Below are 72,089 nucleotides of genomic sequence, written 5' to 3' on the forward strand. Positions count from 1 at the left end.
TCGCCGCCGGGAGACCCTGTCTCCGGTGTGACGGGGGAGCGGAGACGTGGGACGGAGCCCCTGCAGCCGCCGGGGCGGTTGCTGTGGGTGTCTCTCCGCTTGCGGCCTCCTGTGGCCGGCGTGGACGCCGCGGCTGCTGCGGGCGTTGGTGCCGCTGTGGCAGCTCAGCCGACTGGAGCCAGAGCTGCTGGCGAATGCCGTCCACCTGTTCCGCGGCCGTCTTCATGAACTGGGGTCCAAACAGCCCGTCCGGGCTGATTGGAGCGTCCAGTAGCACTTTTCTGGCCGTCTCCGTAACAGACGCCGCCGCGCTGTGGTGACGGAGAGGGGGAAAGCATGTTCGGCCGCCAAGCTGGCACCCTGCTCCGACTCTGTCTACCCCGTCCGGGGGAGAGGAGGGAGGGGAGAACCGAACGGTGAACCGTGGAGGGAGGCGGGGCAGGAGTTGCTTCGGACTCCTGCCCGGCACTCTGCCCCAGGGACACGAGGCCCCGTCCGCGGGCTCGTAAGCCTGGACGGGCCAATCGTCCTCCTCGGCCACAGCAGCAAGAGTGTCCGCTCTCCGCTTCCTGTCGCCCGAGGGGAGACGAGCGCAGTGCATGCTACCTGCTGGTTTAGAGCCGCGTACGCGTGCTCTGACCCCCGGCAGGATTCGCATACTGCTTTTATCTCTGCAGGTCATAACTCATTATGAACCCAGAGCCACATGAGGGACAACCACGGACGCAGTTGTTGCTCATGATGATTCTCAATTGCTGTGCTTCAGTAACTGTGCTGGTTTGCTGAAAAAAAGAGGGAGCAGATTGCCAGGCCACCTTCCTATTTATACCGGAAGGAGGCCCGAGGGTGGGGCCCACCTTGCGGGTGGGCGTGGACTACAAGTGTTTCAGTGCTGCGCGGGGGCGCAGGGGGATTACCCAATAGCGATAGCCTTAGAGGGCGAAGTAGTGATGGGAATTCCGGCTCCTCTTGGTGAGCCGGATCATTTGGCTCGGCTCACCAAGAAGAACCGGCTCTTTCGGCTCCCAAACGGCTCTTCAGTTTACCACATATTATACCTTTTAATTAAATCAAATGTAGCCCTGTTTTGATGTGTATAGGCCTATGTGTACACATATATCACTTAAATTAATCAATAGATCATTTGTACTGAAGTATTCAAAAGTAAAAATTACATGTTTAAATCTAAATTATTTGCTGTGGCCAAATGTTGTTATTGCATTTACAGACCCTTGTAACTCTCTGATACCACCCAATGAATGCACTGACTTGCTTGTAGAACCACGCTACACAAAACAGATAGCAACACCAATAAAAACTATTTTAAAAAGTGGCTACTGTACTGTATCGACATTTTAAAATGACATATAAAGAAAAGGCCGATTCTGTGAGCTGCAGCTGACCACGACCCCCGGCAGGAGAGGGGAGCGTGCTCTGAGATCAGATGCTGCGCTCTCAGAAGCGGGGGGAAAAAAGAGATCTCCCTCCTCCGTGTTTTATTCTAGAAGTAAGAAGAGAAGCAACGGGGCAGGAACCCTCCTTTTTACGCAGCGGTCCAGACATAGACATCAAACGGCGACACATATTCAGTTGATATTTACTTTGGCATTAGGGCAGGGATATCTAGATACTTTCCAAGGTTTGACATAATGAATTGTGCTATTTTTAAAGCAAGCAACGATGTTTTCAAATCTGTAATCAAAAAGCTCCTCAAAAACACTATCGAAGCAGTTCCTGCCATTGCTACGTTAGTTCAAACAGTAACAACGGACTATTTTTCTTCAGCGGATGCATGTCAATTTAAATAAATACAACTATTTTTTAAATCAATAAAATAATTTTCTAAATCCATAAAAGCATTTCAATTAATATTGGGAGTCATGTCGTTACTGTGTTGAGAATGTGGCCATGTAATAAGCGGGATAATGTGCACATTGCACATTGAATAATGTGCCCTCATGCCGATCTAGATCCCTCCGCAAAAAAGAAGAAGAACCGGCTCGTTGGCGGGCGCAAACCGGCTCCCGTCGTTCACTTAAAAAAGCCGGCTCTTTGAACCGGCTCGTTCGCGACCGACACATCACTAGGGCGAAGCCATATACGAAATAGAACGAATATCAAAGAGAGAGCATTTGGAAAACATTCAGTCTGCACTCTGTGGACACCTGCTGTAACTCCAGCTCTCTCAAACAGCTCTGTACAAAGGAGGCGGATCCCTCTCTCAAAGCAGAACGAGAGAGCATTTGAAATAAGCACACGATCCAGACAACACCGAAGAAGACTGAAGATGGCAGCTCATACTTTGCGCATGTTCTTACTTATTGTCCACCTGCCTTTCGTAGGAGGCCTAGCTGTCGATACAATATCAGTAGACCGATTTCAGTTTCCAGAGACCGAACAGTGCAGGGAGAGAGGAGTTTCACATTGTTTTACACTCAGTTGTTCAGAGTGAGTACACGAGGAGTAGGGTGATCCGAGCGTGTACATGACGAGAGCAGGGGCTGTGAAATCTTTGTAAGCTGAACGCGTAACGAGTTGTCACAGCGTTATATTGTACCCTAGATGTATCTCCCTGTTATACACATGATTCGAGAATAAAACCTTTACAATGTACCACTACTTTGTATGTGTGTGTTTTGTACGTGTATCTTATTCCAGTATAAGGAATGATTTCTCATGAGAAAAGTCCTCCAGGGGCTTATGTTGCCTTTATGTATTGGACCCCTGTGAAAAATGACATCTGTGTGCTTAGTTGTGTTTCACATTGTTTTAAACTCAGTTGGTCAGTGTGTACACGCAGTGGTGTAGTCTACGTGATACGCTGGTATACGCCGTATACCCACTAGAAAATGCCAGTGATTTCCGTATGCCCTCTTAAAAATGAGCGATGATACGTAACAACATCATTTTGTGACTGCGCTTTCACGCTTTCGCCCCTTCTGTGTTAATACTTTTGGACGTCTGGGGCTTCCGTCGCCTTTGGCCTGTTGCTAAGCAACAGCAACACACTTTGTTCGGCTCTGATAAACCCCACGTTTCTCTAACGTTATCAGAATTTGATCCGTCCATCATTCAAGTTCGCGGAGCGCTAAACAGGAAGCAAACATGAAACGAAAACAGACGAAAATATTTTAATGTTTTCCGAAGGTATCCCCTATTACCACTACAGAAGAAGAGCCAGGTCAGGCGGCTGTCCTAAAGGTGACACCGCAAATTTACCCGGTAAGTGGAATTAGCATGGTTATCATTAACGTAACAGTAGCTGGAATGTAAGAACAGGCATCCTTGGTTAGAGTGGAGGGACAGAAAGTTAGGTAAATGTCAGCACACATGCAAAGGAAAGCTTATCTAAACAACAGAAATGCATAAAGTCAATGACTGTGCAAATGAGAGTTAATTCATGGTCATGTTAAAAGTGCATTTAAAACATTTGCACCGTTATATTACTATATGTTAGTTATCAGTAGTTGTCAAATAATTAGCTATTGAAAAAGTGGAAAAAAATTCTCCTTTTATCTGCTTTTCATGCATTTGTTAGCCATGATGTAAATATTGTAAGCAGTTTATTAAATACTTTTGAGTAAATCTTGGCTCTTTTCTGCAGATATTATTGGTAAAAACTTGTATTATGCTAATTAGTCATGGTTTTGTTTATTTCCAGGTTGTGCTCTTTGCAGCGCTACAAAATCAACAGGTTTCCTCACAGAACAACGAGTGTCTATGTCTGAGGAGTGGGTGCACTTTAAGATCCAGTCCTCAGATTCAAGCAGATCAACATCTCTGGCCTCTTTGAGAAACAAGATTAGACGACATGAGACGTCCAGAGCACACAAAAAAGCCCAGGAGCTCACGGAGAAGGGTGGACAGGATTTAGTCGGAAATTTGGTGAGAGCTGTGTCAGAGACAGTGTTTGCAGTAGGCCATATTGAGATTTTGATAAAAATGTCGATTAATTGTTCAACCCTAGAAGATAAGTGGGCTTTTTCCATCATTGTTCATTCTTATATGCTTATAATACATTGACATGTTGATAACACATAACCAGTCTCAAGACTAGTCTATGCATTAGTAAGTGTGATGGTGTTCATGAGGTGTTGCTTCGAGACAGGATGAATACAATTATTACAGTATACCCACTACAAAAAAGTAGACTACACCACTGTGTACACGGTCAGAGTGTGTACACGGTCAGCACGAGGAGTCGGGTGTTCCGAGCGTCATACTCTGGTGTGTACACGACCAGAGTGTGTACACCGCGCTCCGAGCTTCCGCCTTTTTTTGCTCCGACTTGGAATTTGAAAGGTGAAATTATCTCCCATAGGGAAACGCGAGGAGCCGCTGGAGGTGTTCACTCTCACTCAGTCCGAGAGAGAATGAGGGAATTTCTGTTTTGGGTGGGCGGGGCTTGTTACACGGTCAGAGCTCCTATGAGTTTATTATTATTATTATTTAAGCCCAATATAATAAATAAAACAATAATTTATTATTTATCATGTGTTGTGCAAAAAAGGATATTTAAACTGCCATTATGATTATGTCCCTCTCAAAGCACCAGCTTAGAGCCTGGATTTGGACAAAACCCAGGGTTAGATCCAGAGTTTTTTACGAGGGAGAGAGTCTGCTGCGGAATTAGAGCCGGTGTCTAAAAACCCCGGATCTAACCCAGTGGTTTGACACAACACAGCCTGCTCGGTTCTCAGAGGGATAGTTACTCCCTCCTCCTCGTTTGCTGCTTCAGTGTTTACGGGGCCGGCTGTCGGGCACGAGCCCTCTCTCTCAGCTGAAAAAATAATGTGTACGCCTCTCTCTCTCTATGTGTGTGTCTGATCAGCAAATGAGAACATGAGTGCCTCATCCCCCTCTCTCGTATGGCAGCTCGAGGATTCGTCCGTCTCTCTCATTGCTCAAACAATCATGAGTAAAGTCAGGCGCGCTCCGACTCGAACGGCCCTCCCCACAGCAGCAGCTCGCGCTGTGATATCTCTCCCTCTCTTTTGAGAGCTCGCAGTTTGTTTCGTCAGTTTTTCAAACTCAGCGGAACAATTACTGCGTAACATCTGAGTCACCTGCACCGACTCTAACACCGACCCTCACACTGCAAGACTGTGTGCGCAGTCCTAACATTTATGGAAGGCCCTTTGAGCCACACACGCTGCTTCCATCAGTCAACAAGTGCTCGCTGTAGGCCCTAAACCCTGCGTGAAAACAGCATCCCACAGTTTATCAGAGAGATGTTACCGTCTAGTGAGCTGTGTTTTTATTTAGTTTCCAACCCTCCATTTATATTATCATACTTTTTGAAATCTATTATGTGCATTTATTTGAAGATGCAGGTTTTCAATTTTAAATATATGGGTTATTTAAAAATGTTTTGTAGAGAATATATTCACTTCCAGTCCAGCACACAAACACAACACAAATACATGTTATTATTTTATTGGCAAAGCAAAAGATCAGATTCATAATCCCTTATGTATCCAGAGAGAGGGGTAGAGTGTTGCATCGAAGGGAAAGTGCAGTGACAATAAAAAACATTATAAATAAATATTAAGCTGATGAAGCTGTTCCGGGTTCCTCTCCTCTGGTGTATTCAGTGTAGGGCTGACCCTCATCCTCACAGCCTGAATATGTCCCCTCTTTCTGTCCTTGAGGACGTAGAGAAAGTAATCTCCTCGGTCCTCGGGCTTCACCCCCTGCAGGGTCAGAGTCAGGTCTCCATCGGACCTCCAGTGAGGGGCTACAGATGTTCTGTTCTCAAACCCTGAGCCCTGTGAGGTGCTCCCGGAGGGGAGGTCCAGCTCAAACACAAGCTGTGTGTTTCTCTCCACTCTGTACCTCCCAAGTCCTCCTGCAGTAAAGTAGTGGAAGGTAAATCCAGCAGCCTGTCTCTCAGGCACTGATTTCTCCGAGGATGTGATGACATTCAGATGGATAAGTTTCTCCTGCTCTGAGCCGCAGGTTAACCCGTACAGTCCCTGGTCGTTGATGTTGCTCCTGTTTAAGACCACAGACTCGTTTGGACTCATCCGGTCTTTGTAACCGGCTGCCGGCTTCCAGACATCCTCCAGACGAGCCACAGCCTGACTGCTTCCACCTGTCAAAGTGTGCTGAAGTGTCGCTCCTCTCTCCCTGCACTGTTCAGTCTCTGGAAACTGAACTGGGTCTCCTAATATTGTATCGACAGCTAGGCCTCCTACGAGAGGAAGGTGGACAATAAATAAGAACATGCGCAAAGTATGAGCTGCCATCTTCAGTCTTCTTCGTCTGGATCCTGTGTTTATTACAAGTGCTCTCTCGTTAATACTATTCTTTCAGAGCTTTGAGAGAGTGATCCGCCTCTTCTGTTCAGAGCTGTGTGAGAGAGGTGCAGTTACAGCAGGTGTCCACAGAGTGCAGCCCAAGTCAGACTGAATCTTCTCCAAATGCTGTCTCTTTAAATACTCTTTGATTTCGGTTAAATCTGTGGGAGGAGTCTGACTTCCCGATTTATTTTAACCGAGATTTGAGAGAGAGGGCTCGGGCTAGACTTCAACATGGAAGCTAGCGGTTGTTGAGCCGTGTATTCACAGGTCGGGGGAAAAGGCTGATCCTGAAAGATCAGATTCCTCCCAACTCGCTGCGATCCCTCTCTCGTGCGGCAAGAACGCGGATGCAGCATGTTTCCAGCTGTGTGGGAGAGTACTCGCACACCTCTCCTGAGAGAGTTAAATTGTTTATTATGATTTAAGCCCAATATAATAAATAAAACAATAATTTAGAAAGGTGAAATGTCCATACATGTGTTGTACATAAAGCACATTTAAACTGCCACATGATTACTGTGAAGTCCTGATACTTGAGGAACTTGTTGAGATTTGATGGGATATATGTCCTCACTTGTATGTGGTACTGTACTGTTCCATGTGATGTGCAATGTTGTGCTTGTGCCACAGTGAGGCGCAAGGACAAGGGGTATAGGATGCATGCCTGCCTCCTATAGGCTAATCACAGCTCTTGATTGCCACGTGTGTGTGGAACCAGTTCATTCCAGTGGAGGCTGTCCCCGTGAGAGTGATGCGTGCAGCCCTTATAATAAAATATGCCAGGCTTGGCTAAATGGATTACATCTCCGTGTTTTTCTCCGAATGCAACGTTAAGCTGCAGAACTAAGCGTAACTTAACAGGTTATGGGCCCAGGAGTCGTTCGGAAGAAAAGTTTGTCGGTTTCCACCGTGTAGTAGTCGCAACAAACAGCATGCTAACGGGTTGCTAAGCTAGCAAGGAGAGCAAGCTAGCATCATGGATCAACGAGGAACAAGCAGGTTGCCTCGACTGGCGTTCGACGGAGATGAGACCAAATATGAGATTTGGGAGACCAAAATGTTGGGAAATTTCCATTTAATTGGACTAAAACACACGGTCCTGGGAGAACCGAGGACTGAAGCGGAAAGAGCGGCAGACGACAAGAAAAATGCCGACGCGTATGTCGAGATGATTCAACTGTTGGACGACAAGAGCCTCTCATTAGTTATGAGGGATGCTGCCGACGATGGAAGAAAGGCTCTAAACATATTAAGAGAGTATTATGCCGGGAAGGGAAAACCCCGGATAATTAACCTGTACACCATGCTTACATCGCTCCAGAAAGCGGGCGACGAAAGTATTATGGACTACATCATCAGAGCAGAAACAGCCATCACAGCACTGCGAAATGCAGGTGAGACGTTGGGAGATGGTCTACTAGTAGCTATGGTCTTAAAAGGACTGCCTGGGAGTTTTAAGCTATTCGCAATACATGTGGCACATACAAATGATAATATCACATTTGCTGAATTCAAGACTAAGCTACGAAGTTTTGAAGAAACAGAGAAGACAAATGCAGCTGAGTTGGGCGACAGTGTGATGAAGACCCAGGGGAGAACCGGGCGGCGACCCGCCAAGACAAACGCACGTGACCGGTACAAAGAAGACACAGAGATGGTGTGCTTCAAGTGTGGCACCAAAGGTCACCGAGCGAAAGACTGTCGACAGAAGACATGGTATAGTCGATGCAGAAGCGACACACACAAAGACGCCACATGTAGGCGTAAGGATAAGGACGGTAAGGACAAAAGGGATGGAGCGTGTAAAATCACAGAAGATGATGACGGCGCCGACTTCGCGTTCAAGATGAGGGACGGGGAGCAGCAGCCGGCGAGCGGCATCCAGGAGAAGGGCCTGATGGTGGACACGGGAGCCACATCACATATCATCACCGAAGTGACCCAGTTCAAAGATTTCAACAGCGCGTTCAGACCAGAAAAGCACAGCGTCGAGTTGGCAGACGGCACCCAATGCAGCGGGGTCGCTCAGAGAAGGGGAAATGCTGAGGTTTCCCTAATCGACAGCGGAGGACGGCGACACAAGGCGACGCTTAGAGACGCTTTATTCATACCGTCGTACCCCCAGAACATCTTCTCGGTAAAGGCGGCGACTACCAGTGGGGCCACGGTTGTCTTTAAAGAAGAGGAAGACGCACTGATAACCAGAGACGGTACCAGATTTGACATTCATGTTTATGGAAAATTGTACTATCTGCATACTGAGGGTGAGTCTAATGACAAATGTAATGCATGTCATGACATTCAGACATGGCATGAGATATTAGGCCACTGTAATTATGACGATGTTCTTAAGTTGCAGAATGTGGTTGAGGGTATGCAGATCAAGGGCAAAGCAGTTAGGCCCGAACATGAGTGTGAGGTGTGTATTCAAGGAAAGTTTGCCCAAACGAGAAATAGAAACCCTGATACCAGAGCAGAGGCTCCCTTACAGATGGTGCACACAGACCTAGCAGGTCCTGTAGCCACACAGTCAGCAGATGGTTACAAATATGCGCTGTCGTTCACTGACGATTACTCGAGCGCAGTGTTCGTATATTTTCTGAAAAAGAAAAGCGACACAGTACAAGCTACGGAAAAGTTCCTAGCAGATATATCCCCTTATGGGAAAGTGATGTGCATGCGATCAGATAACGGAACGGAGTATACATGCAATGATTTCCAAACACTGATTAGGAAAAATAAAATCAGACATGAAACGTCAGCTCCGTATTCCCCGCACCAGAACGGGACTGCTGAGAGGGGTTGGCGTACTCTATTTGAGATGGGCAGGTGCATGCTAGTTGAAAGCAAGCTACCAAAACAGCTATGGCACTATGCAATACAAACAGCAGCGGTGGTACGTAACAAATGCTTTAATAGGCGTACAGGGCAGACCCCTTACCAGCTGCTGACAGGCAAGAAGGCTAATGTATCTAACATGCAGAAATTTGGGTCTGTATGCTACATGTACAAACAGGATAAGGGTAAACTGGATTCCAGGTGTGACCAGGGGTGTTTTGTGGGATATGACAAAAACAGCCCGGCGTATTTGGTATATAATCCAGATACTAATAAAGTACACAAACACAGGCTAGTGAAGTTTGTGAGCAGGGCAGCTGTAGAGAAACAGACACAGACAGGAGAGACAGACCCAAATGATGGCTATGGCCATATGAGACAGCCTAGGACTAGCGAGACCACGCAAGAGGTCAATAGGAGAGCAGAGAATGCTCAAGAGCCAAGTGTGCGGAGTAGAAGTACACTTAGTGGTGGTCCAGGTGCAGTTATGAGGCCAAATGGCCATAACCAAACACAACAGAGTGTGACAGGTGATGAACCTGAGACTAGGAGGTATCCAACTAGAGAAAGGAGGAAACCTATCACTTAGATGACTTCGTAGATGAAGACAGTGATAGTGATGGGGTTCATACCACTGTAGACTACTGCTACAGAGCGGTATATGGTGTTCCACAGACTTTTGGGGAGGCTATGAGGTCGGTTAACTCAAAAGAGTGGGTAAAAGCCATGGATGAGGAGGTCCACTCATTAAATGAGAACAAAACATTTACCCCAACAACCCTGCCAATAGGCAAGAAAACGGTGGGGGGTAAGTGGGTTTACTCCATCAAGAGCGATGTAGAGGGAAGAGACAAATACAAAGCACGGTTTGTGGCCAAGGGTTACAGCCAGGTAATGGGAATAGACTATGGGGAGACGTTTTCACCCACAGCAAACCTGACGAGTGTAAGGGTGGTGTTACAGAAAGCAGCGCAGGAGGACCTGCTCCTACACCAGATGGACGTGAAAACAGCGTATTTGCACGCTCCCATAGACTATGATATATATATCAATCCACCAGAGGGTTATGAAGAGAAGGATGATGGTCTAGTGTATAAGTTAGAAAAATCACTTTATGGTCTCAAACAATCAGGGCGAAATTGGAATAGAGTCTTGCACGATTGTTTAACTGAAAACGAATACACACAAAATCCAGCCGACCACTGTGTTTATGCCAAAGAGTCAAAAGACAAAAAGGCGATCATAATCATATGGGTCGATGACTTGATCATTGCAGCCAGCAATGAGAAGATTTTGAGAGAGGTGAAAGAGATGCTCGCAGGAAAGTTTCAAATGAAAGATCTAGGCAGACTCAAACATTTTCTGGGTATCGATTTCAGCCAATCTGATGGATGTGTAACCATGTCACAGGAAAAGTACACTAACAAGATACTACAGCGTTTTAATATGGAAAACTGTAGAACCAGAGAAACGCCCTGTGAACCAAAACTAGAATATACTGAGGATGCAGTAAAAATGAATGATGTCAGGATGTACAGGGAGGCTGTAGGAAGCCTTATATACCTAACCACTTGTACCAGACCAGACTTAAGCTTTGTGGTAAGCAGGTTATCACAGTATTTTGCTGAGCCTACAGAAGAGCAGTGGGTTACTGTGAAACATGTTCTAAGATACCTCAACGGTACTTCTGAGAAAGGGTTAAGTTTCAAAAGAAACAACAGTGAGAAGCTAGGTATACAGGCCTACAGTGATGCTGACTGGGCGTCTGATGTCAGCGACAGGCGCAGTACCACAGGATACTGTGTGAGTCTTAGTAAGAACAGCTGTCTAGTTTCATGGAAAACTAGAAAACAGCCCACAGTAGCGCTCTCCACATGCGAGGCGGAGTACATGGCACTGGCTTCAACCATAGAGGAGTGTCTATACCTAGAACAGTTACTAGAAGGTATAGATAACTACAAGTACGCACAAACTGTAGTACATGAGGATAATCAGGGAACGATTGCTCTCGCCAAAAACCCTGTAAACAGACAGAGGAGTAAGCACGTGGACATAAAGTACCACTTTATCAGATCCACTGTGAGTGAGGGGAGAGTCATTCTGATGTATTGTCCTACAGATGATATGGTTGCTGATATAATGACGAAACCTGCAACTAAATTGAAACTGAAGAGGTTTGGTGCAATTATTTTTGGAGTTTGAAATGTGTAACAAGACACAGGGGTTCACATTCATTCTGTATTCTTTTTTCTGATGTTTTTGTTTTGTTTTTCTTGTTTAAGATTATAACAACCTGAGAACAAGTGGGGGTGTTGAGATTTGATGGGATATATGTCCTCACTTGTGTGCTACTGTACTGTTCCATGTGATGTGCAATGTTGTGCTTGTGCCACAGTGAGGCGCAAGGACAAGGGGTATAGGATGCATGCCTGCCTCCTGTAGGCTAATCACAGCTCTTGATTGCCACGTGTGTGTGGAACCAGTTCATTCCAGTGGAGGCTGTCCCCGTGAGAGTGATGCGTGCAGCCCTTATAATAAAATATGCCAGACTTGGCTAAATGGATTACATCTCCGTGTTTTTCTCCGAATGCAATGTTAAGCTGCAGAACTAAGCGTAACTTAACACACTGGACTCGACTTTTGGCGGACACCGTTTGCATCGTGTCTGTGATCGCATCATACTAACAGTCCTCTGTGTTTCTGAAAGAGAAACAACGTGCGGACCGGGGGTAACGCTGCGGGAAAGGCAGCGTTACCCCCGACGAGGCATTTGAGTCCTGCAGGATTTCCCCGTTAATATCAGTGTCTCGAAAACACATTGGCGACTGAAAGACATCCAGTGTTTGGTCTTTTCCTGAAGCATCCTACAGTGTCTCAACTGAAAGAGGACCACAAACACACACAACATATAATACCATTTTGAGATTTGGGGATATTTATCTCCCATTCTTTCACTTTTTCTGACATTTTCAACACCAAACATGTCGTTAATGTTTCTGTTTAGGGAAATACAGCAATCTGAAAGCCTGTACATTATTTATATCACACTTTATTAGTAGAAAAATGCAGGAAATGACTTTTTGAATGCAGGATTTTCTGATATTTCGCTCTGTGCAAACCTTTGACTCTAATATGTCATCAACATGAAACAAGAATATGAACCTGGCTTTATCCAATGTTCACACAAGAGTTCTATATCCTGACACATCCTTCATCTACACTGTCTCAACTGAAAGAGAACCAGAAACACATTAAAAATATAATAAAATGTGGAGACTTTGGGATATTTATCTCCCATTCTTTTACTTTTCGGGCATTTTATAGACCAGACATGTCGTTGATGTCATTGTTTACCAAACTACCACTTTTTCCGAAAAATGCATAAAATGATGCAATATATGTTAAATACATGGTTTATAATTACTGGGGTTCCATTTCTCCTGATTACCTAATTTGGGCGTGCACATTTGCCGCGCGCAAACCTACCTCTTTTGGATTTGTAAAGGTTGGCATGTATGGAAGTCATGAGACCGTGCTGTAGTTCCTTTATAGCCCAACGTTAGCCTCCTTTAGCTTAGCGGTGATGACGTGAAGTCATGTGACCGTGCTGTAGTTCCTTTATAGCCCAACATTAGCTTCCTTTAGCTTAGCGGTGGTGACGTGAAGTCATGTGACCGTGCTGTAGTTCCTTTATAGCCCAACATTAGCCTCTGTTCTGTCCTTGATGTGTGTTTTTGGTGTATATCTGTCATGTATGTGTTTCTTGGCTGTGTTTTGGCACCACCTTGTGGTGGCTGGTTGACACTGCTGCTTGCTAGTGGTTTATTCGATTCCTGTTGCTAGGAGAACAAACTTGTTTGTTTCCCGAGTGTTCTCCACTTGTAGCTTGAGTTGTTTTCATGAACTGCTCTCCATGGGCTGTGCTTCGTATTTCCCGCTGGTTCAAGCATCGTCTGTGAGTGTTATTGTCCGACAGGCTGTGGCTTAGTTCCTTTATAGCCAGCCCAACATTAGCCTCCTTTAGCTTGGTGGTGACGTGAGGTCATGTGACCGTGCTGTAGTTCCTTTATAGCCCAACATTAGCCACCTTTAGCTTAGCGGTGGTGACGTGTAATATCAGAGTGTTGCTGTTTTTTTTATTTGCTCTATTAATACTTAGTAAGGACGAAACTGATTAAATGAACAAAAGCTAGCTCTCAAGATTAAGAATATTGTATTCAGAGTTAAAGAAACATCTGAGTTTTACATTTATTGTATTACAGTACGATTAAAAAATATTAAAGAAATAGCAAAAGGTCATTGTTTTTTACTTTTTGTTTCAATTTAAGTTCAATCTGTCACGAAGAAGAGATATTCAGATCTTGCTGTCAGCTCCAAAGATTACTTCACGAGTATATGTTAAAAATGTGATTTAAAACTGGGTAAAGTTATGTTACGACAGCTTCTGGCAGACGACGATGACCAATTATTATTACTGTTAAAGACACCAGAGAAAACACACCTTTACCTTGATAACAATTACACAGTTCTGGAATTACTCAACTTAATATGTAACTATGGTTGAATGGTTTTTAAAAATGTTAAACTGGAAATGTTACACATTATAACATTAATAGTTACATTTGGATGAACTCAGAGTGACTAGATTTCTGCACTCAAACACAACCAGAATCAGCTGAATTTGAATAAAATGGCACATGTGTTTAATTTTGTGTCAACTGTTGTGTCTTAGTGTAGAGTAAGTTGACTAGCGGTGTCTGCATTGTGTTGTGGAAGAACCGAGTCAGCATATTGTTGGAGCCGATATCCGTTTATTCTGACAACAGATGAATAACATTTCAGTCGTTAATATATTGTCTGCTCTCGCACTTCGGCTCCTGCACAGATTAAATAAAACATAAATAATTCAGCATACACACATGTTTATAGCTTAATGCAGAAATGTCCGAAAACAGTACAGTTAAATTCTCCTGTGAAACACGTTAACGAAAAGGAAGAGGAAAACGTTAGGGATTCAATATAAAGGGGGGGAAGTCCTCACATAAATAATCCTATGGGTACAGGGACTGAAATTCAGATGTTCCGCGGCTCTGCCAGGTAACTTTTGTATCTACAGAACACAGACTTTTACAAAGAAATATAAGGCTCTTATGTCATGATCTCTATGTTTTCAGTTTTATTTGAAAGGTGTTCACCCCATGTCGGTACGTTACCTTGGTTGCTGATTGGCTAATGTTTACACAAACCAAAACATCGTTATGACATCATAAAGTGGCCAAAATCTGATCAGCTCATTTTCAGACAGGTTTTTATATAAATGGATCAGGACAAAAAGAGAGAGAATCTTTGTTCCTGAAACTTTCAGAGTCTCTTTACACAGAGGGGACACATGTTGATGTAGAAGAGACATGAAGAAGATTGAACACATGTTGATGTAGAAGAAACATGAAGAAGAGGGGACACATGTTGATGAAGAAGAGACATGAAGAAGAGGGGACACATGTTGATGTAGAAGAGACATGAAGAAGAGGGTACACATGTTGATGTAGAAGAGACATGGAGAAGAGGGTACACATGTTGATGTAGAAGAGACATGAAGAAGAGGGGACACATGTTGATGTAGAATAGACATGAAGAAGAGGGGACACATGTTGATGTAGAAGAGACATGAAGAAGAGGGGACACATGTTGATGTAGAAGAGACATGAAGAAGAGGGGACACATGTTGATGTAGAAGAGACATGAGGAAGAGGGGACACATGTTGATGTAGAAAAGACAGAGAAGAGGGGACACATGTTGATGTAGAAGAGACATGGAGAAGAGGGGACACATGTTGATGTAGAAGAGACATGAAGAAGAGGGGACACATGTTGATGTAGAAGAGACATGAAGAAGAGGGGACACATGTTGATGTAGAAGAGACATGAGGAAGAAGGGACACATGTTGATGTAGAAGAGACATAGAGAAGAGGGGACACATGTTGATGTAGAAGAGACATGGAGAAGAGGGGACACATCTTGATGTAGAAGAGACATGAAGAAGAGGGGACATATGTTGATGTAGAAGAGACATGAAGAAGAGGGGATGCATGTTGATGTAGAAGAGACATGAGGAAGAGGGGACACATCTTGATGTAGAAGAGACATGAAGAAGAGGGGACATATGTTGATGTAGAAGAGACATGAAGAAGAGGGGATGCATGTTGATGTAGAAGAGACATGAGGAAGAGGGGACACATGTTGATGTAGAAGAGAATGAAGAAGAGGGGACACATGTTGATGTAGAAGAGACATGAGGAAGAGGGGACACATGTTGATGTAGAAGAGACATGAAGAAGTGGATTTTGCATGATAGGTGACCTTTAATAAAAGCTTGCCTTTATTTACATCCCCATACCTGCCTCCCTGTTTGTACTGCGTTTGGGTCCGCACTCTTGCCTAACCCTGACAATTTACCCGTGTTACATTAGTGCGAGCTGTCCTTCATGCAGGTCCTAGAGTCCCGTCCCTCCTGGCTGGCTCCCAAATTCATGTTGGAGAACATCCATGTTTAGGGCCAGGATATGAACCCGGACTTCCTTACCACCATTTACTCTTCAGTTAGAGTAACAGACTCTGATTACACAGAACAAATGAGAGTTTGATGCTTAGCTTATTCTTAAAAGACAGAATTGAACTTTAGTCCATGGAGAGTTTAGTACTGTTCTATCACTTATCTCTTTGTAAAGCTCTTTAGTCAAAATGTGCTTCATAACTAAACTTAACGAAATGTAGGAAAGACAAAAGTGCCTGAATGAAAAGAAAATATTTTATTGAAAGTATTTACAAACATAAGAAGATATGGGACAGTAAAACTCTCATTACATTGCAGTATAATCCAAACATTGAAGAAATTACCAACAATTGTGTTTCATATTATTAGACATAAATGTAATTTAGTGTCCGAGACAGATGTGTGTGTGTGTGTGTGTGTGTGTGTGTGTGTGTGTGTGTGTGTGATGGTGAACACACCGAGCTGACTTCAGCAGCTGATCTGCAGTCAGTTTCTGTCCACAGGAAAGACTCTCAGCCCTTCAAAGGACACAGAGACACTGAAGAAGGAAGAAACCTGTTCCCAGGCTCAGTCAACAACTCAAACCCAAAGCCAAACCCAGCATAGAGATGTTCAGTGAATGTGGTTTTGAAGGTGTGGAGGTGGATCAGTCTGTCTCTAGAGGAGACTCTGTAGAAGGAGAGAGAGCCAGCAGGATGATCCAGATACACTGCTGCTCTACCAGAGGGGGGGTAGCGGGAGGCTAAGAGGGAGGAGGAGGAGAAGCTTGTTCTTATGTTATTGTGACAGACAGAGTAACCATCACTGACAGGGTAATGACCATGATCACCAGAGCACTCCAGACTCCAGGACTGATCATTCCCTCCACACCTACAGTCCTCTTTGTCTCCTCTGTAAGTAACTGATATATAAACCTCTCCTCTATACTCGACCTCCCAGTAACAGCGGCCAGTCAGAGCTTCTCTACACATCAGCTGAAGCTCCTTCTCAAACCTCCCTGGATGATCAGGATATGGCCACTCCTCCTCAAATGTCACCTTCCTGTTGTCTTCAGACAGTTTGAGTCTCCTGTGAGCTGTGTTTGGGTCCAGCTCCAGTTCACAGGCATCTGATGGAGAGAACACAGCTGCAGGTTATCATCTGTTCATTTTAGGGCTGTACTCGAATATCCGAATATTCGGTCTTTGGCCTACTATTCGGTTGTCATTTGTTTTTTTTGTTTTTTTAAACGTTATAGACATAGGTCACATTCACACCAGCCTTGTATTGTCCGGTTGAATCGAACCCTGGTGCGTTTACCCGCTTGATGCGGTTTGTTTGGGTCGGTGTGAACGCAGTCCGAGACCTCTGAAGTGAACTAACCAGCCGGTCCGCTTAAAACAGGTGGTCTCGGACCACTTGCTAGTGAAAGCAATTCTAGAACCCTGAAGGCAAGAGAGACTGAAAAGAGTCAAGCGAAGCTTATAAAAGTTAACAGCATTTAATTACACAAAATATGCGGTGGTGTACAAAATGAAATGTGCGAGTGGAGGCGCTCTCCACATCCGACCGGTCAGTTCAGGTCAGGGGGTCGAAGAGATCAATTCTTGGCTTGCTCTTCCTGTTGTCATCTGAGGTCTTCTCCTATTGGCCGGCGTTGTCGGGGGGCGGGTCCAATGCAATTCCTGCATTTTTCTGTAGCTAAATTGCATCATTCTGGCATCTGTGGTTATTTAAACATTCCCTGCTACACATTATTCAGCGTCAATAAATGAGTGCTAATCCCAGTGTGCTCAGTGTACAACATCACATGTCATTTCACCTTGGTTCAAGGTTTGAAATCGTATGATTCCGCCAGATGCTAAATGCTAACCGGAAGTGACGAATTTTCAGAATAAAAGTGTTAAGCTAATAGTGAGAACTTCCGGTTTTTCAGAATAAAACTGATTTAAATCAAATAGTGTATTTAATTCAAATTACGCCATATCAACATTGATTTTAATTTCTAACAATCCCTCCTTACATACCATTTAAGGTATGTAAATAATATTGAAATCAATGCGTTCTTCATCCGAACATTGCATGGTACATAACTCATAAAAGTCAAAAATACAAATAATACATATTCATCATAAATATAAAGTTTTTCATTTGTGCATAACTTCTATCTTAAACCTTTAATGTCACTTCGCAAAATAGCAGCAATTGGCTTGGTATGGAAAATGTCTAACGCCCTCCTTTCACATCATAAATCATCTTCATACTGTATCTGGTGTAAAGGCACTTGTTCCTTTACAAAGTATAAGAAGGATTAAACTATCTAAAAATAGCTAAATATTACTCTTTATTTAAACAAGTCTAGCGCCATTCTATCGGTCTGTTTTTATCTAACTGTTTGTGTCATCCTTTTACTGTGTCTCTGGTGCAATTTACGAATCTCTGCTGGCTCCAGTAGATATAGTTCTCTCCATCCACATTCTTGTTGGTTCTGGGACAGAGGAATAATAATTCAGAACCTGCTGATATTTGAATCTTACTACTTGGCATATGTTACAAACAAAAAACATCTTCTTGGTGAACTAAATAAAATCCTTGTAATCTTTCTCAAATCTAATATAACAATTAACTATTCCTGTTTGTGGTAAAAACACACTAACGTTATGTAATACAATTTCATTATGATTCAAAAACAACTAAAGTCATGATGATGTCAGAGTGAATGATTTCCTGAGTGTGTCTGTCCTGTAAGGTACGTCATTCTCTGCTTGGATCGTGTGCAGAAATCCCATCGATTGCACCTGGCAATACTGCTTCTACCTATCTATTATCAAGCTGAAAAATGAATACAGAAATCCAACATACTGTCATCAAATGTCTTTCTATTATGAATTGAAATGAAATGTATATCCCCATAATGATAATAATAACCTAAACAATAAAGTCTATGGCCTTTACTTCTTTTACCAGGCTAGTTACAAGATGTTATCAAAATTAAATTCTGTCTCATTACATTACTATGTTTCAGCTTAACTGTAATATGTTCTTTCTACATTTCAAACCTCAGGTACTTTAATATCTGTTGAAATATTACAAAATTGTTTCATTATCACAGGTCAACTTTTTCGGTATTCCATTCTGGAATTAGATCTCTCACAGTAGCCCCTTGGCCACTGATTCTGCATCTGTGTTACCTGTTATAACTCAATCAATATTAGAAACATGTCAACATTCACCAAACAGTATATTATCCCTAGATATGGAGCAGGTTAATCCTAAAACTATCTTCAATGCTCAGTTTGAACATCTGGGTTGGGGCGGAAAGTTTCTTTCAGTCCTTAAAGAAAAAAATTAAATTGTGAATTTTACATTTACATGTTGACATTATACACACTCCCCCCTATTTACACATGAACTCATGTGTAACAAAATCCTGTAATTGGGAGGGGGAAAACACTTTCAAATATTGGTTAGGGACATAACGAACATTGTTTGCAATTTTAGACCCATTATTATTATTTCCACAGTAAACACTTCAGTGAAAATAAGTGTTTCTCTCTGTCTTTCAGGCCCAAAAGAAACAGAATCTTCAGATTTTAGATTGAGTTTCACATTTGCAAACCGCCAACTCCTGTGGGAATAAAATATCATCAAGTAGATTAGAAACGGGTCACATGTCCGGTTTCCCCTTTTTATGGAATTTTTAGGAAACCTCTCGTTTCCCTTGGAGCTCCAAAATAATATGTTAGTCCAAAAACATGCTTGGTTAGTTATTGTTTTAGAATCATGCAGTTACACTGATCACATGCCGGCATTCATTCACACTCACACTATCTGGTTGTCAAGTCAGGTTTGGTTTGGTGACTGACCCCAGGGTCAGTCATTGACAGATCTTTTGTCACACTGTCAGTCAGGGTCAAAGGTAATTTGGTCTCAGTCTTTTGGCCATGTCGTGCTCTGCAGAGTCTTTTCAGAGGTATTTCAGCATAGGCAGGTTCCCTTTATCTACAAAAATATGTCATATGTGGAGCGCCATTCCTTATTCATTCACGATTTCAACTATGATTTTCAAGATGGTTCTAACTTTCCTTTTGGACTTCTGCCTCCCATCTTTCCTGAAACTTGGTACAAAACTCACTTCCTTATAGTACTACTGATACTGCAATTCATTTACACCTAATTAGTATTACAATGTCTAATAGATCTAATTCAGAAACTTGTGTACATAACTATTATCTTGAGTCAAACCATTACTAGGATCTGTGTAGCTCTGCTATGTATTTCATAGCTCATCTATCTTCAATTCTGGTCCACTTAAAAAACAACGTTAAACTCTTTAGCAGTGTGTGGAACCTTGGGTGTCCGAACATGTAACAATTACTCCCTCCTTTATCAAGGATTTTAAAACAGAAGTCATTTCATATTTCCATCTGAAAGCCCTCCTATGGTAATAAGTATGCTACAATGGAGAAATCAACACTTCAGATTGGAATACTATATTTGGCTTGGCACGAGCTCTTCCTTTAACATGATCCATACAAATACAGATGTGTCTTATAGAGTGGTTCCTAAAACTATCCTTTTAATGGTGATCAATATTGTAACAAATGAGATCACACGTGAATAAAAATCTCTAAAAGAATAATTTGTTAACATGATGAAAAGATTGAAGCATATGGTTCTACTCTGTACTCCACAACACCCACTGCTTAAAGTGGAGTGAATATTTCCATCATGTCTCCCTCAGTGTGATTTTCTCATTTTACTTTAATAGTTTCCTCTTTACTGCTATTTTTAATTTACAAATTGATTAATTCATGGTTAATAAATCTGTTTGTCTTTACGTATTTATCAAGTGAATTCAAGTTCTTTAAATGTGGTCTCTTTTATGTGCGTTTGTGAATAAGTGTGTTTATGTGTAAACTCACTCATTCCCGTTCTCCTTTTCTCCTCCTCTGGTTGTCTCAAGCCGTGACCCCGGCCTCCTCACTTCTAATCGACCATGCCAACTCCTCTGATTCTGTCTTCTCTTCAGTCCATCAGCTCTTGAATCCATCCGCTGTAACTCTTTTAGGCAGCCTTTGGCCCAGTTACATCTGCAGCCCACATCATGCCACTGTTCTTGCACTGCTTTTTATATGTCATCTCCTCCTTTACAGTCTCTTCGCTGTTTATATGGAGGGCGGATTCTGCTCTCAAGTTTCACACTTTGCTCTTGCCAAATCTCGTGGCTCAGCTTGGAACTTCATGCCCGGTCTGAGGGACTGATGAGAGTATCTCTGTATGTCAGCAAGCCGTTTGGTTCTGGATGCCTCAGGTGGAGATAGTTCTGGCTGCAGTTCTGTTGTTGTTGTTGTTGTTCTTGTTGTTGTTGTTTCAGCTCTGGTTCTCTGTCTTTTTGATGGAGAAGGAGGAGTCTCCTGTTGGGTTAGGTCTTTTGTCTGCTTGGCGGGACGGAGTCGTAGCCTTTCTGACTCAGAGGGGGAGTCCAGGTCTCGGGACGCATTATCTATAAGAAATCTAGCACACTGAGGTTAAATAAATCGAACCCTTTCCACTCTGTCCCTTTCTAAATCATACTATCCGTCTTAGTTGTTAAATGCCATCTAAACAACACAATGAATGTCTACTAATGATATTACAAATACTCCCTCTAAAAATTGTTTCATCCATTGCTACATATTTACCCAACCTGACTCTTTCAGGAAACCATTTTCTCCTATAAATTGAAACACCTGTTTCAAGCATCACATATTTCACACACTAAGAAAGAACATCTCCATATTTTCTCCAATATTTTAAATCCCACTGTTACTTAGAACAATAGCAACCCTGCAGAGCACACTAATCAGATTACAGTAATGAAATTTGACTCAAGTGTAGGCCTATGTCTACTTTCCATTATACTTATTACTTTTAGTGAACATTTATTTATATTGTCTAAATCCCTTGTCTATGATGTGCAAACAGTTCGAGTATAAAAATGTGTTTTTCTCTATGTATTTACACTCTACGGATTCTTGAGTTTACTCATCTCCTGGTGCTGTCGTTGTAAAAATGTTCGATTCCTTATTGTTTTGAACCAGTTTTCCAAAATCAGTTCTAACTGCCGTGCCGTTTCTGCAAATGTAGCGGTGCGGCTACACACTGTGTAAGTGGGTGCCAACATGTTCCTTTTTTAACTTTGATCCGGAGTGCATCTGCAGTAGGGCTGGGCGATATATCGATATTTAAGATATATCGATATATTTAAAAATAAGATATGGAATTAGACCATATCGCATATATCGATATAGTTCAAATTTGCGCTGTAATACTTGCTTCAGGCAAGCCGTTCCGTTGATAGGAACTCTCTGCACTGCTTCCCGCGCCCCAGCTCCGCCCCTCCCCTTTCATGCACAGAGGGGGAGGGGGAGGGACACTCCGGCACTCTTTAACAAACATGGAGAAGGCAACAACGTCTGCAGAGCGTACGGAGGATAGCCCCTTGGTTGGTAAAAGAAAAAGCAGTGGCTCAATCATTTGGAGATGGTTCGGATACAAATTGTCAGACGAGCAACAAAACCAAGCTATATGTAGGGAGTGCCATAAGCACATTGCAGCCAGTGGTGGAAGCACTACGAATCTTTTTTATCACTTAAAAACGTGGCACAAAGTGCAATATGAAGAGTGTGTGAAACTGCGCGCTGCAGAAGCCACAGGCACAAGCCGTCCCCAACCCGATAAAGCTCCAGCCCCAAAACAAAGCTCACTGCAAGCTTCATTTTCCCGCTGTGTGCCGTATGAGAGGAAAAGCGACAAGTGGCGTTCAATAACAAAGGCGGTGTCCTTTCACATTGCCAAAGACATGGTCCCTGTTGCAACAGTGGAACAGGTCGGGTTCAAAGAGCTAATTAAAAAGCTGGACCCGCGATACGAGCTTCCCAGTCGCAACTATTTTGCACGAGAAGCACTGCCGCAAATGTATAATGAAGTCAGACAGAACGTTGAAGGCCGGCTCGCTAACGTCACCCATTTTGCGCTGACCAGCGATATGTGGTCAAGCAGGACGTGTGAGCCTTATATGAGCGTGACAGTTCACTTCATGCAAGACTGGGAGATGAAAACAGCTTGTCTCCAAACAAGTTATTTTCCCGACGATCACACCGGTGAGAATATAGCTGAGGCCCTGCAGGACTCAATCGCAAGCTGGAAACTTCAAGAAAAGCATCTGGTTGCTATAACAACCGACAACGGGAGCAACATCGTGAAAGCAGTTCAGCTGAACAAGTGGCTGAGGATGCAGTGCTTCGGTCACAGACTACACTTGGCTATCGGTGAGTGCAATGGAGTATATTTTCCCTTAAACAAAAAAATATTGAAATGTTAGTTTTTCCTCATTTTCCTTTGTGTGTCTGTCTGCAACTTTGTGTTTTATGCTGCTGTCTTGGTCAATGGCCAGGTCTCCGTTAAAAAAAATCATTCAGGCTAGGTTAAATAAATTAATAATAACTTAAAGTGCTAAAAGTAAGATCACTTACAATAGGCCTACAGGTAGATTTCAGAACCATATTTATTAGATTATTGGATAAGAATGAGGGATGCATTAATGTGTTTACCACTTTAATGTTACAGCTGGTAAAGGTGAAGTAATATGACTTTAAAATGCTGGTTAGCCTGTTGATATCATCAAGGTAATATTTAGCTATTATGATTTCTCTGGCCTGAAAGAGCACACTGCAAAGTGACTAAACGTAGGCCTAAACATTGTGGAGTTTTAGTGGAGTAGAAATATGAAGCAGCATTAAAATATAGCATAAATAACAACAACAAGAACAAAACATGAGTAAATGCACATGCAGTATAATCTAATTTATAAATTATACAAAAATAATAATACATACAAATCACTTACAGGATTAAAATTCAGAAAGTAACTGATTATAGGCTAATATTTGATATTTATGCCCATTTGATTAATAGTTCTTTATGATTTTGACAGGACATGGCTTGAATGAAAAGCGCGTCACCCGGGCCATTTCTGTGTGCAAGAGAATTGTAAGCTGTTTTTCGTACAGCTGGAAGAAAAGGAGACAGCTTGCTGAAGTCCAGATTCAGCTGGGTCTGCCAAGTCACCAACTCATAACCGAGTCTGCCACACGCTGGGGATCAAAGCAGCAGATGATCCAGAGAGTCCTGGAGCAGGAGGGCGCACTGGCAAAAGTCCTGTCTGGTGACAACAAGACCAGGCATCTTATCCTTACCTGGCAGGACTTAGAGGTCCTAGAAGCAGTCCAAAAGGTCCTGAAACCTCTCCAGCACTTTACCGATGCTTTATCAGGTGAGGAATACGTCACTCTATCCTATGTGAAACCTGTGCTGCACCTTTTTAAAGAAAGTCTCCTGGCATGTGAAGAGGGTGACAGTGAGCTTTGCAAATCAATCAAGACCAGCATTGTTGAGTACCTCAACAGCAAGTATTCTGACCCAGCCACTACTGACCTATTGGAGATGGCTTCATTTGTGGATCCACGGTTCAGGGCCACCTACATCCCGAGTGAAAAAGTCGATGCATTGAAGCACAGAGCTGTCTTGGAGGTGGAGACACTACTGGCTGATCAGAGCAGCGGTCACCTGACGCCTGACCTACATGTGCCCACTGTGCCTGAGCCTGCAGATGGAGAAGCAGCAGGTGCACCAAAAGCTAAGAGGACACTGGCAAGCTTCTTCAAGCAGCGCACAGCCACCACCACTGCACCAACCAAGAGGGGCGCTATTGAAAATGAACTGTCAAGTTACTTGCAGTCAGCAAGTGTGGAGAGTGACACTGATCCACTCAAGTGGTGGAAGGAACATGCAGTTGTCTTTCCAGCTCTGAGCCACCTGGCTAAAAAGTATCTCTTGGTACCAGCTACCAGTTCACCCTCCGAAAGGGTTTTTAGCTGCAGTGGGAATATTGTGACCTCCCACAGAGCATCTCTGAAGCCGGATGCCGTGGACAGGCTAGTGTTTCTTGCACAAAACCTTTAGGCCTAAATGAAGGAGGACACGCTTGTCTTCTAATGTCTACCTCAAGACAGCACTACTGTTATCGAAGTCAAAAAAATAACATGTTTACTGAGTTTACAGTCTTTTTCTTGTGCAACTGGTTGAGAGAGTTCAGATAAGCTATTAAGTAAAAAAAAAAACAGGTAATCTCAAGCTGATGTTTAAACAAGTTTTTCTTAAACCGAGCACTTTATTTTGTTATCTCTTTATATATAAATGCTGCCCTCAGAAAAAGATTTACCTATTTTATTTTATAGGCTAATTTTATTTAAGATATTTTATTTATTTAAAAGTGCACCTTACGGAGCTTTGTTATACAGTGTTTATGTTTACATTTTATAGTGAGTTTTCAATAAAACTACTCGTATTTGGCTTTGACTTTGACTGAGCATTTCATTTCACAGCTCTCACTTTGCGGAAAAAATATCGGGATATATATCGTATATCGATATTCAACCTAAATATATCGGGATATGACTTTTGGTCCATATCGCCCAGCCCTAATCTGCAGTGCGTTCTACAACTTCCCACGGTCCACTCCATACAGGTTGCAACAGCTTCATCTTGTGGATTTTTACATTTACCCAATCCCCTGGTCCAACAGAAATATTCGTCATGGCCCTGGCATATGCTTCCGCCTCAATTTTTCTCATATCTAACATTGGTTCTCCTTTGTATTGTGAGGTGATACCTTGTGGTGGATATTGCTGAGTGGGGCAATCTCTGGCCAAATGTCTACAATCACCACATATGAAGCAGCCACCATCTCTTCTTCCTCTTGAGCGTTGCTTTCCTCTCCATTGTCCCTTTTGTTGATGCTGTCTGGGAGTGTATACCTGAGCTGGCGGCTGTACTTGTGTAGGAAGATACACAGGTATTTGCTGTTGCTGGAATTGTGTGGGAAGATACTGTGGTGCTTGTGGCTGTACTTGCGTAGGAAGATACACAGGTATCTGCTGAACTTGGTTTTGTGGACATACACTTCCTCGTCCGCTTTGTTGGTTCTGCATTTGATTCTCTGGTTCTTCCTGAGTTTGAACTGTTGGAGGTGTCCACCCTGCCTTCTCTGCTAGTATGGCCATCTGATTAGCTTCAGTATCTTTCTCAGCTACCTGCATCTTCAAAAGTATTTTTTCCAGTTTCTTTGTTTCTTCATCATCTTCCTTTGTTATTTCCTGGCATTTGATGTCATGGTGAATGAGATGTAGTCTCCATTCTTCTGGGATTTTAGCTTCTAACCCCACCACATCTCTAAGGCGTGCCTGCACTGATTGGGGAAGGGCTTTAATGACCGCGTCCTTCCACAGCATTGTGACAGCCGGCGAAACGTCATGTCGTTCTCCAGTACAGTCCTCCCACACTCCTTCACATCTCTTCAGGAAGGCATGCATGTTTTCCTCCGTGCCTTTCCTCAGGCCGGTGAGGGCATGTAAACTGCGTGTTGTCGGGTAGATGTGACGAATAGCAGCCCAATAATTCGACCTGATGTAGTTGAATGAAGTGTCATCTGGGTCGTGCGTGCAATTGGCCTCGGAATCTACTGCTCTTGCTTCCAGTCGTCCTTCAATCCGTCCGAGCAGGGCCCTCATGTCTCCCAAGCACAGGTGGTCTTGGGCTGTGTATCTCTCCACATCAGTCACCCACTTCTGACCTCCTTTCGTGAGTGGAGGTAGTTTTGCCACTAATGTTTCCATGTCCCTGTGAGTCCATGATTGGTATTGAAATCCTCCTCTTCCAGCCGCTATCAATGGCATGGAGGTATGTGCACCGGTCTTGGATCTTTTAGTTTTCTTGGTTCTTCTCGTTTTGGGGCATTTCCCAGGGTAATGTTGCTCATTTTCGTCGCTACTATTATTCTCAGGAGGAGATGCAAAACCGCGTTGTTGCTGTGACTGTTCATGGTATGGGGAGTGTTTACTGGTTTCAGACTGTGTACCGCCGTCGTCATCTTCACCTCCCTGTCCTTCGGAATAGACAGGAGAGTAGTTTGTTCTGCGTTTTCTTTGAGTTCTTCGTTCTTCTTGTTCTCTCCTTTCTCTCTGTTGTCTATCTGCTTTCATGTCCTGAAATCTTACATCTTCTTGTCGTCTTTCCGCCAGAAGTTGTTGGTATTTATCTTCCTCCCTTTGTCTTTCGGCAATAATGTCATTATGGGCTTCAACTGCCTTTCGTCTCTCTTCAATAATGTCATTGTGGGCTTCATCTGCTTTTCGTCTCTCTTCCATTCCTCTGTTGAGCTGCTCTTCCATTCTTCTGTTGAGTTCCTTTTCCATTATTCTGCCGAGTTCTTCTATTCTTCTGTTGGATTCTTCCTCTCTTCTGCAGAGTTCTGCTTCCATTCTTCTGCTGAGTTCTTCCATTCTTCTGTTGGTCTCCTCTTCCATTCTTCTGCTGAGTTCTTCCATTCTTCTGTTGGTCTCCTCTTCCATTCTTCTGCTGAGTTCTACCACATGTAAGCTGTTTGTCAATCCTTGGCTGGCATCTTCCAGATGGAATACCAGACTTGCAACCATAGCTTTTCTTTTTTCAGCTCTGTTCATAGCAATGTTTTCAGGTCCATACCAAGAGGGTTGTCTGGCTTTGATCCATGCTTTTTCCTGTTGTAAGTATTCAGCATTCTCATGTTCAACTACAGCTTTTCTATGGGCTTCCGTTGGTCCAGGCTGATCATCTGCTGGAATCAATCCTCTCGTTTGCCACTGTTCTAACAGTTTCTCCATTTGGTTCCATATCCTCTGTCTTTTACTTGAAACTGTTAAAGCATCCGATCTGATTTTTACCCTTTCCTTGATATCTGCAGTTGAGCCTGGCTCTGCGACTGGTCTCAACTTGGTGTCTTTTGGCGACATGTTTAAGTACTTGGATAATATTATTAAGTTATCAAAGATGAAAAACTAATCCTCTGAATAGTACCTTTGTATTCTTTATAAAGATATCCTATGTCACCTGAACTTAACTTTAAAATCTGGTTGTTGTTTTTTTTTTCAAATAAATCAAAATGTTGGAAAATCAAAATCAAAATTAGACAAATTAAATTAACATTTTGAAATTATGCAAATTTTAAAATCTGAATAAAGAAATAAAAATGAACAGGAGTTGACTTAGTAATATGAAAATAGGAATATGGTGCAAATCCAAATAAACCGTGTACAGTGTATACTCAAGTTTATGAAATTATGCAAATGTCATAAAATGAGTCAACTACAATACTTCAATTCAAAGAAACCTCCTGTAATCTTTATCTGTGTGGTGAAGAATGTATTAACTGTAATACTTATTATGTCCGCTAGGGGAGCTGTTTTATTTTTGAACTCCTCTCAAATGTATCAACTAGTACTTCCGGTTCATAAACCTACTTCCTGTTTATTTCCCCAAAATAATAAAGTTCAAATGACTTTCTTTGAAAAGCATGAAAAACAAAACAACTCAATCTACTCTCAACGTTCATCTACACCATCCCTGTGTATTTAATCAGTAATTACCAGTTGTATCTTCACTCAAACTACTTCATCATCTAGTAATGTCAACTGGCTAGCTAACTAGCTTAGCAGTATAGTATAAACCTCATGTGACTGGGGGAAGGGGAACACTCAACATGTGCAGATTAAAACCACACTGCTTGACAATACAAAACAACACAATCTTCATTTATCTTAGCTCTAAATTCTTTCGATGCTGACCTTAAAAGCTGATCTCATACCAATCTTGTACACAATCGTTTCGGCTTAGAACATTGCACAAAAATATACTTTTCGGCTTAAAAACTCCACACAATATACTTTATTAAACCAGACTACGCCGGTTTAACACATCAAACATATAGACTAACATGAAGGGACCCAGTCCAGTGTAAACCAGATCAAGTCTGGTACCTCCCCAGAAGGTCTTAATACTATGTAATATTCACATTAATCGGGCGGCGCCGAGGATACAACAGAGATGAATAGAAACACTATATACAATCTCCACACCACTCGCAATCACCACAGATCAATCTACAGATCCATACCAATGCTTGCACCTAATGTAAGTTATTTAACTATACAGTTTTTGAATTGAACAGGTAACTGTCTCACCTTTCGTTTAGGCCCAGCCAAAAACTCCAGCAGTGAGTCTGTAGCCTGTCCTCCCTTTGTGCAGCCTGGTGTGATGCTAGTTAGCTTGCAGCCTTCCCCTCTACTCAGCTCTATCCTGCTTCAGGCCCACCCAGGGACGCCAAATTGAAAGCAATTCTAGAACCCTGAAGGCAAGAGAGACTGAAAAGAGTCAAGCGAAGCTTATAAAAGTTAACAGCATTTAATTACACAAAATATGCGGTGGTGTACAAAATAAAATGTGCGAGTGGAGGCGCTCTCCACATCCGACCGGTCAGTTCAGGTCAGGGGGTCGAAGAGATCAATTCTTGGCTTGCTCTTCCTGTTGTCATCTGAGGTCTTCTCCTATTGGCCGGCGTTGTCGGGGGGCGGGTCCAATGCAATTCCTGCATTTTTCTGTAGCTAAATTGCATCATTCTGGCATCTGTGGTTATTTAAACATTCCCTGCTACACATTATTCAGCGTCAATAAATGAGTGCTAATCCCAGTGTGCTCAGTGTACAACATCACATGTCATTTCACCTTGGTTCAAGGTTTGAAATCGTATGATTCCGCCAGATGCTAAATGCTAACCGGAAGTGACGAATTTTCAGAATAAAAGTGTTAAGCTAATAGTGAGAACTTCCGGTTTTTCAGAATAAAACTGATTTAAATCAAATAGTGTATTTAATTCAAATTACGCCATATCAACATTGATTTTAATTTCTAACACTAGTGAACTCTGGAGCGGTTCATCGCTGGTGTGAACGCAGTCTGCACCAGAACATAGGAAGCGCATTTACGAGTCACAAGAACGTGGATGTCTTCAAAATCTTTAGCGAAACAGTGAAGCAGAATGAAGTGTTGAACAGTGTTGTGTAAAGCAAAGATGCTTCGTTAACTATACATAAAAGTCAGAGCCACCTGTCGTCAGTGAAACGTCCCTCCTTTCTGCAGAACGTCTCTCATATGGGTTATGTTTGTTATCGCACGTTGTCTGATTGTATAATCATATGCGCCGTTGCTAGAGGCTGTTGATCCCCAGATTAACAGCAGCATGTCACCTGCCGATGCTCCATGGCGGAGGCTCCGGTAGAAATTGCCGGGATTTGCCTTTTTACCCCCCCTTAATGTCTGACCAATTGTTGAGCAGCATTTCTGTGCACATGACTTGTGCTTAAAGTTTATAGTCCGTTTGAATTGTGCCTGTGTGAACGCAAACCGAACCTTCCGAAAAATGAAGTCCCCCCCGCGTGCGCACCGAATATCCGAATATTCGCTGTTGATTAATACCGAATATCCGGAGCCTGAAAAATGGTATTCGGGACAGCCCTAGTTCATTTATTAACAACTTTACTGACGATCACTGACGGGAAATCCTTCAAAATGACGTCTCATATTGACTGTGACTGATGTCTAACAACCTGATCTTCATCAGTAGGTGATCAATCAATGAACTCAGATTTAATACTTAATGTTGTAAAATAAAGAACAAGAAAAGGGAAACAGCATCAGCGTCTAGCTGTTGATATACTGTCACTATCCAAAGAGTCCACATTTAATATGAAGAATCTTTTACAGGAAAATGTTTTAAATTATATTTATGTGTAGCACAATACTTGGAACAGGTAGACGAGCTGCCTGAATCTGCTTTTTGGTTTTCATTTAGACCAGGGGTGCCCAATACGTCGATCGCCATCGACCGCTCGATCGCAAAGGTCATTTTGCGATCGAGCATTTTAAAAGTAGTTCTCAAGCTGAAAAGTGTGGGCACCCCTGATTTAGACCAATAATAAAATTCATGGTATTTATAAAGCACTTTTCCGGGAGCTCAAAGACATTACTTTCAGTCTTCTTCTTTAAATGCAGCAGGTGGAAACCTGATGAGTTCAAATCACTGGTGCTACTAACACGTATACTGTAGGAAGAGCAGACTGGGTTTCTTGTGAAAGGAGCAGGTTTCATTTATTTCTTTAACGACAGGGAGAAGAAGTGAGCTTTCTGTTAAGAAATGTATTTGTATTGGTTCTGTTTGATCGCTGTGTTCACTTTGTTGTGTTTGTGGATCTCATGTGCAGTGTAACATATGCAGCTCTCATGAATCAATTTGAAAACACTCACACTTCCTCAGACCAGGTTTCAACCACTGAGGTCCACCATGGTCAATCCTGCAGGAAGAAACACAAAATCAACTTCATACACCTTCACGCAGAGCCCCTCAGTTAGTGACGGAAACACAGCCTGTCTGTCTGTCCGTCTGTCCGTCCGTCCGTCCGTCCGTCCGTCCGTCTGTCTGTCTGTCTGTCTGTCTGTCTGTCTGTCTGTCTGTCTGTCTGTCTGTCTGTCTGTCTGTCTGTCTGTCTGTCTGTCTGTCTGTCTGTCTGTCTGTCTGTCTGTCTGTCTGTCCGTCCGTCTGTCTGTCTGTCTGTCTGTCTGTCTGTCTGTCCTTACCTGAGTGTCTCCAGTCTCCAGAGTGGATCCTCAAGTCCAGCAGACAGCAGCTTCTCTCCTGAGTCTCCTGGATGATTGTAGCTCAGGTCCAGCTCTCTCAGATGGGAGGGGTTGAAGCTCAGAGCTGAAGCCAGAGAAACACAGCCTTCCTCTGTGACCAGACAGCCTGACAGACTCAACAAACACACACACACACACACACACACACACACACACACACACACACACACACACACACACACACACACACACACACACACACACACACACACACACACACACACACACACACACACACACACACACACACACAGAGATTAAAAACAAAAAAGTTTCAATATACTGTATATCTCAACTAGACGTGTTTGGAGGAGAAAGAATGCTGAGTTGCATCCGAAGAACACCATACCTACTGTGAAACATGGGGCTGGAAACATCATGCTTTGGGGCTGTGTTTCTGCAAAGGGACCAGGACGACTGATCCTTGTAAAGGAAAGAATGAATGGGGCCATGTATCGTAAGATTTTGAGTGACAACCTCCTTCCATCAGCAAGGGCATTGAAGATGAAACGTGGCTGGGTCTTTCAGCATGACAATGATCCCAAACACACCGCCCGGGCCACGAAGGAGTAGCTTCGTAAGAAGCATTTCAAGGTTCTGGAGTGGCCTAGCCAGTCTCCAGATCTCAACCCAATAGAACATCTTTGGAGGGAGTTGAAAGTCTGTGTTGACCAGCGACAGCCCCAAAACATCACTGCTCTAGAGGAGATCTGCATGGAGGAATGGGCCAAAATACCAGCAACAGTGTGAAAACCTTGTGAAGACTTACAGAAAACGTTTGACCTCTGTCATTGCCAACAAAGGGTACATAACAAAGTATTGAGATTAACTTTTGTTATCGACCAAATACTTATTTTCCACCATAATTTGCAAATAAATTCTTTAAAAATCAGACAATGTGATTTTGTGGATTTTTTTTCTCATTTTGTCTCATGGTGGAGGTATATAGGATGAAAATGACAGGCCTCTCTCATCTTTTTAAGTGGGAGAACTTGCACAATTGGTGGATGACTAAATACTTTCCCCCCCCACTGTATATTAGCCTATATTATATATCGTGTGTCTTTTGCAAAATACCTATCATACATAACATAGGCTATCAAATACCAGAATATTCTATTGCTGTTAAGCCTACTATGAATATTAAAATACGCTGAATCATGTGTCCGGTATCCAGTGGTCAAGTTGTAAAAAAAAGCCAGGGGGGATGGTGGATCTGCATGCCCCCCCCCCGGAGATTAAAAACAAAAACTAACCTGCAATTCAGGGTAGTTGAGTAGACTGGATATATGTTTGGTGCTGACTGCCTTAAGGGCCCTTAATTTGATCTGATGACAGCGCATTTGGTGGGAGACCAACGTTGTACCCTTTTGATTAGTGTTTAAGCACAAAGATAATTATTATATTCTATTACTGTAAAACAACTTGCATGCTATGGATATATTACGTGTCAGATACTCCTGTCATTGATCTTGACCAAGGCACCTCAGAATTAGAGTTGGTCCCATGGCTACCACTGCTCCTACATAGTTAGGGTAAATGCAGAGGACACATTTTCCCACTGGGTGCAAGTGCAACTTCAACTTCAACTTCACACTCACAATACCTATAAATCTACTGGGAATTCATCCATTAAATGTTGAAACAAAACCTCACAAAACATTGAACATGAATCCTCTCTAGTCAAGTCAATTTTAATTCAAGTGCAAGAACATGGATTAAACAAATGTACTATTTACAAAATCTGAAAATAATACATATAATATGATATACAAATACAAATAAACAGTTTTATTCAATGGCTACCAACCCAATTCTCCCCTATACTGTAGTATCTCATAGGATCTTCCAAAGAGTTTCATAATCATGTTTTTTAATGACAACTTTCCGGGCTCTTGCTCTCAGATCATTAGCCAAGCTATGACTTTGAAGCCAAGACTTGACATAAACTTCTGGTTTGAACATTTGTAGTGGAGGGCCAACACACTTGATGAAAAGCAAGGCTGACATACTTTTTACCTCTAGCGTGCTTCTAGTTGTGGTTAAAATGTTCATCTGACTGAACCCACGCTCACACTCAGCTGTGGAGATGACCAGTGTGTTCACTGCTTGAAGGAGGGGTTTTAGCTCTTTTGGTGCTTGTGGTGTCATTTCATCAACAGTTTTGAGTTTTACCATATCAACATATTCCCTCATTCCTCTCTGAATTTGTCTGCCATCATCAAGCTTGAAAAAGGAGCAGAGTTCCTGTATTTCCTTTTCGGCATAACGAACACCACACACATCTGGCCAGTTTGATGGCTGCAGCACTTTGACATTGTCAAGAAAGCTCTGGTACTCTTCTTTGCTTCTCTGTTTTCCAGGCAGTGATCCCATTCTTGTCTCAATTTTAGCAGCCAAAGCATGAAAAAAATGTTGGTGGTTTATTTCTCTGCTGTGTCTTAAATTATTTGTTAGTGGCACCCCTTTGAATAGCTTCAAACCGATTGCAGTCTAAGCCACTTCTGCCGCTGGTCCAGGCTGCTCTGCCATGGACTTCAACACACGGACCTGCCGACTGAGTATTGCTACAGCCTTGGGGAGCGTCATGTTTCTGTCTTGAAGAGAGAGAGAGAATTCAGACAACTCTTCTAAAGCATCATACATGATTCCAAGATTGTGCACAAAGGTGACATTAGAAAGGCGATCTATTAAACCACTGAACATGCATTTCTCTGTTGAACTTCTTTTAGGATCAACTGAGGCATTGGAAAAGTGCTTGTGGATTGCAGGGTACTGCTGCCATACAGCTTTAATGGTCCTGTAACTGGATGCCACCCATCTAGTGCTGAGAATTCTCCCTATGTTCAGACACTGTAAAGCAAGTTCCTCACAACATTCAGTGAGCTCACGGCGGTTTTTGGCCGATGCATGATAGAGACTGTACACTTTGTCAAAGAAAAACTGGAAGTCATTCATCCCTACAGTTTCTTCAACAGCATCTCCAACACTCAGCTCAAGACGGTGGTTCATGCAGTGCCACACCATTACGTTTGGAAACTTTTCTACGATTTTGGTTGCAACACCTGCTTTACTTCCAAGCATTACAGAAGCTCCATCTGATGCAAAGCAAACAAAGCGTTCACTCAGAATAGCTTCAGAGAAGCCATGATGTGACAGATTTTTCATTAGAGCTTGATAGATTTCACCTGCATTGGTAGCAGAAAGCTCAACTAGATCCAAGAAGAATGTTAGGGGCTCTTCACTCATCCCTAAGCTCGCTCTAATATAAATGATCAATACTGATTTTTTACTGTCAGTTGTAGCTTCATCTATCATAACAGAAAGTTTTGTTCCACTTTGAAGGACCTTTCCAACTACTCTCTTTCGCATTTCATTTGCTATGTGTTGGCTGATTGTTGCACAGGAATAGTCTGAATGTAAAGTTCTTCCCATGTCTAGTCCATTCAAGACTTGCAGATCAATATCGGACGGTAGATCTGTGAAAGGCCTTCCAGATTTCACAATCTTGTAAACTGTACGAAATACCCTATCAGTAGTTAAGAAGTGATCCCTTTGCATTTCAGAAGTCAATGTTTCCAATGTCTTTTCTTTTGCTTTTTCCATGGTTTTCTCAGCTGCTTGGTGATAGTCTGACATTTTATGCTTGTGTATTTTCTTACGAAGAGACTGCAGCTGTGCTGCTCGGTTTGTACCATAGGCTGTAACCTTAACGTTGGACCACTCCTCAGCAATATGCAACTGGCTGCTCCCACCTGTACTTGGCCCAACCACTTTCATTTTCTGGCAGGTTAGGCAGCCAAGTTTTTTGCTTTGACATATTAGCCATGGATAATACTTGTTTTTCTCCCTGAACTTGGTAGATGTCCAGCATTCAGGGATATCTTGCTCATTATCTCCCTGGTTATTTTGGTCAGAATCATCGACACTATCTCGCCCTGCTTCTGCCTCCTCCTCTCTTCTTTTTTCTACCACAAAAACATAAAATCTATGTTAAAACCCCACTTGGTAAGATACATTTCCCCTCTTCGAAAAAGAAAAGTGTCTATTTAGAATTATCAAACCTGTTCCTTCTGCAGCTCTAGGCTCCTCTGCTTCTGCCTCCTCCTCTCTTCTTTTTCTACCACAAAAACATAAAATCTGTTAAAACCCCCCTTGGTAGGATTAGCTACATTTCCCCCTCTTCGAAAAAGAAAAGTGTCTATTTAGAAATATCAAACCTGTTCCTTCTCCAGCTCTAGTCTCCTCTGCTCTCCTTCCTGCTTCCTCGCCATGATTATCCTCTATATGAAGAAAACAACGGCATTATGGTTTTGTTAGAATGAGCAGACAGTGAAGTAGGCCTACTGTCAAGTTGTGTTTTTTTTTCATATAAAATAAGAGCGATGACATTCAACCACCAGAAGCCGCTATCACACGATTCGGAGGCATGCATCACATTTAAAGCTTTTTAAGTAATACATTTTGGTCGCTCAGAGTGACTAAAGGTGCAATTTTCACACTTAATTTATATTATATGATCTCACTAAAATGAATGGAAAGCTTATCAAACAAAGTGCTTAAATCACTAGTGGATACATGATCATCGAATTGATACACAAAATCAGCCTAAAGATCCTCCAGGAACCTTAATTCAAATGGGTTCTTTCGGAACCAGTTTTCATACTGAAGAATCCCAAACTTGGACTATCTACCATCCTTAACTGAACTTCACCGGCTGTTTCAGGAACCGTCAACGACACCTGTTCTTCTCTGTGTTCTTCTGCCCCTGTCGTCTCTGCTTGTACACTAGCTTGCTCTGCCTCATCCTAAATTACATTTAATTTTTTTCCCCGACTGAACATGTCTAGGCTAGTTAAGTGTGTTGCTTATGCGGTCGCCGAAGCAGTAAAGAGCTGTGGGAAACCCTGCGAGATATTCCATGTGAAAAAGAAATCAAATCTGACATTAACTTTGTGAATATAAGAAAGGTCTAACCTGACGTTGGTTACTATAGCAGCTAGTACTAGCTGCCTGGCGTTAGGCTAGTTAACAAGAAAAAAAACGTAAGCTCCCAAACTATAACTCTGTTGTTATCGCCTCTGTCCAGAGATTACACATTTGGTGACATATCAAAAGTATTCTTGACTTACCTTCAGTGGTACTTTTTGTCCTCTTAAAGCCGAAGTAGTCCCTCAGGTCAAGCTGTCCTTGTCGCTTACTGGCCATGATGCTTGCACAGGCTGCGCTGCTATCGTTGACGCTGACTGACTTGACATCAATTTCGTGATCGTGATATGTGCACGAGCCCCTCGTCCACAGTATTTTAGCGGCTAAAATAATGTGGACGAGGGGCACGTGACGTGCACATATAAAATGTAGAATGTTGAAAATTAAACATTGGCAATATTTCCACATTAATTGATCAAATAACAGGGGATGGGAAGGGGGGATGGCCGTTTCATAAGGGGGATGGTTTTGACCATTTTAATACCTAAGGGGGATGCCATCCCCCCCCATCCCCCCTCAACTCGACTACTGCCGGTATCATGCCTACATATATGACGTTTGCAGAAACCCCCCCCCGTGAAAATCAGTTTTGTATTCAGCGAGTTATGATTGATTAAATGCGCTGACACTTCATTGCGCCTGCCAGACAGATTACACTGAGTGGAGCGTGGATCGGTCCAAGATGGCGGCCCGACGGCTCGTCAGCACCAATAGGCAGTAGCGGTCGATGCGGCGTCTACTCTTTATATGTTGTTAGAAATTAAAATCAATGTTTTGATGGTATAATGTAGCTTAAACATACCGTCAGTTTAAACGCTCTTTTATACTGAAAAAACAGAAATTCTTGTGCACAAGCAGTTAAGCTTTTATTCTGAAAATCCTTCATCTACGGTTAGCATGTAGCATGTGGCTAATATACGATTTCCTAAAGAGGTGAATTGAGAAGCGAAATGACTTGGTGTGGTGAAAACCGAAACCTACTGATTTAACACTACAACGATAGATGTCGAGATACTACCATGTTGAATATTAAATGAAAGTACAGTTTATTTGAATACATTATTGTTTACAGACGAGAGTAGCATGTGACAACATCCGGAATGACCGGAAACCAAACGAGCCGAGAAGTATTGTTTAGAGTATTGATTACAGCGTTTAGAATGTGTTAAATGAAAAGTGATGAAAGAGAATATGAGGAGAAACGGCGTGTTAAGCATATATTGAATGTGAAAAGAACCTATCCTCTGTTTAAATGCAATAACGGACATTGGAGACGAGGTGAGCCGGCTGGCGGGGAGGAGCCAGCAGAGGATATATATAGCAGCGCCGGAGGAGAGATCCGCTGTCTTCTTCTTGCTCAGGAGAACCAGATCACAGCTGTTTTCTGCCGGAACAATATTCTGTCTGTAACACTACCGCGCCTTTTTTAATTAAAGTATCCCATTTGAATCTTTTCAGAGACTCCATTTAGTCTCATTTTAAAGCTTCTCTCCTGGACGCGAGAATAAAGAACATATTTAACACCCTGCACCGGCACCTTCCAGAAAGCTCTCGGAAGTTAGGACTGATTTGGCAGAGCTGGAACAAAACGAATAACAAATCAAGACATATTAAGATAGAAACAGCTCAAAAGACGAATTGTCTTTAGGTTTTGTAGATTGAATACTAAAACGGAATCACCATTCTTGTTTTAGATCTGAGACCTAGCTATTCAAAAAGAGTACAATATTTTTGTTTTATTTTCTATATATTTGATTTTTGCTCTCATTATTTTAAAAACTCTGTAACTGATATAACCATGGGTAAAATTGATGAAGTGCTGTTCAAGAAGTCAGAACAATTAAGGGGCACCAAAGGGATAAGAATCGTAATATCATTGTTAGCTCTGTTCATCACAATTGGCACTTTCCTGGTTGGGAAGGGGATACAGCATCATGAAGAACCCGAATCCATTCGTCCACTCGTAGAAAATGCCAATATCACTAACGAAACTTCAGCTGTGTTTGAGAGACTTTCATTTATCCCCAGAGCCAAAAGATCAGCGGAGAAACAGAAGGAAGGGTTAGAAATACTCATCCCCAGAGGTGAAGCGGTTACGGTCAGTCTTGATGTGTGTGATGTGGTTGTATGTGGAGAACTGCGAGAAAAAACAGGCCATGACGTTTATGGGTGCATTCATGCTTGGGGACGGACAGATGATAATACATGGTGTCCCGTTTCAGAGAAGGTATATTGGAGTGCAAGGGCAGAAGGAAATAACAATCCCCCTGGTTTGGCGTTTAGGTCTCAGCTATCTTTTTCCAAAGGTCGCCATAGTGGAGATATGAGCAAACACAATCCAATAATAATTGCTTTTAAAAGCACACTCACTCCCCATTTCAAGAAAAAGGGAGACGTCACTGCATTCCATTTACTGATGGGGATAGAAGTTCCTGGAAAAGACCCAATGGGATCAATTTTAGTGAAAATAATCGATCCACCAGCTGATGTAATCCCTGATTTCGTCCCAAAATATACTGAATCCCTTTTCAAACCAGAACCAGAAATTCCCCTTTTTAAAGCTGTGAACAATCCACTGGTCACCTATCTGACTACGACTTCTATACAGAAAGTCATAGCAGTAGAAATAGGATATGAGGACACAAATTCCTGGTTAGACTGGGTTGTTTACTCCGTAAAGCAGAGCAAGATGGCGGACTGTCTGGCCTGTGCGGCTGCCCGACCAAGTTTGGGAACAGTGCCATTTCCATTTAATGCCAACAATAACCCAAGAGGACAACTCTGTATGTACAAACTCTATGAACAAGGATCCCCAGCAGATTGTCTAGACATTGCACAAAAGTATCCAGTGGTAAAAATGAATGACATTCCACCTGACTTCACGCCGTACGAGGGACTTTATGATTGCATCACAAGGGAATACCTAAAAGGTATAGAAGTAGGAACTCTGAAGTGGTGCAATTCTACAGTGATTTTAATGAAACAGGATTTTCTCCCAGGTATAGCTATGCCCATCAGGCAGTATCCCAGAACAGATGTGTGGTGGTATTGTGGCACTAAAACCTTGTACTCAGTTTTACCACAGGATTGGACGGGGACCTGTGCTCTGGTACAGCTAGTGATGCCTTTTTATGCAGTACCAATGACGGCCGAGGAGCTGATAAACATGGCAGTCCAACCCAAGGCGACTAGAGCCAAAAGGTCAGTCTTTAGAGGGAGTTTTGATTCCACTGTGTACATGGACAGCATAGGGGTGCCCAGGGGAGTCCCAGATGAGTTTAAAGCTAGAAACCAGATCCTAGCAGGGTTCGAATCCATTTTTCTTTGGCCCACCGTAAATAAGAACGTGGACTGGATTAACTATATCTACTACAATCAGCAGAGGTTCATAAATCACTCCAGGGACGCGATGAAGGGACTAAGTGAGCAACTGGATAAGACCAGCCAGATGTCTTTGCAGAACAGAGTGGCCCTAGATATGTTACTGGCAGAAAAAGGGGGTGTATGCAAAATGTTTGGAACATTATGCTGTACTTTCATCCCAAACAATACCTCACCTGATGGATCAGTAACCAAGGCTCTGAAGGGACTCACGACTTTGAGCATGGAGTTAGCAGACAACAGTGGGATAGACAAGAACCCCCTTGGGGGTTTCTTAGATGGTTGGCTGGGGAAGTACAAGGATTTCTTACTGAACGGACTGATCTCTGTGTCAAGTGTGATCGTGATATTGGCACTGTGTAGTTGTTGTTTCTCAACCTGCATCCGCGCTTGCGCAAACCGACTGATTAATGGGGCCCTCAACCAGGAATATGCTAGGGGTCAATATCACATGGGGGGACAGTTTCCAATGCTAGCAGAACAGGACGATCCACCCCCGTATACAGATGTTGATGAAAATGATGAGTTAGTATGAATAATGTTAAAGGATATGGATGTTCAGAGATGAGATTGTTCAATGAATGTCCAGTCGAGGTGATTCTTTACATGATGAAATCATGTGAACCAGTGAGCAAAATAAAATGCCAAGCTAGGCTATTTTTATTTTTTTATTTTCAATTTACTTTTCACTATTCCAAGATGGTGAATTTTTATTTTTCCAATTAATTTTACACTATTCTAAGATAGTCCATTTTATTTGACTTTATTATTTTCTACCATTCTAATATGGTGGATCTCATGTTGTAAAAATCATTGCTATTTTAAAATGGTTTATTTCTTTTCACTTTGTAAAAAACAAGTGCCTTAACACTGAGCGTGGTATGAGAACGGTTTCTGTGAAAGGAGGGAGGAAGAAATGTTCTGATACCAAGCCATTGCTGCTATTTTGAAGAATGATATTGAATGTAAACACTAGAAGTTATGCACAAGGGAAAACTTTTATGTTTGAACACAGACAAGAATTTATTTTGTATTTTTGTAAAGCCGGCTGTGAAACCATTCCATTTGATTGTATGTTTGTTAATATGAGATATGTAATATGCAAAGTTTAGATGAAGAACTCATTGATTTCAGTATTATACACACCTTTTAGGTGTGTAAGGAGGGACTGTTAGAAATTAAAATCAATGTTTTGATGGTATAATGTAGCTTAAACATACCGTCAGTTTAAACGCTCTTTTATACTGAAAAACCAGAAATTCTTGTGCACAAGCAGTTAAGCTTTTATTCTGAAAATCCTTCATCTACGGTTAGCATGTAGCATGTGGCTAATATACGATTTCCTAAAGAGGTGAATTGAGAAGCGAAATGATTTGGTGTGGTGAAAACCGAAACCTACTGATTTAACACTACAACGATAGATGTCGAGATACTACCATGTTGAATATTAAATGAAAGTACAGTTTATTTGAATACATTATTGTTTACAGACGAGAGTAGCATGTGACAACATCCGGAATGACTGGAAACCAAACGAGCCGAGAAGTATTGTTTAGAGTATTGATTACAGCGTTTAGAATGTGTTAAATGAAAAGTGATGAAAGAGAATATGAGGAGAAACGGCGTGTTAAGCATATATTGAATGTGAAAAGAACCTATCCTCTGTTTAAATGCAATAACGGACATTGGAGACGAGGTGAGCCGGCTGGCGGGGAGGAGCCAGCAGAGGATATATATAGAGAGGCGAAGTCCCGCCCATCTACTTCCGACCCATGGGACCCCGGAAGCGGAAAATTATACATTGACGTCAATGGAGAGAGAAAAGTCATCTTTCGATCCCGTTTGAATTGTGCCACGAATGACACATATGATGTTTGTCAAATTAAAAGAACATTTTGCAAGTCAAAAAAATAAAAATGTGTCGTAAAACTGTGAAGTTACAATTTTTTTTGTGTGAAACCGCTCAGTGAACTACAGGTCTCTGGTCTCGCACAATACGCGTCACCATCACAAAGATGGCTGTCACGTTAGTAAATTTCACCTGTTTCTTTCAGAATGAGGCGAAAAAGTATAAAACGAGGTGAAAATCACTACAAGTCTGGGCATGTTGAGAGCTGTACATACACGAAAGGGAGCGGTTCTGTAAGAGCCAGCATGCGGGACCGGCTTTACAAGGTTTCAGTGAGTAATATGAGTGCAATGTTTAAGGTTAATGTCACCTAGCTAACAAGGTACACTAACGTGTTTTGTTTTAGAAACTAGTTTTCTCCTTAAGAACTTTGTGGTGTCTGTGTATGCTGTGGATAACATTAGTGTTCACAAGAACAAGATACACTCCCGTGTTTTGTTTTAGTTGCTCTTCAGATTGAAGCGGCCAGTTCTATATCGACTATGTGTGATCTCCTTTTTACATCTCGTTGTGTCATTTGAGTTTATTTGCTGTGTGTAGATTCAAGGATTTTGGTTATCTTGTCCAGGGATGCAAACTTGTCACCTTTCGGCGAAATTCTCCGTTTTGAATCCAAAATAGGTCGTTTTTGTGATTCCTGTAGATCTGCAATAAAAATATTTTTTGGGTATGGGAGGGGGTCTGGGACCCGGATTAATGTGCGGCAGCGAGCTTTTTTTATATATATTATAATGAAGCGCGAGCTGTGTGCTCGAGTCTTCCTGCCTGTCGGCTCTGCTCATGATGTATAATAAGCCTCTGCTGCTCGGCGATGATGGTCTAGCTTCAGCAGCTACATTACCTACGGTGCGTTCGTTAATATTAACTGTGCGTCCGGAGTCCCTGTGGCACAGACTGGACCGCTGGTGAACAGCTGTTAGAACGGGCCGTTCAGGTGTTCACAATAGAGCTCCCTGTCGGAGCGGCAGAGCGTGATGTGCACTGAAAAGTTTTTTTTTCCCGTCGCAATATTATCGTTGAGCTAGCTAACTAGCATACATTGTCACTATCTGCTAACGTTAGCTTTAGCCTTCGTTTTCTAATCGTTTTTTTCATAGGCTATAAACAGAGGTGGTATAAGTATATATCTTGTAATTGATTAAAATTAGAAGTACTCAGTTCTTGTACTTGAGTAAAAGTGGAAGTACCAGAGTGTAGGAATACTCTGTTACAGTAAAAGTCCTGCATTCCAAATGTTCCTCAAGTAAAAGTAGAAAAGTATTATTATCAAAATATAGTGAAAGTAGCGACAGTAAAAGTAGTCATTTTGCAGATTGGTCCATTTCAGAATAATATGATACGTTTTATAATGATTGATCATGAAAGTGTTCTCAAAGCTGGTAAAGGTGCAGCTAGTCTGAATGACTTTGTATACTGCAGGCAGGGTAGCTTTTGGATTTACTCCAGGTGGAACTAAAGTCTGATTTAACACTTGATTATATTTCACATCATTCATCCACATCTGTAAAGTAACTAAAGGTATTACATACATGTAGTGGAGTAAAAGTACACCATTTACCTCTGAACTGTAGTGGAGTAGAAGTACAAAGTAGCAAAACATTGAAATACTTAAGTAAAGTACAAGTATCTCAAAATTGTGCCCAAGTATAGTACTTGTTGAGTTTATGAACTTAGTTACTTTACACCAGTGGCTATAAAGATAGAAAGACTAAGCCTTGCACAGAGGCCTGAAAATACATTTTCAAAATGCTCAACAGTGCTGCCAAAATTATAAACTGACTGCTACACAATTAAAATAAATGCTTTTTATATATTTCTATTAGATGTGACTCTATGGCGTTTCTGTTAATATTAACACTGCTGCTTTAGTTGTTCTGACTGCTAAAATCCTCTGTTATTCCTCATTTTAAAGCCGATATTCTGTGGGGTCAGGGGGCTCGGATCCTTGTCACCTTTTTCATACCTGATGAGTTTGCATCCCTGTTGTCAATTTGTTTGGTTATCTAGGCACAGCTGTGTGTGACTCCCTCTGGTACACTGGTATGTGTTTTCCTAATGTAGAGAGCATTGATTAATTAATAAACTACACACTGACTCTAGATCCTGACCAAATCCTTATTTTTTGATCAAATGTTTTTCAAAAAAATGTATTGTATATTATATAACAGCTGCAAATCACAGACCGGAGTCTCTGCTACTGTGGACCACGAAGGAGGGGATCATCATCCCCATCCCCAAAGACCCTGCATGGCATGGAAATCTCCTCCTCCTGGAACAATTCTACACCCAGCATATGCTCCCTGTGTTGGCCAATAGAGAGGAGGACATTTAAATAAACATACTTTTAACACCCTCGGACTCTGCGTTGTGTTTCGTATGTGTGATGGGGTGTTATGCAGAGGGGAGGAAAACAGGACACAGCAGATTGGGATTGTGGTGGAGATGCTGAGCAGTTATTTAATTGTTGCGTGTAATTATTATTATACTGTGTGCTTCTTAGTTATTCCATCTTTTGCTGTAACATGGATCTGTATGTAACTCTATATTTAATTGTTATCTACCACACTTCCTTCTACATCATACACCATCATTATACATGGTGTATATAGGATATGTATTTATTTGTATACATATCTAAATTGTATAATTTTATTTTTCGTATTTGGGATTTCTCTTTTGTCCACTCAAATACACTTGGCCCTTTCTCTTTTCCATGTGGAAAATGGCCGCTGCATATTCTGCTTTTCTCATCTGCTCCCTGTCTGCTCATCTACGATGAGAAAATTATATAATTAATTACTAATAATCATTTAAACCTGTTATTACCAATATTTCACAAATTCTTCATGTAAATTTAAGAGCACAGCTGTATGTTGAGTATGTCAGCTTTGCTTGGTTCATCTTACTGGGGGGGGGGGGGCTGCTACATGGATGTCGGTGCAGTCCACAATAATTTTGCAGCTGAAGGCAGAATGAATTTATTATTGACTCAGAATGAAGCACAACTTCATGTCATACAATACATTGACTTTATTTGTAATTGTGTAAAAAAAATATGAGCATTGATTAGCAAGCAGGACCTGGCAGGAACAGAGAATGGTGATGGATGGAGCTGGGAAGAGAGAAGAATAAAGAAAACAGATCAACTTTATTATCGGATATTAAAAATTCAATTTCAAAACAAGTTGCCGCTCCTACAGTTTTCTAGTGTGTAAAGATGATTTCACATGACCAATGCAAAATATCACACTCAATACATGTGTGTCTCTGAGGGGTGCATTGTGCCTTTGATGTATATAAATAATATACCATAACCAAATACTATTACGTACAGTAGAAATCAGGTTACCAGAGCAGGTCAGACCAGTGTGCATGTTCCTCAGGGTCTCAGCAGTTACAGGTGAGGTAAAGAAAATAAAAGAGAAAAAGGTCAGTAACAACACTTTAAAGTAACAACACTGAATAATTATCTCTTTTAATAATTTTCTCTCAGTAATCACTCAACTACTGTCTTTCCAACAAACAGATTGACTCACTCTCACTCTCATCACAATGAAACACGTCCAGAAGAATGTCATGCAAAGCTGCCTGCCTTCCTTCCTTCGACTCTCCCTGAACTGCCTGATCTTTTAATGGTCAATGTTAACCATTTGTGCAGATAGCATTAAGTAGAAAAGATCGCTGATACTAATGTGGCGTTAGCCTACCTCCCGCCCCCTTAGCACCTGGTGGAGGGGGCGATAGGCTACTCTTCAAATGTTTCACAAAATACTTACCATCATGACTACTCTTACTGTTTAACATTTTGGTTTACTTCATGTTAAGGCTAATACAAATGACAAGGCTAAGTAATGTAATATAATGCTAACTAACATGCTCGCTACTAGCTAGGTAGCTAACTTGACTATGTTCCATGCAAAACATGTATATTACCTGATATGTTTGGTCCAACGACTCCTGGTCCTTTCATCAGACGGGAAGCGATAGAACGAGCAAGTGGTATGATCTCTTTTGTGATTACAACCTCGTACAAAGCACACAGGCATCTTGTAAAAGTGAATTTATTGGAGCAATCTCTTATATTTATTGGAGGGAATAAATCAGTCTTCTTCTTCCTCTTTGCTTTGCGAGTCACAACCAGTCTTGGAGCATTATCGCCTATGACATCACTTACGCGACCCAGAATGCATTTGGGATTTGTAGTCTTTCTAGTTGCGTATTATTCATAGTCTTTTATTTCAGCATTTTTACGACAAACTGTGACTTTTTTTGCATGGAAATGATTGTTTAAGATTGACAAACATCATATGTGTCATTCGTGGCACAATTCAAACGGGATCAAAAGATAACTTTTCTCTCTCCATTGACTTCAATGTATAATTTTCCGCTTCCGGGGTCCCATGGAGGCTCCCGGAAGGGGAGGGACTTCGCCTCTCTATAGCAGCGCCGGAGGAGAGATCCGCTGTCTTCTTCTTGCTCAGGAGAACCAGATCACAGCTGTTTTCTGCCGGAACAATATTCTGTCTGTAACACTACCGCGCCTTTTTTAATTAAAGTATCCCATTTGAATCTTTTCAGAGACTCCATTTAGTCTCATTTTAAAGCTTCTCTCCTGGACGCGAGAATAAAGAACATATTTAACAATGTCTATGAGTGTCTCTCTCTGTGTGTGTCAGGAGGAGTGTCTCTCTCTCTCTGTGTGTGAGGAGGAGTGTCTCTCTCTCTCTCTGTGTGTCAGGAGGAGTGTCTCTCTCTCTGTGTGTCAGGAGGAGTGTCTCTCTCTCTGTGTGTCAGGAGGAGTGTTGCATGATGGTTAGTCATTGCTCTGGAGGCTCGCTCACATGAGACGTTGAAATCTCGCGGGACAAAGACGCCGGCAGCCTTGAGAGCGAGGCGGCGAAGTTCCTCTCCACGGGCTGCGGAGGCAAAATGCTTGATGGGAAACGACTCGCTGGTTTCTCGAGCTGAGCGCTCATTGGTGTTTTTACCCCGTGCTGCTGATGAAGCTCTCCAATTGGCTCCGCAAAAGTTTGTTGTTGTTTTGTGTCAGTTGGTTTTACCTCGCCACTTCCATTCACATGTTTTATCATTGTTCCACAATGTTTATCATCATGAAATTAATATCTATATATGTTATACTATACTTGCACTGCTTACCGTTTTCATACTTTATATATCTTAGCATATTCATACACACTGTTCATACTGCTCACAGGCTGCTGTGTATATTCATACCCCTCACTGTTTATTCATCATTCAATTAATTATATCTTTTATTCTTTTCAATTTACTGCTTGTTGCACTCCTGGTTAGAAGCTAAACTGCATTTCGTTGTCTCAGTACCTTTAATATGTGCAATAACAATAAAGTTGAATCTAATCTTGAGCAGGAACAAATGTATTTTTCGTTTCGTTTATTCAATAAGTTAACTCCCTTAAAGAAAAAGTGAAGGAGCGCAAATGAGAGAGCTGCAGCGAGAGCAAAAGTCTGATGATTGAGAAAGAAGAAACGAACTGCAAACAAAAACCTATGTTAAAATAAAGAGAAAATACTTATAGTTTACATGATTACACAAATTATTTGTTTGCTACTTATAGTTTTGTTTTTGAAATGTATTATATTTTGCTTGACTCAGTTTTTTTTCTTTTAAACTCATAGTTTTGCTTTATTCTGAGAAAGTGTTGCTTTATCTTTATGATACAAAATGAATCCCATAGTACTGGCAATGTGTGGGGAATACCAATAAAATGAACAATAGGTTTATTGATATATATTTTGTATCGATAGTCATGACATTCTTCTTGGGACAAAATAGACTCTCCATTAGCAAACGTTCACTCTGTGTTAACGTTATTTTGGTGTGTAAAAGTGAGATTACATGATGATTAAATTAATCATTTATTCGTCCCAAAACGGAGACATTTACAGTGGCTATAGAAATGTGTTTGCCATCGATTATTTTATCATACTGTTCTGTACAGATGAGGCTGTCATAGATGTATGTATATGTGTGCTGTTATTATTTTACCGTCCTGTACAGATGAGACTTTGTAATCAAATGTAGCCTATATGTGTGTCTGTGATTTTATACTGAATGTAAAGTAACTGGAAATACCTGTGTGTGTGTGTGTGTGAGAGAGAGAGAGAGAGAGAGAGAGAGAGACTCCTGTCCAATCTCCCAAACTTTATTTTTATGTGTGCATTGTTATTTGTGCTTGAGCAACATTTTACTTGAACTTTATTTCAATTCAATTAGTTGTAATTATTGTCCTACATTTTAATTTGTTTTACAGAGATGTTTCACAACTGCCTGGGCCGAGTGGCCCACAGGCGGCGTTTATCCATCAGCCAGAACATCCATCTGTGCCGGCCCTTAGGTCAAGATCTACTGTGGCTCAAGGGCCTTCACCAGAGCCATCACCACCAAGGACCAGTAGACCAGCATCACTACAGCTGCCTCCACCTCCATCTGCGGCTGACACCAGGTCAAGATACACCTCAGCACAAAGGCTCCACCACAGCCATCACCTTCAACCCAGCCAGCAAGGAGGTCTCGTGGAGGTCTCGTATAGCACTTGTACCCCCCACCTACACAGCAGCCCATGCACCATCACCCCCATCTTCACAGCAGCCAGACCCACTGTCTTGGAAGACAAACAGAGACCTTGACACTGTCTTGACATTTATAATGAATAGTTGGTTGAAAGTTCTGATGTTCAATATTGTAAATAGTGAGATTTTCCAGTTTCTTATATTTATATAAATAGTTGGTTGAAAAAAACATATTTATAATAAATTGTTGTTTGAAAAAAAAAAGTTGAATGCTCAATTTGTATTTGTACACATCACATGAACCTTGGTATGTAATATGAAGTCATTATTCAGTCCTAATCTCAGTCCCTGCTGTGGTGAAAGTAGAGTGATAAACACCTTTTTTTCCCTTTTAGACATGAATAAAACATTTATATACAGTGTAATTCAAATATTTCACTGCTTTTGTGATCTTAAGACTTTGGTAACCAAATGTAAAACACCAAAACAATTCGATCACATGAGTAAATGTGTGTTTTCAAAAGAGTTTTGAAGATTTTCCGAAAATCGGATGTCAAATGTTAAGCTTTTGAGCTACTTATCTCATTGAACAGTGCTCTAAGGTGAGTAATTTGCATATATAGCAATACCAGAGATTGTCCTGAACATTTCTATATTTAACACATGGGGTGCCATGTATACAAGAAATACATTTAAAAGGTGATTTAAGAAAACATCTAAAAATCGAGAAAATACCCTAAGACTCCAGAGGGTTAACCACTGCTTACTGAGACTTCAGAGGAGGGGAATATATGTGCAGTTATGCTGGGTGCCTGCACATGAGGGGGTTCAAGGGAATGAGCATGCTGATAAGTTAGCAAAAGAGGCGTTACAAAAGGAAATAGCAATACCAGTTTAACTTGGGAAAGGAGAAGGAAAAGCAATAATTAAGAAGAAGGGTATGGAAATATGACAGAAAAGGTGGGAGGAAGATCAAAAAGGGAGGAGATACCACAAGGTACTGAAGGATTATTTGAATTATTTGAAGGATTAAAGTAACGTGGTATGGCAGGAAAGTTCAATCTGGTATATTCCTTTTAATGCCACCTTATATATATTCATGTGTGTTAAATTAGAAAGGACAAAGTATCTTTTCCCTCCCCAATATATTGAGGTGAAGTCCTTGTGTATAGGGAGAGAGGTGAGAAGGGGACACCCTTATTTGGGAATAGGGCCAGACGCTGGAATGTTTCCCTCGTAAAAGAAGGGTGTGCTTACACAGGCTTGAAGCAGATGTGTGTGTGTTTTCATTGCAGTAAATATATGTGCTACATGATTACTGGTCAACTATACCTCTGTTCTTATTCTTTCATGTGTGGGTACTAAATGGCTACAAACATTGTGGAGAAATTAGCTTAAACATCTTTCATTACTCTATATGAAATGGAAGCAGTTTTTTATGACAGGGACGAGAGAGTTGGAGGAGGGAGCGCATTCCGAGGAGTTTCAGCATATCAATTGTCAGGGGAATCGACTTGTTTTCAATAGAGGTGTGTGGTTGGTTACTTTGTGTTAATAATAGCAGTATGTGTAAAGGAAGCTGGAAATATACAATGTGAAACCTTTTATTTGAAGTAAAGATGTGAACAATAGCTCAAACAAATGGAGGGGCTATAGGACAAATGAGTGTGTTCTCCATAGGTAAGCCTGTGTGAAGTTTGACTATTTGAAAAGCATCTCTAATACTGCTTAAGAGCATAGGTAATGTGTTCCTCGTTATTATTGATATGAAAGTAATTAACATGTATTACGTATATTTAGCCAACTATAACAACTATATCTTAAAACATACTTTTAACTTGTGTGTGGTAACCTGAAGGGGGGAAGATGGACTCAGGGACAAAGGGCCATAAAGGAGATGTGTGTGTGCTGGCTACAAGATGTGAAATAAGATAAGGAAACTTGTTGTTGAGAGCAAGTTCGTACCAGACACCAAAAGGTGTCTGGTCTTCGTCAAACTGAATGAGACTTTTTGTTTCCGGGTTTCTTCTGCTGTGTCGCACTGATTGGGTGCGACAGGCCATGTGTTGGTCTCTCCCAATAAGATGACCTCTGGGGGAAAGCAGGCACACACCTCCTCCTGTGTTTTAGTATGAAAGACTGTGTTTTCCTTTGGTTCGCGCTCTTGTTTTTCACCGGCCGTTCCTGAGACCTGTCTCACACGGGGGGTAGAACCTGAGCCCGGAGTACTCTGCAGAGTGCTTCGTGATTTCTTTGTATTTGTATTTTGTATCGTTACTGTATATCATTAAAAGCAGGATTATTGTTTAACTTGTATTCTGGTGTTTCTTAATCCCTTCCTTTTTCCCGAATTCACCCAGCTTAGCAAACGACACGCGGAGACGAGGTTGGTTTTCAACATCCTCCAAATCTCCAACAAATGGTGACCCGACGTTTCTGAGTGGGGTGTTTTCGGGGAAGAGACCACCAGCGGCAAGCGGACGGAATAGTCCAGGGCTAAACATCTCGGCCTCTTCTGACAACTACAAACAGAGCTCTGTACAATAGGCTACCAGGTGAGCAGACACGATTTAATTCGAAACCTGTGATTTGACCATATTCCAAATTTTAGGGTTGTCAGACGAGGTTTACAGTGTTTTTTATAGTAACAATGCAAATGCGTGTTTTAGTAGTTAAAACCGGATATCAAGTTCCGGCAGGCCAGAAGGGTATTAAAGTCCCTGGCTTGGAAGTGGCGGTATTGAGTCCCCACAGTTAAAATCGGATATCAAGTTCCGACAGGCCAGAAGGGTATTGAAGTCCCGGGCTTGTAAGTGGCGGTCTTGAGTCCCCACAGTTAGACTGTCTAGAGTAGTCAGTTGGTTGTATTAAGTCTCCATATAAGACTGACCCAAAATAACGAATCCACAGCTCGACGGGGCTGGAGATGAGTTATTTGTTATAAGTGATCCAAAGGAGAGTAACGCAAACTTCAGAAAGTCATTCAGAAGTGACCGGGCCTCACTATATCCTTGGTGTGTTGTGAATATTTACTGGTAACAAGGACAGTAAGTCAGATCAATAGATATGAAGTCTGTGAATATTTACTGGTAACAGAAACAGCCTAAGTCAGATGAATAGATACGAAGTCATAATGAAAGGAGAATTTTAACGAGAGGAGCGTGAGTTAAGAGCTTACGAGGACAGTGGGTTCAAGCAGAAAAATTGAATAAAAGGATAGCAGAAGTGCTAATTGTTGAAAGAAGCCCCCCTTTTCCAAAGGAGAGGCTGAGAGCTACAGCAGGGGAGAGAGAAGGGGATGTCAGTATTTGTCTGTGAGAGTTCCCCCCACCCTTTTTCCTCTCGAGAGCAGCAGCAGCAGCCCGGAGTGTGTCTGCTTGCTTTTTTCTCTAGTGATCTGAAGTTGGAGTGAAATACATAGAAAATTAACAGATCAAGGTGTGATTTGAAGTGGAAGATATATTGAAATAAACAAGAAACAATGATTTGCTGCTATTTAAATATAGTCTTTGAGAACTGATTGATACCGTTGCATTGCGTTGTGAATTTCATGGTATTTGTCATTAACTAAGGATTGTACTTAATTATATTCCAAGGGGAAAATTATATTAAATACAGGAACAAAAGAGTAGAAAGTAAAGAGAAGATTTTTGTAAGTTCGTCAGAGGGAATCTTTTAATGTTTAAGCATGACAGAGGTCCTGCACGAGGTTTTGCTCCAGCCATCTCACACGGTTACACAAAGGGGTGATTTATGAGAAACTTGTGGTCAGGAGAAATTAGATGTTTTGGAGAGTAGACAGAGAGAGAGAGAAAAGTAAGGTTGTTGCTAAAATATAGAGAGTAAAAGTTATATAAAGTTAACTACTATTCGGGAGAATGTCATATTGTTGAATGAGTAACCTAAAATAAGTGAAGATGGTGAAATAGTTTGATTAAGGATACAACCGGTAACAACTGATTAAATACACAGTGATGGTGTACATGAACATTGAGAGTAGATTAAGTTGTTTTGTTCTTCATGCTTTTCACCAGAAGTCATTTGAATTGTTATTATTTTTAAGTAGTGTTGTTTTGTGTTATATTTCTAGACTATAATGTACCCACATGCATGTGGTTTCTTTGTCCCAGTTCATTTTAAAGTCAGCCGCCTCATGGCTAAATCTATTTGACCCCATGAGGTCAAGAGTCATTCTGTTAGACCACCATCTTGTGAAAGACAAATCATTGTTCTTTTGTCACATTTTGAATTAGAAAAGAGTTCATTTTGCTAGATCAATTTATCTATAAATGTTGTAGTGGGAGTTTTGTGTTTGCTAACATTTTTAGGAACGACAACACTAGGAGATGAGTAAACTCAAGAATCCGTGGAGTGTAAATACATTAAGAAAAACACATTTTTATACTCTAACTTTTTGCACATCATAGACAAGGTATTTAGACAATATAAATAAATATTCACCAAAAGTAATAAGTATAATGGAAAGTAGACATGGGCCTACACTTGAGTCAAATTATATTACTGTGATCTGATCAGTGTGCTCTGCAGGTTTACTATTGTTCTAAGTAACAGTGGGATTTAAAATATTGGAGAAAGTATGGAGATGTTCTTTCGTAGTGTGTGAAATATGTAATGCTTGAAACAGGTATTTCAATTTATGGAAGAAAATGGTTTCCTGAAAGACTCAGGTTGGGTAGATATGTAACAATGGATGAAACAATTTATAGAGGGAGTTTTTGTAATATCATTAGTAGACATTAATGGTGTTGTTTAGATGGCATTTAGCAACTAAGACATATAGTATGATTAGAAAGAGACAGAGTGGAAAGGGTTGGATCGATTCAATCTCAGTGTGCTAGATTTCTTATGGATAATGCGTCCCGGGACCTGGACTCCCCCTCTGAGTTTGACAGGCTACGACCCCGTCCCTCCAAGCAGACAAAAGACCCAACCCAAAAGGAGGCTCCTCCTTCTCCATCAAACAGACAGAGAACCGGAGCTGAACCGTCTCCACCTGAGGCATCCAGAACCAAACCGCTTGCTGACATACAGAAATACTCTCATCAGTCCCTCAGACAGGGCATGAAGCTGAGCCACGAGATTTGGCACAGGAGCAGAGTGGGGGACATGAGAGCAGAATCCGCCCTCCAGGAAGCAGCAGAGAGGCTGTAAAGGGGAGATGAAATGCAAAGCAGTGCAAAGAACAGTGGCATGATGTGGGCTGCAGATGTGACTGGGCCAAAGGCTGCCTAAAACAGTTACAGCGGATGGATTCAAGAGCTGATGGACTGAAGAGAAGACAGAATCAGAGGAGTTGGCATAGTCGATTTGAAGTGAGGAGGTCGGGGTCACGGCTTGAGACAACCAGGGGAGGAGAAAAGGAAAACGGGAATGAGTGAGTTTACACATAAACACACTTATTCACAAAACGCGCATAGAAGACACCACATTTAAAGAACTTGAATTAACTTGATAAATAAGTAAAGATAAAAAGAGGTATTAACCATGAATTAATCGATTGGTAAATTCAAAATAGCAGTACAGAGGAAACTATTAATGTAAAATGAGAAAATCATCCTAAAAACACACTGAGGGTTAAAGGGGGAGACATGAGGGAAATATGCACTACACTTTAAGCAGGGGGTGTTTTGGAGTAGCACAGTGTAGAACCATATTCTTCAATCTTTCCATCATATTAATAAATTATTCTTCAAGAGATTTTTATTCATGTGTGAATAAAGTAGTGATCTCATTTGTTACAATATTGATTTCACCATTGTGGCATAGTTATTACCATAGGAGGGCTTTAGGATGGAAACTGTTTTTAATCCTTGGTAAAGTAAAGGGTGATGGTTGCATGTTCGGACACCCAAGGTTCCACACACTGCTAAAGAGTTTAACATTGTTTTTAAGTAGACCAGAATTGAAGATAAATGAGTATAATGAGCTATGAAATGCAGAGCTACACAGATCCTAGTAATGTTTTGACTTAAGATAATAGTTATGTACACAAGTTTCTGAATTAGATTTCTTAGACATTTTAATACTACTTAGGTGTAAATAAATTGCAGTAGTAGTAGTACTATTATGAAGTGAGTTTTGTACCAAGTTGCAGGAAATGTGGGAAGCAGCCGTCCCGATGACAAGTTAGAGATATCTGACTTAAGGTGGTAATCGTGAATTGATAAATGATGGCGCTCCATATATGACTGATTTTTGTAGACAGAGGATACTGGCCTTTGCTGAAATATCAAAGTCTCTGCAGAGCACGACACATGGCCAATGAAACTGAGACCAAATGACCTTTGACCCTGACTGACAGTGTGACTTGAGAACAACACTATCAATGACTGACTCTGGGGCTGACCAAACTTGACTTTACAACCTGACAGTGTGAGTGTGAATGAATTTCTGCATGTGATCAGTCTAACTGCATGATTCTAAAACAATAACTAACCGAGCATGTCTTTGGACTAATACATTACTTTGGAGCTCCATGGGAAACACAGGTTTCCTACAATTCCACGCATTTGGAAAAATGCACATGTGACCCGTTTCTAATTGCCACAGGAGTTGGCGGTTTGCAAATGTAAAACTCAAACTAAAATCTAAAGATTCTGTTTCTTTTAGGACTGCCAGCTGGAAATGAACACTTATTTTCCCTGGAGTGTTTACTGTGAAAGATGATGGATATACTTTTGTGAAGGATGTTTGGTATTTTCTTATAACCACTGGTTACCTGAAGGTTTTCTTCCCATACAGGATTTTATTACACATGTTTACATGTGTAAAAAGGGGGAGTGTGGGATATTTTCATTTAGGGACTGGAAGAAACCTGCCGCCCCAACTCAGATGTTCAATCTGACCATTGATTGACAGTTTTAGATTTAACCTGCTCCATATCTGGGGATAAGATACTGTTTGATGAATGTTGACATGTTTCTAATATTGATTGAGTTATAACAGGTAACACAGATGCAGAATCAGTGGCCAAGGGGCTACTGAGAGAGGTCATTCCAGAATGAGAATGAGAAGGTGAACTGTGATAATGAAAACAATTTGGTAATATTTCAACAGGTATTAAAATAACTGAGGTTTGAAATGTAGAAAGAACATATTACAGCTAAGTTAAAACATAGTAATGTAATGAGATAGAATTTAATTTAGACAACATCTTGTAACTAGCCTGGTAAATAAGTAAAAGCCATAGACTGTTTAGATCATTATGGGGATGTACATTTAATTTAAAGTCATAATAGAAAGACATTTGATGACAGTATGTTGGATTTCTGTATTCATTTTTCAGCTTGATAATATCCAAGCAGTGACAGGTAGAAGCAGTCTCGCCTGGAAATTATTCACTTTGTCAGTATCATGATTTTAGTTGTTTTTAATCCATAACATTAGTGTGTTCCATTACCAGAGACGTTAGCAGTTCATATTATATTTAGATTTTAAATGGGATCTCAAAGATTTCATTTATAATAACACAGATGCTTGTCAGGAATTCAGAGCTATTGAGATATGTTATTTAGTTCACCTGAAGATGTTGGGGTTTATTTTGTTGACACAGGCCAAGTATTAGAATTCTGAAGCGGCCTACCAGTGGTGGGTCAAACACCTGAGGGCCCAGAAGCACTGAGCGTAGACTTGAGGGGTGGGTATCAGATTTCTCCACACAGGTTGCTGATGCCAAAAGGGGGACCCGAGGAGCAGGAGGCCGACACAGCGGAGTTCGTCTGGCTGAAGGTCGTCAGGCCTACGTGACTCAACTCCAGGTTCTCCGGCCTCTACAGAGTGACCCAGAGGACATCTCATGCCGTCCGCCGAGGAGCAAAGGGGGACATCTGGTACTACTGGAGCCAGTGTGCGGCGAGGAACACTCCGGCTAGGACCTTGGAGGACATCAGGATGGACCTGGCTATCGTCAACGCGGACATCCCTACAGCAGACGACTTGGAAGCAGGCATCAGCGGACTGGAGGAGAAGGACCTCGCGGACATCCCTACAGTAGACGACTTGGAAGGAGGCGTCAGCGGGCTGGGGGACTTCTCGAGGCAGCAGAGGAGTCTACTTCTCTCTGATCAGATTCATCAGTTCCACCTTTGAAGGAAAGGCCGCATCTCCCCCTCCCTATCAGCTGCCCTTGTTGGCGTATTCCGCTGAGGGGGGGGGGGGCCCTGATGATTCAACAACACGCAAGGATGCTGCTTTCTGGCACTCAGGCTCTCACTCTGATAGTTTCTTCACTGTCATTGGAGGTTGTTTTCTGTTCTCAAGGGTTTAATGAAGGGGGACAGACACAGTATCAAAGAATGACAGTAGTTTGTTTCAAATGTCTTATGTGTGTTGGTCTCGTTAATGCGAGACCAAAAAGGGGGAATTGAAGGATTATTTGAATTATTTGAAGGATTAAAGTAACGTGGTATGGCAGGAAAGTTCAATCTGGTATATTCCTTTTAATGCCACCTTATATATATTCATGTGTGTTAAATTAGAAAGGACAAAGTATCTTTTCCCTCCCCAATATATTGAGGTGAAGTCCTTGTGTATAGAGAGAGAGGTGAGAAGGGGACACCCTTATTTGGGAATAGGGCCAGACGCTGGAATGTTTCCCTTGTAAAAGAAGGGTGTGCTTACACAGGCTTGAAGCAGATGTGTGTGTGTTTTCATTGCAGTAAATATATGTGCTACATGATTACTGGTCAACTATACCTCTGTTCTTATTCTTTCATGTGTGGGTACTAAATGGCTACAAACATTGTGGAGAAATTAGCTTAAACATCTTTCATTACTCTATATGAAATGGAAGCAGTTTTTTATGACAGGGACGAGAGAGTTGGAGGAGGGAGCGCATTCCGAGGAGTTTCAGCATATCAATTGTCAGGGGAATCGACTTGTTTTCAATAGAGGTGTGTGGTTGGTTACTTTGTGTTAATAATAGCAGTATGTGTAAAGGAAGCTGGAAATATACAATGTGAAACCTTTTATTTGAAGTAAAGATGTGAACAATAGCTCAAACAAATGGAGGGGCTATAGGACAAATGAGTGTGTTCTCCATAGGTAAGCCTGTGTGAAGTTTGACTATTTGAAAAGCATCTCTAATACTGCTTAAGAGCATAGGTAATGTGTTCCTCGTTATTATTGATATGAAAGTAATTAACATGTATTACGTATATTTAGCCAACTATAACAACTATATCTTAAAACATACTTTTAACTTGTGTGTGGTAACCTGAAGGGGGGAAGATGGACTCAGGGACAAAGGGCCATAAAGGAGATGTGTGTGTGCTGGCTACAAGATGTGAAATAAGATAAGGAAACTTGTTGTTGAGAGCAAGTTCGTACCAGACACCAAAAGGTGTCTGGTCTTCGTCAAACTGAATGAGACTTTTTGTTTCCGGGTTTCTTCTGCTGTGTTGCACTGATTGGGTGCGACAGGCCATGTGTTGGTCTCTCCCAATAAGATGACCTCTGGGGGAAAGCAGGCACACACCTCCTCCTGTGTTTTAGTATGAAAGACTGTGTTTTTCTTTGGTTCGCGCTCTTGTTTTTCACCGGCCGTTCCTGAGACCTGTCTCACACGGGGGGTAGAACCTGAGCCCGGAGTACTCTGCAGAGTGCTTCGTGATTTATTTGTATTTGTATTTTGTATCGTTACTGTATATCATTAAAAGCAGGATTATTGTTTAACTTGTATTCTGGTGTTTCTTAATCCCTTCCTTTTTTACGAATTCACCCAGCTTAGCAAACGACACGCGGAGACGAGGTTGGTTTTCAACATCCTCCAAATCTCCAACAGTACACAAACAGTCATAATAAAGTCCTTACAGAAAGAAATAGACAGGAGGAGATCACAATCACTAGACTCAGACTGGATCATACAGGATTAAACGGCACAATGTTTTTAAAGGGAAAAAGCGAAGTTGAAGAATGCAGGGGGTGTGGAGTGAAAGAAAATGTGGAACACATCACACTGCAACATGTACACAACAGAGAGGGAAACACTAAGAGACAGGGTTAGAGAAGCAGGCAGGGAGTGGAGCCTGATGGGGACACTAGGAACAGAAGGTGAGGGGGATTGATTGGAAGAATGTGAAACAATGTAAATACAGTGGTATAATTCCACAAGTGGTGATAGGATGATATGGTGAAACACACTCTTGTACAGTAGGTGGCGGTATGCACCTTAAAGCTGTTTGCAACCCACCAAAAACCGAGAGAAGAAGAAGGAGAAGAAGAAGAAGAAGCTGGATCCATGTGGCGTCTCGTCGCTACGGTTCAATCTGCGTTCCTGAGAAAGTGTGTGTGAGCTCCAGCTCTACTGGTCCATCATCTGTGTGTTTGGATAAACCTCTGAATGGACTGTGTGCTCTTTTTTCTGGAGCGTTTACCTCGGACTATAGGAGCTAGCTTAGCATGCTAGCTGGAAACACGTTAGCAACACTAGTCAGATTGAGAGTTTGATGGAGAGAGAAACGGTGTGTTTAACGGAGTCTGCAGGAAAAGGTGATCTAGGAAACATGAGTAAAGTCCAAATGTTGCTGTCGTTGAAGAAGCAGCGACTCACTGCTGCTGGGATAGCAGAGCTCGAGGAGGAGCTGTCTCTTTCCAAAGAGGACAACAAGAGACTCCAGAAACTACTGGACGCTGTTTTACAGCCTCAGCTTCGGATACACAGAGCAGGTCAGTTCCCTTTACCCTTAATCAACACTTTACACTCTTCAGTAGCACTTTATTGTCACATTAATAACACTTTAGACCCTTTATCAGCACTTGCTGCAGGTAGTAGATCCTGAAGTAAAAGTACAAACACCACACTGTGAAAATACTCCATTACAAGTTAAAGTACTGCATTCATATCTTATGTAAGTAAAAGTATGTAAGTATTATTAGACACATGTACTTATAATATAATAATTAAAATGTATTGCAGAAGAGCAAACCTACCAAAATAAATATATTTATAAAAATACATACATTGAATAATATACCATTTAATGTACTGATTTAAATATTACCCATACATGTAGGCACTAGTTGGTTAAATGTGACATACATTGATACTTTAGTTTGTGCTTTTTTTATTCACCTTTTCTTTTTAAATGTGTAAAAGCAAATACAAACAAATACTTTGGATTAATTCAAATTGTGCTAGAATAATTCATGAAGAAATCAATGAATACATATGTTCAATAATACATTAAACACATCTAAAATGTTACTTGATAAAGAATAGGGGAACTAGTACAAAGTTCATTAAGAAATTAAAATATTAATATAAACTAATGTAAAATCTCACCAATCAATTATTGCCAACATGTATTTATAATATATTCTGTATATATATTAGACCCTCCAGAAAAACGCGGGCAAAAATCCTTTATTATGCGGGCTAAATTCCTTGATTATGCGGGCTAAAATCCTTGATTATGCGATTAAACATGCGGGGTTTTTATGTGATTTTATGCGGTGAAATCGCGGGAAGTTGCGAAATATGCAGAAAGTTGCGAAATATGCTAAATATGCGGGGAAAAAGAATAACAATTTTGTAATATTGGGCTGTCTTATTTATTCTCTCTCACACACAAACTGCCACTAACGTTAAACCCCTTTTACTATTCAATTAAACACATTCAATGTTTATTTATTGTAAAAGCAATTGGGCTTTTTTAATCTCACACACACACACCCCCCCCCCCCCCCACACACACACACACACACACACACACACACACACACACACACACACACACACACACACACACACACACACACACACACACACACTTCTCCTTCTCATTCCGTTTTCATTTACTCGTTCGTTATCTGACCAGCTTCAATCTTGGAGGCTACTCACTTCGTTTCTTGTAGCCCTCGAAAGGGTTTTGGAGGTTGATGCCTCGCTGAACGTGAGTTGTTTGGCTTTCTTGTCCGAAGCAGCAGAAAGCATTTTCGAATGTTTGAATGAATCAAAGTGGGTCGTCCCCGTCAATTTTCTCTTATGCTCCAACACACAGTTGCACGGGGTGCAGAATAGTTTCCCCCCACTTTTTGCCCGGTCTTTAGTAGAAATGTTCGTCGGTAAATGAGATGGATTAGATTTTTTCATCTTGGTGTTTTCTCTATCGTGTGAACTCCACACGTTCACTCTATACAGTGTTGTTTACATTCTGTGATGCGCGAGCTAATGACGTCACGTCAAGACGAGTCAACTTTTTTTTCTTCTGAACTTTGTGTGGAAAAATGCGGGGATTATGCGGCCTTTTGATAAATATGCGGCCTTTTAAAAATCTGCGCCATTTTGCTGATTATGCGGTAAATTCTGCGATCACAGAATCGCGTTTTTCTGGAGGGTCTAATATATTTAAGTTAAAGTTAAAGCCTTTTATTGCAGTGTTTCCCAAACAATGTTAATACTTGGGCGGGCCGCCCAGGTATATTAAGGCCCGCCCAAGTATATTTCGGACCTTTTTAAAAAAAAATGTATCCGTCCGCGAGCGACGCCATCTGCGAGTGATTAACTAATGGACAATGAGCCCTCGCTCTACGTCTCCTGTGCCTGTTCGCTCTGCGGTTGATTAACTAGGGGACAATAATCCCCCCCTGTTCGCTCTGTGATTGATTAACTAGTGTATGATCCCTCGCTCGACACCTCCTGTTCGTGCTGCCATCGCGTGGAGGGAAACGAAAAACGGAGAAGACGACGTTAATTTAGAAGACGCGGACACTAAGGTAAAGTAACTATTTTCTCCTTATTGTGTTGCTGTTTTCTGACTTTGGTAGGAGATTCGAATTATTTGAAGTTAGTGGCAACTAAGAGTGTATTTAACGTAACCAGGCCAACTTTGCTGCGTGCAAGTTACGTGTGCTAAATTAAATATAAAAAAGATTATAATTTGTTTTCTCTTCGGGCTATGCCAGTTAGAAGGACACAGATTAACTTTAGCTAAGGTTAGACTGTTAATTTCCCCTGCATTACTCCTCAGATATGAGTATTCAAAAATATTTTAAGAGAATACGGCGTGAGGATGAGGAGGAGAGACGAGGAGAGGAGGAGAGACCACAGGTAACTTAGCCAATGTTAGCATTTTGCTTGCAATGGCAATAATAAATGCATAAGTCTCAATAATGATATATGTCGGTTCATTTGACCTGAAATTATACAATTGCAGTCAACAGTGAGTTGCAATGCAGAGACCAAACTAGATTCAAGCTTGTTTTCAATTCTAGCCGGTGGTCAGTGAAGATGCTGGCACAACTAGTCAGAGTACTGAGGGAGAGGCAGCAGGTCCCAGTGTGGTAGAAGCAGCAGCAGGTCCCAGTGTAGAAGCAGGTGCAGGTCCCAGTGTGATACAAGCAGCAGCAGGTCCCAGTGTGGTACAAGCAGGTGCAGGTGAACAAGCAGCACAGTTCCAAGCATCACAGACACAGACACAGACATAGTATAATAGCAAGGAGAACTCTACCATTTAAATGCAGTAATACCAATGCATTATTTTCAGATTCCAAGCATCGCCACTCAGGATGGAACCCTGATTGGCTCAAAATGCCACAGTTCAAGAATTGGCTCTACCTCACCCAGCATGGTATGAATGGCATTTGCAAGTTCATATTTGTAATAAAACTTATTTTTTGTAAGAATTAACACGTTTTTCTTTTTAAAAAGGAATGTTTTGCCGAATCTGCAGGCAACACAAGCCTCCAATAAAGAAAGGCCCCTTAAAATGGGCTTTCATAGAAGTTGGGATTCTTGTTTTCCGCAAGGATTATATCGAGCGCCACATCTCCTCAGAGCCTCATCAATATAGTGTAAAGCATCAGGTCTCACTTGCATCAGGTATATCATTTTTTTTATGTAAAGCTAATTTCTACAACCTATCAACCATGTTTGGCTCATATAATGAATTATGTCTTTGCCCTTGGTCTAGGCTACTCAGTGATGCAGGCTTTTGAGCCCACAGTTATTATGGAGCATGAGGCCGTCATAGGTGGATTCAAATGTCTTTACTGGCTAGTAAAGAATGAGATGGCTCACCACACCAACTACCCTAAGCTCTTAAGTTTAGCTCAGCTTTTGGGTTGTGATTACTTTGAAAATCTGAAGGTAAACCTAGTACAAAATGATGCTTGTGAAACTAAGAACTTTGACCAGCTAAATGTTAAATGATGTCTTTTTCTCAGGTGGATCAAAGAAACAATTATCAATCACACAGAATAGTGGATGAAATGCTGGAGATCCTTGCAGAGATAGTAGAGTCGCCTATTTTGGAAGAGATAAGGTCATCTCAAGCAATCAGGTCTAGAGGTTGATGAAACCACAGATGTATCTGTAAACCGCCAGCTGGATTTACATGTTAGGTGGGGTATTTTTTAAATGTATGATGTGCATTTAAATAAAGATGTAGGCCTAGTTAAACTTAATATTTATTAATATGTGTGAAAACCTATACATTTTTATTTTAGACACCTGGATAAAGAGGGTTATGTTTTCAACCACTTCCTTGACCTGGTAACTCTGGAAGATGGGAAAGCTGACAGCGTTGTTGCTGCCATCAAGAGTGTACTACAGAAGAAGGATCTCCCGGTAGACAGGCTCTATGGACTCGGGACAGACGGTGCAGCAGTGATGACGGGTATGGAGTTTATGGTTAAATCTAATGGATTGTGTGAAATGTGTATTGTCAGCTGTTATTAAAGGAAACAAAATGACGCCCTCAACACTGCATTTAATTCTTAAACTTAGGCCGTCTGAATGGAGTGGCAAAGCAGCTCACAGACAGTTTTCCAAAGCTGGTTTCTGTAGCGTGTGCTGCTCACAGACTAGCACTGGCATGCAAAGATGCCTCAAATGCTGTCAGGTATATGGCAAACTTCAGGAACCACCTGCAGGGACTGCACCTATTCTTCCGAAATAGTGCAAATAGGTCAGCCACACTGAGTGCTGCCGCTACCACTCTTGGTCTGAACGACTTGAAAGTCAAGGTGTGTTTTCACCTATTTTCATAATACTATTGTGGTGTCATATTATTTACATATATTTTACTTACCAGTGTTTCTACTTGTTGTTAGGAGGTGAAAGATACAAGGTGGCTATCGCAGCACCTAGCCGTTCAAAACCTCCAGAGGAACCTTACAGCTGTGCTGGCTGCTCTGGCGGAAGAAGCAACCACAAGGAAGTGCCCAGTGGCCAAAGGTCTATAATGTCTGTGCCACATACCGCTTTGTGGCTGCCCTCTACCTTCAGGCAGATGTGCTGCCCCACATTGCAATGCTGTCTAAGGTGTTTCAGAGAGCTGATGTGAACTTTCTCCACATAAAGGAGTAGGTAGATTACAAAGAAATGCATTTGATGCTCCCAGTTATTTGCATTATCCATCCTATTATATTGTTGTCTTTTTCCACATTTAGGTGCCAGTCACACTTGTTACTCTGAGGAGAATTCTGGAGGCAGGCGAGACCCCACTCCCCGGAACGTTCCTTGCTCGCCTACACCAAGACTTGGACAACCCAGGTCGACTTGGGGCGTTTAGCATTGCCGGAGAGGAGGAGAGGATCAGGAGGGGAGCGCCCCCGGGAAGATATGTGGGCCAGATTTGTCAGAGATGTAAATACATCCCTTCTTACTTTTACATTCCAATATTTATTTTCCTTGAACTGAAAAATGTATAATATCATTCCAGGTCCTCAAACCTTACATCTGCAGCCTGGAGAGCAACATTGAGAGCAGGTTCCAGCATATTGAAGTGCTGGGGGCCTTCAGTGTCCTGGGTCCAAAGGCAGTTACCTCCAATGATATAACCAACATTTCAATGTTGCAGACCCTTGCCAACAAATTCATCCCAGGGCAGGATGCCACAGTTATCCAAGAGTGGACCTCCTACAAGCAGCATGTTCTTGAAGGAACATTTAAGGTTGGTAAATACCTAAATTAATATGAACTTGACGGTTAGAATTGCTTGTTTTGACATCTGTAAATGTTTCAATTATACTGTATACTCATTTGCCCTGCCTTGGCTAATCTCTGAAGGACAAGACACAAGCTGAGATCATGCAGCTCCTGGCCAGTGAGAAGGACGAATGGGCAGAAATATACCCAAACCTCAGCCTTCTCTCTTCAGCGGGGCTGGTCATCCCTGTCTCCAGTGTAAACTGCGAGAGGGATTTTTCTAGGATGAACAGGGTACGTGTCTTGCATGTCATTCTGTATAGTTCATTTAAAACAAACTGTCTGTTTTACAGATGAAAACTGACATGAGAAACCGACTGAAAGGGGAGCACCTGGCTGCATGTATGCGGATAGCAGTCAGTGGACCAGCGGGATGGGATGAGGCGTTCTCATACACACAGGCGTTGGAGCTGTTCTTCAACAAACCTAGACGGATTAAGTGCTCTGACAAACAGTGCCATCTTTGTACAAAATGAATATTGCCATACAGTAATGTAAAGTTAATGAATAAACCTGTTGTTAAAACTTGTTGTTTGTCACATGTGTTGCACGTCACAAAGCCCGCCCCGCGGTCCGCTCACACCGCTCGCAGCCCCCCCCCCCTGGCACCTTCCCCCCCAAGTATATTTCAGATCTGTGGGAAACACTGTATTGTCATTATACACAGAGTATAACGAGATTCAGAGTGCAACTCTGTCCCGGTGCGCAAAAAATACAAACACATACATAACACGAACAGACAACATAAACAATCATACGGGGCAATAAATAGTTAAAAATATTGATATAAAAATAGTATATAAAGTGCATTTAAAAAGATGTGTATGTGTGAGAATGGTTACGGTTATTGCATTATGTGTGGTGGTTAAGCAGCCTGACGGCCCAGGGGTAGAAACTGTTTTTGAGTCTGTTTGTCCGTGACTTGAAGCCCCTGTATCTTCTCCCAGAAGGCAGGAGAGAGAACAGTCTGTGACCTGGGTGAGAGCTGTCCTTTATTATTTTGTTAGCTCTGTTGGGGCAGCGGGAGGTGGAGATGTGTTCCAGAGAAGGCAGGGGGCAGCCAATGGTTTTCTCTGCCATCCTGATCACTCTCTTCAGGGCTTTCTTGTCCGCAGCTGAGCATCCTGCATACCACCCCGAGATGGAGTATGACGGCACGCTCTCGATGGTCGCCCGGTAGAAGGACACCAGCAGCTTCTTGTTCAGTCGGTTTCTCCGAAGTGTAGTCGCTGCTGGGTCTTCTTAACTGCTGCAGTGGTGTGTGCTGTCCAGCTGAGGCTCTCCGAAATGTGAACCCCCAGGAACTTAAAGGTGGACCCTCTCCACTCTCTCTCCATTGAGGTGAAGGGGGGCGGGTTCTGGACGGTGCTTTCTGAAGTCTATGATGATTTCTTTTGTTTTGCTTGTGTTCAGATGTAGGTTGTCAGCTGAACACCACGCAGACAGCTTCAGGATCTCGCCTCTGTATGCCGACTCGTCGTCTCCCTTATATATTTGGCCGACCACAGTGGTGTCATCTGCAAATTTGATAATGGAGTTGGAGGGGTGAATCAGAGAGTGTGTGTAGAGAGTGTAGAGGGCTCGGCACTAGTGTGAATTTCGTTGACTAAAACTATGACGAAATATGTTCGTCAACAACCTTTTTTTCCATGACGAAAACGGGACGATGACGAGACTGCACCGACGGCAGTAAACAATAACTGTAACGAAATCAACATGCAATATCGTTGACGAAAAGTGAAGAGACGAAAATGTAGTTTGTTAAATAAAAACTATGCCAAAATCTCTCTTTACTTTCGTTGACGAAAAATGAGGAGACGAAATATTATCAAAGATACGTTACATCTCTGATAGTCAGTTTTTCTCCCAGCAGTTCCATTTCCGGTGCTGCGGCTGGGCAGCAGCTGTGTGTCTGTGCTGCGCGCGGCGGTACATTCGAATTACACCGGGCAGCGGCACAATATGAACTGTCAGGAAGACTCGGGTCTAACTCATGGTCTAACTAACCTTATTTAACAGAAAATAAAATAGCAACAACAGGGCTTGGGAGCAGTGGTCGCACTCGCGTTAACCGAATACCCCCCCGTCAGCGCGAGTGAGGGATAAATTGTGCACTCGACGGGTAATAATGGATTATGACGGAAAAGTAACAATCCTGTCCGTCAAAATGACTGACAACGAAAAAGTCTAAAGCCACCACTGCTCGGGAGAAAGAAACAATGTGATATTTGGGCCAATTTTCACTAAAATGAGGCGGAGAAAAACAGCGAATGCATTGTTTCATCAGAAGGGAAGCAATGTGGCCATAACACAGCTGGTAAAAACACCACAAACCAGATACTCTCTGCAAAGCTTCTTAATCATTCAACCTGTGTTTTTCATCAAATAAGGACAAGATATAATCTTATTGGGTGGAGTATAAGTTTGACTAAAATGACATGTTATTGGTTTTGGCTAGACTAGTTTGACTGAAATGTTCAATATCTGGGGCCGTATTCACTAAGCATTTTATCTTACCGCTAGGAGTGCTCCTAACTCGCGCTAAAACATTTTACGTAGGAGTTTTTTCTTAAAAGTTATTCACAAAGCCGCTGAGACTTACTCATACTAAGGATAAATCACTAAGAGTGAACTAAGAGTGACGCGCCGTTGCTATGGATTACGTCGATTCTCGTGCAGGAGTTTAGAAGAGGTCAGTACGGTGATTGGTTGTTCAGAGCAGGCGGTCTCGGTGAAACTCATCCGCAACATCCCACAAACGAGCCCACTAAAACAAGGAAATAGCCTAGGCTAGAAATGTATTCCTATCAAATAGTTATGGACAGTGCAGTTAGCAGAATACACGCATGATGACAAGTTTGTGCAGACCACGATAATGACGTTGTATATGCACGTTAAAGAGAGAGAGCAAACAATAAAAATACGTAAATTGCATTAAATCAAGGAGGCAATTAAAAGCACCCCGCAAACTATTATCCAATGAGCATATTTCCAGCACTTAAACACTTTCAATAACAGCCCATACCGCCGTTAAAGCCCCCCTATCATGATGAATGAAAACAATCTGCGTGTTGATGGAATGTACTTTCTTTCTATTGACGAACACGTCCTCATCTTTTGAGGGCGCAATTATTTTTATGTGCGTCCCGTCAATAGCACCGACCGCACCGGGCATACCTGCAGTTGCCATGAAGTTGGCTTTGATCCTGTGTAGTTGTTGATTGTCCAAAGGAAACCGGATAAACTGTTGGATGATATGTGGTCTAGAGAGCGCGTTGATGGTTTGGTTTATGGCACGGCTGACTGATGGTTGCGATATTCCTAAATCGTCGGCATTGCAAAGTTGCATTTTCCCTGTTGCTAAATATCGTAGTGTTGCCAAACATTTTATTTCCGGACTAATCGGGTTATTCCTGTTAGTCGGGGATGTTATTGCATCCTGCACTAATTCCACAACAAGTTTGATACCCTCACGATTTAGCCTATATCTCTTGATCAATTCACAGTCTTCCATTGTCTCCAAAACATTTCGTCTCGCAGCCATTTTCAGATTCTTTGTGAATAGGTCTTACTGAGTTAGGAGTCCTCTCGAGGACTTTTAAGCTCTCCTAAACTTAGGTGCTACTTTTAGGCCTAAAATACTTTGTGAATTGCTCTTAGTGAATAAAATTAGGAGTCCCAAATTTAAGACTGACACGCCCATTATGTTTAGGAGTTTCTCCTAAATTCGCCAGTTAGGAGCTACTTTTAGCCCCAAGATCCTTTGTGAATACGGCCCCAGATGACTAAGAAAGACTCAACAGTTTTCATTGACAAAAAGTAGACTAAAATAATTAGTTTTCTTTGACTAAATCTTGACTAAAATATTTACTGTTTTAGTCGACTAAAATAAGACTAAAATGTTCAGACTTTTAGTCGACTAAAACTTGACTAAATTACATTACATTACATTACATTGCATTTAGCTGACGCTTTTATCCAAAGCGACTTACAATAAGTACATTCGACCGGGAAGATACAACCTTGAAGAAAACAGAATCATATAAGTACATCAGGTTTCATAGAACCAAACATTTCAAGTGCTACTCAACTGGCTTTAGATAAGCCAGCCCTTTATTAGTATATAAGTGCTTTGTTAGTAATTCTATCGCTCGAAGTGGAGTCGAAAGAGATGAGTTTTCAGTCTGCGCCGGAAGATGTGCAAGCTATCTGCTGTCCTGATTTCAATGGGGAGCTCATTCCACCATTTTGGAGCCAGGATAGCAAACCCAGTGTTTTTGCTGATGGGAACTTGGGTACCCCCTCGCAGTGCGGGTGCAGCGAGCTGTTTGGCTGATGCAGAGTGGAGTGCACGTGCTGGGGTGTACGGTTTAACCATGTCCTGGATGTAGGAAGGGCCAGATCCATTCACAGCATGGTACGCAAGTACCAGCGTCTTGAAGTGGATTATAGCTAGGACTGGGCGATTTTTTCGGTTTTAACGATTAATTTGCATTCTTACTTTCCTACGGTTTGTGAAATGGCTGAACCGAAAAATCGCGATTTAAAAACATTTCTAGACTCTAGATTTGTTTTGCTTTAAGGGACTCCGTAGTAGCTTACTCTCTCACTTTCCAGAACGCGCCAATATGGTCTAGTTGCGGCCGCGGACAGTACACAACACTACACGACACGCCCACCTGACACGACACTACGGTGGCTGAGAAGGGTCTAGCTGCGGCCGCGGACAGTGGAAGTTGAACCTATAGGTTGAACCAAGCCCCCAGGAAGTGCGCCGGAGTCTGATGAGAATATTCGTTGTGGCCAAACGGCGGTACTACACTTCCCTTAGGTTGCTGGGCCCGGAAACACTTTTTCCCATTGACTTACATTGGGAAAGAGTGGTCTGTAACTCGTTGGATACATTTTTTTAAACTAAATAAACTACCCAGTATGAACGTTTGTATAGCCCTTATTAAAAACATTGTTGTGAAATTTGCTAATAACGTTATTCTGAGAGTTATTTTCCTCGGCATTATGAACGCGCATCCAACCCACGGGACCGCGCCGCCCGGCACGTTCATGTTACGTGTTCAGTACTACATGAGTTTCTCTTTACCCATGGATGCACAATAACAACGGACCATATTGCCTTACTGCCAGCCCACGGAGCTGTAATAATGGAGATATTGCACATGTTTGCTGTAATTCATCATTTGTCAAATATTATACTACATGGGCTGTATGATGTAAATCTCGTCAATTCGCTTTTAACGGTAGTGCCTCTCAGCCACCGTAGTGTCGTGTCAGGTGGGCGTGTCGTGTAGTTTCGTGTAGTGCTGTGTACTGTCTGCGGCCGCAGCTAGACCCTTCTCGAACGCGCACAAAACTCAGCCACATTGCCTGTGACTACCCGATCTGCAGCTCTGCCCGATATTATTTGCTGTATTTCATTTTACAAGTTTTTTCAGGGATGGCCTACAAGAGATTTTTTTTTCAGTTTGATTTAAAAAAAATCTTTGCACATTCATGAAAGCCAAGTGGTGCTGTTTTTATTTTATTTGTTTTATTCTTGAACAACTGATTTGTTCACATAGGCCTAGACTACTTGGTAATCTCATTTATTTTTATTGTGTTAATAAAGAAAATATGTATTTCAATTTTGTCTTGATCTGGTTTGTTTAGAAAAAAACTGAAAAGAATCGAGGTTTAAATCGAAAATTGTCCATTAGTTAGAAAAAAAATCGAGATTTAATTTTTAGGCCAAATCGCCCTGCCCTAATTCTAGCAGTTACCGGAAGGGAGCGGAGGAGTGGCGTGGTGTGGGAGAATTTTGGAAGGTAGAAGACCAGACGAGCAGCTGCATTCTGGATGAGCTGCAGAGGTCGGATGGCACATGCAGGTAGACCATCCAGGAGGGAGTTGCAGTAGTCTAGGCGTGAGATGACGAGAGCCTGGACCAGAACCTGCGCTGATTTCTGGGTCAGCTGGGGACGTATCCTCCTGATGTTGTAAAGCGTGTATCTGCAGCAGCGGGTTGTAGCAGCAATGTTTGCAGTGAAGGACAGTTTGTTATCTAGGATCACACCCAGATTCCTTGCAGTCTGAGTCGGGGAAACAACAGAGGTGCCGATGTTGATTGTTAGGTCAAGAGTGGGACAATCTTTTTCCCGGAAGGAAAAGCAGTTCAGTCTTGTCAAGGTTGAGCTTGAGGTGATGAGCAGACATCCACCGAGAGAGAGATGCGCGTGACGACCTGGGTCTCTGAGCGGGGAAAGGACAGAATTAGTTGGGTGTCGTCAGCGTAGCAGTGGTATGAAAAACCATGCGGGCTAATGACAGATCCGAGCGAGTTTGTGTACAAGGAGAAGAGGAGAAGACCAAGAACAGAGCCCTGAGGGACCCCTGTAGCTAATTGACAAGGGTCGGACTCGGACCCTCTCCAAGTTACCCTGCAGGTGCGGTCTTTGAGGTATGAGGTGAGGAGGGAAAGTGCAGAGCCTGAAACTCCAAGTTCTTGGAGAGTGCGAAGGAGGATCTGATGGTTCACCATGTCGAATGCAGCAGACAGGTCCAGAAGGATGATGACAGAGGAGAGGGAGGCTGCTTTAGCAGTGTGCAGTTCCTCAGAGACAGCAAGGAGGGCAGTTTCTGTTGAGTGACCTGCCTTGAAACCAGACTGGTGCGGATCCAGAAGGTTGTTCTGATGGAGATAACAGGAGAGTTGTTTAAAGACAGTGCGTTCAAGTGTTTTAGACAGGAACGGGAGGAGAGAGACAGGCCTGTAGTTTATAACATCAGACGGGTTGAGAGTGGGTTTCTTTAGGAGAGGGTTTACTCTTGCCTCCTTGAGACTGTTTGGAAAGTGACCAGAAGTTAGAGAAGTGTTGATGAAATGGGTGAGAAATGGTAGAATATCAGGAGCGATAGTCTGAAGGACGTTTGAGGGGATAGGGTCCAGAGGACAGGTGGTAGGACGGGCAGAGGTAACGAGGGTAAGAACCTCACTTGGAGAGAGAGGGGAGAAGGAGGTCTGTGTGTGGGTGAAAAGAGGGTCTGGTGACCCAGCGGTGAGTAAGGGTGAGTCAGAAAACGAAGAGCGAATATCATCAACCTTTTTTTTCAAAGTGGTTAACAAAGTCGCTTGACAGAAGGGAGGAGGGGGAAGGGGCTTTGGGGGGGTCCAAGAGGGTGGAGAAGATAGAAAATAGTTTTTGGGGATTGGAATAGGAAGATTGAATCTTATCTTGAAAGAAAGTGCTTTTTGCCTGAGAGATGGAAGCAGAGAAAGAGGAGAGGAGAGCCTGATAGGTTAGGAGGTCGTCGTGGTGTTTGGATTTCCACCATTTCCGCTCTGCTGCCCTAAGGATGGTTCTATTAGCACGCAGTGTGTCATTTAGCCAGGGAGCAGGAGGGGACTGACGAGCCTGCCGAGATGTGAGAGGACAGAGAGAGTCCAGAGAGGATGAGAGAGTAGAGAGGAGAGTTTCTGCAGCAGAGTTTGGAGGCAGGAGTTGGAACGAAGAGAACAACAATGGTTAATTGTATAGGATGGGTAACTGTGACGGAATTCAAAGGTGGAAGGAGTGAGGTTCGGTAGCTTGAAGAGGGAAAAGCTCCAGTTAGGAGAGAGCAGGAGACCAGTGCCACCTCCTCTGCCAGTGGGTCTGGGTGTATGGGAGAAGGAATATGCTGTGGAGAGAGCTGCTGGGGTGGATGTGTTGGATGGAGTGATCCAGGTCTCCGTGAGAGCAAGGAAATCCAGAGACTACAGGGAAGCGTAGCCACAAAAAAAAAATCGACTTATAATGAAGAAAATTAACACATTTGTTGCAATAGTAATTTATGCACTAACTACATTACTACTTGTACTACATTTGAATCATCAGTTCTTCCTCATTTCCTCAATTGTTCATATTTGGTTTATTAAAAATAATGATATTTTGGTCATTGTTAAAAAATGTCAGCTATTATTATGAGTATTATTATTTGTATAATGCGCTTTCTGCCTTCCTGTCATCAGGAGTTAGAAATGTAATGGCTATGTA

General features: G+C 42.0%; 2 protein-coding genes and 2 long non-coding RNA genes across 6 annotated transcripts in view; 2 read left to right on the forward strand and 2 right to left on the reverse strand.

Moving 5' to 3' along the window:
• Nucleotides 1-15,930: 15,930 nt before the first annotated feature.
• Nucleotides 15,931-29,758, reverse strand: LOC307033681. 2 transcript variants are annotated; one of them, XR_013806604.1, is made up of 2 exons: nucleotides 28,774-29,758; nucleotides 15,931-21,190 (listed from the first exon to the last, which is right to left on the reverse strand). It is a non-coding gene; the product is annotated as an uncharacterized lncRNA (long non-coding RNA). The 2 variants fall into 2 exon arrangements; XR_013806605.1 differs by having other exon boundaries at nucleotides 15,931-21,198.
• Nucleotides 29,759-35,502: 5,744 nt separating this feature from the next.
• On the reverse strand, nucleotides 35,503-36,791 carry LOC307033686. The gene is made up of 2 exons (XR_013806609.1): nucleotides 36,415-36,791; nucleotides 35,503-35,565 (listed from the first exon to the last, which is right to left on the reverse strand). It is a non-coding gene; the product is annotated as an uncharacterized lncRNA (long non-coding RNA).
• Nucleotides 36,792-58,096: 21,305 nt separating this feature from the next.
• Nucleotides 58,097-72,089, forward strand: part of LOC307032897 (uncharacterized protein) — a gene marked incomplete at its 5' end in the record, with an annotated part of 17,823 nt that continues 3,830 nt past the window's right edge. The window contains 3 exons of the mRNA XM_079671175.1: nucleotides 58,097-58,184; nucleotides 58,288-58,415; nucleotides 58,670-58,799. Of these exons, the coding sequence (XP_079527301.1) occupies nucleotides 58,097-58,184; nucleotides 58,288-58,415; nucleotides 58,670-58,799 (346 nt within the window). The remainder of the gene's footprint in view (nucleotides 58,185-58,287; nucleotides 58,416-58,669; nucleotides 58,800-72,089) is intronic.
• On the forward strand, nucleotides 60,855-65,090 carry LOC307033674 (uncharacterized protein). Of its 2 annotated transcripts, XM_079672215.1 has the most exons (11): nucleotides 60,855-61,182; nucleotides 61,347-61,509; nucleotides 61,619-61,702; nucleotides 61,783-61,953; nucleotides 62,045-62,220; nucleotides 62,298-62,474; nucleotides 62,580-62,749; nucleotides 62,860-63,098; nucleotides 63,186-63,437; nucleotides 63,525-64,027; nucleotides 64,144-65,090. In XM_079672215.1, exons 1-6 carry the CDS (start codon nucleotides 61,105-61,107, stop codon nucleotides 62,424-62,426), a joined length of 801 nt encoding a protein of 266 aa, XP_079528341.1. In that variant the 5' UTR covers nucleotides 60,855-61,104; the 3' UTR covers nucleotides 62,427-62,474; nucleotides 62,580-62,749; nucleotides 62,860-63,098; nucleotides 63,186-63,437; nucleotides 63,525-64,027; nucleotides 64,144-65,090. The 2 variants fall into 2 exon arrangements, 1 of the variants encoding a protein (XP_079528341.1); XR_013806603.1 differs by having other exon boundaries at nucleotides 60,855-62,130.

Source organism: Notothenia rossii, assembly GCF_949606895.1.
Source record: "Notothenia rossii genome assembly, chromosome: 3".
NCBI lineage: Eukaryota > Metazoa > Chordata > Actinopteri > Perciformes > Nototheniidae > Notothenia > Notothenia rossii.

Coding starts and splice junctions, on each gene's coding strand:
- LOC307033674 (XM_079672215.1), top strand. CDS start 61,105: ATGAGTATTCAAAAATATTTTAAGAGAATACGGCGTGAGGATGAGGAG. Junction 61,954..62,044: donor TCAGGTCTCACTTGCATCAG/GTATATCATTTT, acceptor CCCTTGGTCTAG/GCTACTCAGTGATGCAGGCT. Junction 62,221..62,297: donor ATTACTTTGAAAATCTGAAG/GTAAACCTAGTA, acceptor TCTTTTTCTCAG/GTGGATCAAAGAAACAATTA.